This window comes from Urtica dioica, chromosome 4, assembly GCF_054948205.1.
Source record: "Urtica dioica subsp. dioica isolate 48M chromosome 4, U.dioica_male_clone48M_v1_H2, whole genome shotgun sequence".
NCBI classification, from domain to species: Eukaryota; Viridiplantae; Streptophyta; class Magnoliopsida; order Rosales; family Urticaceae; genus Urtica; species Urtica dioica.
This window is the reverse complement of record NC_142759.1, coordinates 9638830-9708759: the sequence shown is the minus strand read 5'-3', so window position 1 is coordinate 9708759 and position 69930 is coordinate 9638830. Positions and strand designations below refer to the sequence as shown.

General features: G+C 36.1%; 6 protein-coding genes, 1 long non-coding RNA gene, 1 other non-coding gene and 1 pseudogene across 27 annotated transcripts; 3 read left to right on the top strand and 6 right to left on the bottom strand.

Moving 5' to 3' along the window:
* The first annotated feature begins 10291 nt into the window (after nt 1-10291).
* On the top strand, nt 10292-12111 carry LOC149400223 (B3 domain-containing transcription factor NGA2 pseudogene; annotated as a pseudogene).
* Nucleotides 12112-22056: 9945 nt separating this feature from the next.
* On the top strand, nt 22057-26284 carry LOC149400222 (protein ARV 2-like). Of its 13 annotated transcripts, none has more exons than XM_089612737.1 (11): nt 22057-22349; nt 24041-24087; nt 24437-24491; nt 24581-24628; nt 24788-24877; nt 24947-24992; nt 25088-25170; nt 25331-25425; nt 25723-25789; nt 25897-25972; nt 26086-26284. In XM_089612737.1, exons 3-11 carry the CDS (start codon nt 24438-24440, stop codon nt 26184-26186), a joined length of 660 nt encoding a protein of 219 aa, XP_089468863.1. In that variant the 5' UTR covers nt 22057-22349; nt 24041-24087; nt 24437; the 3' UTR covers nt 26187-26284. The 13 variants fall into 13 exon arrangements, with proteins under 13 accessions (XP_089468863.1, XP_089468860.1, XP_089468857.1 ...); XM_089612734.1 differs by having other exon boundaries at nt 24345-24491; XM_089612731.1 differs by having other exon boundaries at nt 24286-24491.
* Nucleotides 26285-26471: 187 nt separating this feature from the next.
* Nucleotides 26472-26556, top strand: TRNAM-CAU (transfer RNA methionine (anticodon CAU)). The gene is given in 2 exon segments: nt 26472-26509; nt 26521-26556. It is a non-coding gene; the product is annotated as a tRNA-Met (tRNA).
* Nucleotides 26557-26772: 216 nt separating this feature from the next.
* On the bottom strand, nt 26773-28519 carry LOC149400220 (NAC domain-containing protein 67-like). Its single transcript, XM_089613317.1, has 6 exons — nt 28342-28519; nt 27982-28229; nt 27615-27752; nt 27418-27552; nt 27015-27323; nt 26773-26928 (listed from the first exon to the last, which is right to left on the bottom strand). Exons 1-6 carry the CDS (start codon nt 28487-28489, stop codon nt 26815-26817), a joined length of 1092 nt encoding a protein of 363 aa, XP_089469443.1. The 5' UTR covers nt 28490-28519; the 3' UTR covers nt 26773-26814.
* A 192-nt stretch (nt 28520-28711) lies between these two features.
* Nucleotides 28712-31311, bottom strand: LOC149400219 (NAC domain-containing protein 60-like). Of its 3 annotated transcripts, none has more exons than XM_089610308.1 (6): nt 31003-31311; nt 30654-30928; nt 30278-30358; nt 29911-30195; nt 29400-29654; nt 28712-29276 (listed from the first exon to the last, which is right to left on the bottom strand). In XM_089610308.1, the coding sequence occupies exons 1-6, from the start codon at nt 31163-31165 to the stop codon at nt 29022-29024; spliced, it is 1314 nt and encodes a 437-aa protein (XP_089466434.1). In that variant the 5' UTR covers nt 31166-31311; the 3' UTR covers nt 28712-29021. The 3 variants fall into 3 exon arrangements, with proteins under 3 accessions (XP_089466434.1, XP_089466431.1, XP_089466433.1); XM_089610305.1 differs by having other exon boundaries at nt 29911-30205; nt 30279-30358; XM_089610307.1 differs by having other exon boundaries at nt 29400-29651; nt 29911-30205; nt 30279-30358.
* A 1197-nt stretch (nt 31312-32508) lies between these two features.
* Nucleotides 32509-34844, bottom strand: LOC149400218 (protein NTM1-like 9). Its single transcript, XM_089613216.1, has 4 exons — nt 34562-34844; nt 34211-34464; nt 33892-33993; nt 32509-33796 (listed from the first exon to the last, which is right to left on the bottom strand). The coding sequence occupies exons 1-4, from the start codon at nt 34740-34742 to the stop codon at nt 33566-33568; spliced, it is 768 nt and encodes a 255-aa protein (XP_089469342.1). The 5' UTR covers nt 34743-34844; the 3' UTR covers nt 32509-33565.
* A 2272-nt stretch (nt 34845-37116) lies between these two features.
* On the bottom strand, nt 37117-39653 carry LOC149400217 (uncharacterized). 5 transcript variants are annotated; one of them, XR_016296393.1, is made up of 5 exons: nt 39353-39653; nt 39203-39264; nt 38567-38616; nt 38328-38470; nt 37117-38214 (listed from the first exon to the last, which is right to left on the bottom strand). It is a non-coding gene; the product is annotated as an uncharacterized LOC149400217 (long non-coding RNA). The 5 variants fall into 5 exon arrangements; XR_016296390.1 differs by having other exon boundaries at nt 37117-38470; XR_016296391.1 differs by having other exon boundaries at nt 37117-38470; nt 38572-38616.
* Nucleotides 39654-44307: 4654 nt separating this feature from the next.
* LOC149400216 (uncharacterized) lies at nt 44308-46689 on the bottom strand. Its single transcript, XM_089613100.1, has 5 exons — nt 46444-46689; nt 46076-46338; nt 45933-45998; nt 45595-45822; nt 44308-45496 (listed from the first exon to the last, which is right to left on the bottom strand). The coding sequence occupies exons 1-5, from the start codon at nt 46607-46609 to the stop codon at nt 45164-45166; spliced, it is 1056 nt and encodes a 351-aa protein (XP_089469226.1). The 5' UTR covers nt 46610-46689; the 3' UTR covers nt 44308-45163.
* A 1745-nt stretch (nt 46690-48434) lies between these two features.
* On the bottom strand, nt 48435-51040 carry LOC149400215 (uncharacterized). Of its 2 annotated transcripts, XM_089611199.1 has the most exons (7): nt 50740-51040; nt 50303-50568; nt 50130-50225; nt 49892-50029; nt 49665-49790; nt 49320-49565; nt 48435-48754 (listed from the first exon to the last, which is right to left on the bottom strand). In XM_089611199.1, the coding sequence occupies exons 1-6, from the start codon at nt 50918-50920 to the stop codon at nt 49344-49346; spliced, it is 1029 nt and encodes a 342-aa protein (XP_089467325.1). In that variant the 5' UTR covers nt 50921-51040; the 3' UTR covers nt 48435-48754; nt 49320-49343. The 2 variants fall into 2 exon arrangements, with proteins under 2 accessions (XP_089467325.1, XP_089467324.1); XM_089611198.1 differs by having other exon boundaries at nt 48435-49565.
* Between the last annotated feature and the right edge of the window lie 18890 nt (nt 51041-69930).

The window sequence follows — 69930 nt, the reverse complement described above, 5'->3', positions numbered from 1 at the left end:
GTTTACCAAACACTTTGTCATTTTTTTAAAAAAACAATCTAAAAGCACTTTTTTAAAAACAAAGTTATGTTAAACGGGGCCATAGTATAATATAGCATCAGTAATTATGATTATAAAATACATAAAAAAAATTATACAAAATATATCGATGAGAGAGAGAGGAAAAAACCAATATACATAAATTTTTTTTTACAAAATAGATTGAAATTTTTTTTTTAAAAAAAGAACCAATGAAATATGGAGACACATATAAGGTGAAAGGAAATAAATATCAAAGAGAAAAAGAAAGTATAATATAACATTAGTAATTATGATTATAAAATACATAAAAAAAATTATACAAAATATATTGATGAGATAGAGGGAGGAAAAAAAACATTAAAAAAGGATTCACAAAATAGATTGAAAAAAAAAAAAAACCCCAACGAAAGGCAAAGTAAAAAGGAAAAAGAAAAAAAAAAAAAAAAACCGAAAGGCACATGAAAAAAAAAGCCGCCACGTGTCGCCGCCTGACGACGCCACGTGGCGGCGTGTGGATGAAAGTTGAAAATGCTATCCTCTTTATTATCTATGTTATATATATATATATATATATATATATATATAATATTAACTACTGTATCTCAATTATATATATAGACTAATAATAATGCCCTTATTATTATTATTATTTAAAAATGTATATATATGAAGTTTATTATTATTTATGAAAAACGGTAGGTGGCTAAATAATAAACTGAAAATAAATTTGCTTATGTACTATAATAACAATAAATTAACTATCCACTTTCTTCTAGGGTAATTCACCATTGATGAAGATGTAATTAATAGTTGGAGGTTGAATATTTTATAACCAAGATAACAACTCATGTTTCCTTAAAAAAAAAAAGATAACAACACATGCAATAAATTGAATTTTATCTTCTTTTTTTATTATAAAAAAATAAGCTTTTCATTAGATACGAGTAAAATACCCACAAATGCAGATATCAAAAATCAATCCACAAAAATAATATAGGACTTCAAATTGAATAAGATTAAAAACTAAAATCGAATTATGGAACACCGTGTGTAAATAACCGTGGATTAATAAACTCTGTAAGACTAATGGATAAATCTAAACATCTAACAGTCACCCACCACGAGAAAAGACGTATGAGTACCTGTACGGTCAAATCTCCAGTAAAAAAAGCCGAATGATGAAAATTAGGTCTTGGAGACATAAACCCATAATTAAAATGTGGAAACACAAAATCAGAATTCAAAACAATAACATAATTTTTTTCTTTCTAAAAACACATAAAAAAATAAAAACATAAATATTCTACTTAAAAACAATTTTGAGAACAAAATTGCAGTCTCATGAGATGATCGTGGATAAACGACAGAAGAAAAAATCCCTTTTGTAACAACGAGAGAAAAAAAAAACTTATTTGAAAATAAATTATAGCCTCTCCTTCTTCAAAATTGAGACACACAAGTCTTTAGGGACTATGTTCGAAGCAAAAAAAAATTTAAGGTTGGTAGAGAGAAAATAATATTTCAATTATATTCTATCTTAACGCATGAGTATTTATGATTTTTCTTAAATTAAATAACAAGTCGGGAATCAAACTGTCACAAAATATTGAACAATTAAGATTGTTCTAGCTTTAGATGAGCGCTACTTTTCTCTCATGTGGCCCGGCCTCGCGTCGTCGACACTGTTTTGGTTGGAGAGTGGTAGTTGTGGCTCGTCGACGTTCGCGACGCGGCTGTGCTCGCTGCAGATCTTGGGTGCGGGTGTTCGCCTTTTTTTAGTTTGTTTCAGTTTTAGTTTCTTAGTTTGTTCTTTTGATGTTGGCATGGACCTATCTTTTTCTTGCTTTGCTTTGTTTTGTGTTGGACTCGGATTAGCCGTAGTTCCCTCTCCCGTAGTGGATTTCCTGTTAGGTTTTTATCTATGCAGGTTGAAGAGCCACCCTTTTCGTGGTTATCGGATCAAGTTTTGTTGGATTTTTCCATCACTATTCTTTGGGTTTTTTAACGAGCCTCTTGTGTCTATTGGTGCTTGTAATTCTTCCTGTTGTCGGAAGTTTGCACATATCGTACTTTTACCGGAAGTTAGTGTTAGATTCACCTCGACTTAGGTCTTGGTAATCCATGTACTAAGGTGTTTCTCCTGTATTGATGGGTTTTTTACCCAATTTTAATGGAAAATCCGTACTATTCAAAAAAAAAAAAAGATTGTTCTAGCTTTGAATTATTATTCTGGACAAATCTCTATAAAATAAAAAATTATGACGATTCCAACTATAAACTGTAAATCACTAATACGCTATTTAAGTCTTTATTTTCATTTGCAGAAAAAGTCTATATATTAGTACATATTAATTACCTGACTTAAACCTTTGCAGCTTAGCTTATTAGCAATGGAGTTATAATAACCTCGCTACAGATATATCATCATCTCTCATATAAGTTATAAAATTATAGTTATTATAATAGCCACTTTGCGAGTGTTCTGGAATTTGATTGTAGATCCTCTTTAAAGCAAAAGTCTAAAAGAAAAGGAGCTCATAATTAAAGATGAACAAAACATAGGGTATATATACTAAATAAAGTGAACGACAATATAGTTATTATAATGCAGTTTATTTATTTTTATTATTATTTTTTTTATAGCTAGTTAAGGAGTGAAATCAATATAACAATCAACTATAAAGAGTCTATGAATTGGCTGTAAAGATCATGAATTTTTTTTCTTAAATCGTAATTTCGATGCCTTTCCAGAATAATTTTTTTTAACACATTTCTTAAATTGAGTAAGGTGTAAGAAGTATTTTCTTACAATTTTATCCATCAAACTTTAATTTCGTTTACCCAAAAATAAAAATAAAAAACTTCAATTTCCTCTTTTTCTATTAATATAAACCATGTTTTACAGAATTACTCACTTATTATTCTCTCTCTCTCTATCCCATCTTCCTCTTGTGCGGTTGTTAGTCTAGCTCATAATTTTTCTCTGATGTTTTTCATAGTTATTTATGAGTAATTATCGAGAATTAGTGTTTAAATTAAGCTTTTTTGGGTCTAATTTTTAAGTATGGATTGCTTGTAAGATTTTGACAAACATGTTATTATATGAATTCTTCGAAGATTAAATGATAAATTTGTCATAAACTGGCCAAGTTATCAGTAAATCTTTAAATAAAAATCTAGATTTCATGACATATAATAAAGAGATTAAAAACTGATGTTTTTGTATGGTAATGAGTTATTCTTATCATTTTTTTTTTCATATGAAATTCTATCTACTTTACATAGTTATTCATATATAAAGTAGATTATATATATATATATATATATATATATATTTATATAAATTAGTTACACATGCAATGCACTATTCATTCTACAGTGAGCAAAATACCCATTAAATTACATAAAATTACACAATAATTATCTGTGCCTTCCTGCGTCCACTCGAGTTCTCAATCGCTTTTCTAGAAAAGTATTGTTCTCACTTTTTCTATATAGAGTATGACGATATATTATCCTGACATTTTTGGATCACCGAGTCTTTTTGCATTTCATACTCTATATAAGCTATGCCACTTTGCTCAAATACGTGAATACAACAAAGCAAAATAAGCAATATCGCGCCGCTTTGAGTGAATCTTTCATGTACCTCTCTCTGGAAAAAAAATACACCATAATAGAATTAAACTCACTTAACATCATCAATGAAATTCAGATCAAATAATTGCATAAAAATCAATTCAAATTCATCAGTATCAAAATAATCAGCAGTTGTATGAAATTAATTTACAAAGTAAACATGATGACCGACATTTCACACACACACAGAGACACATACACACGAATAGAGATACTTGCATACACACACACACACACACACTATATGGACAATCAGAGAAAATAATTACTATGGGACAATGTACTTTGATTTTCTATCTCCCTTGATCTATATTCTGCATGAAATAAAAAAGAAGATAGTGCAATAATGCAAGCTAACAAAAATTAATTTAAATTAAATAAATAAAAACCGACCCAGATGCATGAAACAAAGACTTCCTTAGTCCTTACAAACCCCCATCCTCAGTAGTGAGAAATTAAACTATTAGCTTCTTAACGTACAAATCTTCTTCTGCATTATATGACCAATAGTACTGACTATATCTAAAATCAACGAGAACGTACGCAAAAAAATAAAGATCAACATGGCTGAGTATTCATCATTAATACTCTTCTTATCAATTTCTTTAAGTTTTGTATTCTCTTTGTAAATTTGCTTCATTAAATTAAGTCACGATTTTGAATATCTGATTTATGGCATCTCTAAAAAGTGCTTCAAACTTACAACTTTGAAGCCAAAGACTATATGTCTCAAAGACTTTTGCTGACTATTTTAAGGTATATGCGTTTGGCAATAGGCCTAGGTTTTATAAATAAACGTCTTTGATGTCGCAATATCTTCCGGTCACTTGAACTTGAACTTCTTTCTTTCCCTCGGACTTGTCCCCTTTCCTACTTTAGTTTAGTGACGAATGAAGTTTTATTTTCTTAGAAAATAATACAAAATAAGCATTTTAGATTGTTGATTAGCAAAATTGCCAAATAAATTAGTTTTCAGCAAGCAATTTTATAATATTTAATCACGTGATTAAAAAAATTATTGAAACTTAATACTTGTATTTCGTGGCTGAATTTTCTCTCTTTATGTTTGTATGTATTGTGGACTGTTGCTTAAACGTTTGACTTTCCGAGTAGTCTGCCATATTGTCCCTCAATTTTGTGGAAATAAGCTTACCATTTAAATTGGATTACAAATGAGATATTTAGAAATTTTCTAATATTTTTTTTTTGAAGGGAGAAATATTCTAATATTAATTGTATTGTTTGTGTTTTCTTATATTGTTTTTATTTTCTAATTTTCTAAACTGGATTATTATTACTATTGACTCGACCCATCTGGAATGCATTTCATTTTGTTGTTCACACTTCACACAATATATATATATATATATATATATATATATATACATATATCATAACAATAATATTTTTAGGCAATGTTTTGTTAAATATTATAAAAGGTTTAATATTAAATGCATGGGGGTGGTTATTATTTGTGTAAGATAAGTTAAAGATGGTAAAATTTGAATGCGCGCGATACAAAGTTGGACTGGCTGATCCTACAAATAATCCAAGTTTAAAGTGACTACGTACGTAGGTATATTATATATAATGTGTCATTTACGAGTATATATATGGACCAACATATTGAGTTACGCCAGTGGGGCTATAGCTATACACATATGCATGAAGTGGCTACACGTTGGTATCAAACTAGCTAGCTAGTACCATGAATATGATCATGATCATGGGTTTTTGGTTGCCGCTAGTTATTAGGACCAGTTGTACTAGTACTTACTCTGCTGCTTATTACGTGCCTCTTAATATTTAAAGTAGAAAGAAAAAAAATATGAGACCCCCTTTACGCTGGGTGTGTTAAATAATTATCACGCATTAATGAGGGACGGGCTAACTTATTTAGACTGTACACAAATTAACACTCGTATTTATAATCTTCACCACAATTTGTCAAATAATTCCAATGATATCATGTACTATCTATATATCTAACATGTACTAACTAATTATTCACGTTCGTCTCATCCTGCAGAGCAAATGGCCATCGCTGTAGTCATAATATGTACAAGAATTTTTAGACATTTAAAACCAAACAAATCCCAAGAATGGGAACAGGTGGAGAAAATAATAAGGATGGGAACCAGATAGCGATACAAGGGGGGAGAGAGAGAGAGACTATCATAGAAATTATAATGAAACAAAGAGGGAAAACGCCAACTATATAATACACATATATATACGTATATATATTCTGTGTGTAAATTAATGCGATTTATGCTTCTCGGTGTGTGATGAGTCTCACCGGTTTGGCTGTATCTCTGTGGGATCATCTCTCTAGGTTGTGGTCCCATGCACTAGCTAGGTCATCCCCAGCCTATATACAGTATCTCTCCTCTCTCTTGGCGTATGTATATTATATACGCATTCTACTACAAAAACCCGTACATTATGTCTTTTTATTTTATTTATAAATTAAGAAAACTCAATCACGCAGTATACGAGCTCAGTATCTGTATGTGTAGAATATGATATAATTAGTTTAAGGATAGACTAGAGAGAGATTTCCTAGTATATGATAACAAATAAAATATTGTTAAGTTGTTAGAGTGAGAAATAATAATAATAAAATAAGAATAGAGGTCCCCGGTGTATGCTCAGAAAAAAACAGGTCGGCAAATCCAGCCCCACTAGTCTTCGATATCCTCTTTCTAGAAAACCATATCTAAAAGCTTCAGCAAAAAAAAAAAAAACGAAAAAAGAAAGAAAGAAGAAGACGCTTATGTGTACTAAAAAAATAAATATTGACACTTGGCATAGGAGTTTCTTCTTTATACATACATTTCTATATACATGCAAGCGTGTCACCAACTTCAGAATCCTAATCCCTTATTAGTTGTATTCCAATGTCCACAGTACTACATTGCGTTTACAAAACGTACAGACATTTGTATTGTGGACATTGAATGAAATAAAAATTTGATAAGAAATATGAGGGCTTCCTAAGTTTTGTTGCCTGAATATATAAAATATAAAATGTGAAATCTAAGAGATTGTCACTTCATTTAGCTGTTCCTGGTAGTTACTGCAGTTCATATTTTCTTGTCGTTATTGTTGAATGATTATTGCAATACTTATGTTTCATACAGAGCAGTATTCAATATATATTAGGTACAAGTTGAACTATGAGCAATCAATAAACTGTCTCACTCGTAATTGTGAAAACTTTTTATAGAATGCAGATTAGAATATTTGATATATAATTTTAATTTACATTAATATAAGTATATATATATATATATATATATATATATATATATATATTGGGTTGAATATTTAAAACAATTAATTGAGTAATTAAGTCACCAAAATTTGGAGAATTTCCAAATAGTCAATATTTCGTAAATTTTAAATAAACAGCTATTATTGTGATGTGACATTGTTTGGACATTATTAGCATTTTATTTATATCGTTGGAGTCTGGTGGTTATTTACAATTATTAACAAATATTTACAACTATTAATATCTTTTACTTTGTTAATAAAATCTCGTGGTTATTTGCTTAAAGTTTATCAAATTTATCAAATGTTGGCTATATGACAAAGATTGAGTTTTCATATGGTTATATATATATATATATATATATATGTGTGTGTATGATATATATATATATATATATATATATAGAGAGAGAGAGAGAGAGAGAGAGAGAGAGATTTAAAAAGCTTGTTCTTAATAATCCGGATATAATTAACTTAGCAATTCTCATATATTAATTACAATTTTGTATTACGGGGATCCCACATATCTTGTTAATTTTAGGCTTTTTATGGTAAGATGATCCATCCTTTCGGATTATCCACAATATTGAGAGAAAAATAATATACATGCTTTGCGCAACTTCACTCGATCAAATAACAAACAATTTTTTTTTTCTTCAGGGCTTTAGCAGAGAATGTCTCGTGAAAATCTAATTATTGATGTTTGGCTGGACAAAAGAGAGTTACGAGTTAGAGATATTTCCAAGAGATGACTTCAAGATCAAAGAACTCTATATGTCCATCAAGTTTACGTATGTATCCAATATTGAAGAAAAGGCTCACAACGATTAGCTAAAAAAAAAAACTTTTCATGAATACTTTAGGTTGTGTTTGGTAGTTAACTAAAAAAGTTTTTGTTTTCTATTTTCTAATTTTTGTAGTTGTACTGAAAAATTATTTTGCAGTTGTTTTCAAAAAGCTGTTTGGTACAGTTTTCATTTTTGTTTTTGAGAAAGTGAAAAAACTGAAAAAAGTGTTTGGTATAGTTTTCATTTTTGTTTTTGAAAGAATGAAAAGAGAAGATGAGGAGAAGGAGAAGAGAAGAGAAGAATTTTTTTTTTTCAAAAACACATTTTATTTGTTTTCAGTTTTCTTTACTTTTTTACAAAACAACTTCAAAAATTTTTGAAATTTTTTTCCGAAAAATTAAAACAAACACATTTTCACTTTTTGTTTTCAATTTTTTCAACTCAAAAAGTGAAAAACAGTTTTCGGAATGAAAACCAAACACTACCTTAGGATTCCATAGGAGAGGTTGACAATCAAGAGTGAAATCTTCAAAAAATATACACCGAAGCATCTATTGGAGGGATGGTTTACATTCAAGTGGTCTAGGATTTTGACCATATTAATAACCACACACCTTATATAATATTGATTTATGCTCATATATGTACACGGTTACAACATTCTATATTGCTCGGCCTCGGAAATTTCATTCCGGGGTCGTCAGCGGTAGCGATCACCATATCTAGGGTGACATTTTTTGGCGTGTTTTAGAGCAGTTATTTTTCTCTTAATGGTCACATTTTATTATGTTTTAACTAGTTAGAATTAATTATCATCTTAGATTATTTGATATTCTCAATTTTACTATTTAATTAGTCTAATTTTTTTTTTTTTAGTCATGGACAGTTTAAGCGCAAGCTTTTCTAAGGCATATATAACAAAAACTCTTAAAACTTAGATTCCTTCACACGTTCGCAGATCTTTCTTTTTATTTTCGTTATCGAAGAACTTTGATACTCCGAATCCAAAAGAGCTTTTCTTTTTTCTCTTATCTTTTCTTTTACTTTTTCTCACTCTTTTTTTTTTTTCGCTGGGATTTACTTTCTCTCACTCGGTACTAGTCTTCAACTCAATGAAACACTTCTATTTATAGGAAGTAAAGGTGTAGTTGATTTTCATGACGTCATGCATGCATATACTAGTGAAAAAATCCCAACATTCCTAAGACCAAAGTCCAAGAATTGTCTCTGAAAATTCTGATGAATTTGCAGATAATAAACTATTTTTTAAACTACACCTAATATAAATAAGAGTAAAATATTGCGGTAATATGGTTATAAGCCACCGTATGCAGCACAAAGAAATATTGGAATTAAAACCCAGAATATAAAAAAAAGTAGGGTGTTAAGGCATATTCATTTGAAATTAAATTCTAAACAACAAGCGTCAATAAATTTTTATAACAATAATGAAGTACTTATATATAAAGGTCATATATATCTATGACATTAAATAAAAAAATTTAGAAAATTAATAGAACTTTAACTATTTGACTAAAAACTTTTATCATGGACTATTTTACTAGTTGATTAGTCTTGGAAGATTTTTTTTTTTAAAAAGTCTCACAATTATAAGCTCAAGCTAAAAACCTTGACCATAAAACGTTAGCTCTATTGTTCCCACATGTGAACCTATATCATCCCTGTATTGTAAAATATATCAATTAGGTAAAGGCTTAAAAGAAACATAAATGGATTTATAATGCACTATAATAATTAGTATTATTGTGGACATGGGAAGTGAAGTAACTAGGTGGTTCAAGTTTTGGTCCCTTTTGGGGCATATGTCACACAATTTGGTTAAAAGATAGGAAGTTAAATTTTATCTGTTCCTCATACGAATCAAAATAATGATGCCCCTACAACTGTATACAAAAGTCGGTGTGTGCTCAAACTGGGAAGTTACTTGCTTTATTTTTTTAGTTTATATAAATTAATTATTTGGGGTGTGCTGATCTCTCTCTCTCTCTCTCTCTCTCTCTCTCTCTCTCTCTCTCTCTCTCTCTCTCTCTCTCTCCACAGGACCACCACTATAGCATCAATGACCCAAAAAGTCAATAATAAAAAAAACTACAACCTAACTAGCTCTACCCCTCCCTACTACCCTCAAATAATTATTTTTATTCGGACAATAACAGCATGAGTAATAGGAAAGAAAAAAAATATTAGTTTTCACTTAAATGGTAAAACGACCTAATATGTTTTCAGCAACTGCAATTTTTTATTTTTCAGAAATCCGGTAATTAAAGAGATGTCAATTCTTAAGAAAACATATAAAGTTATAAAAAAAAAAATTGAAAATAAATATAATGGAAAAGGACTAGCTCACATAATCAAAACCACATCTACTACAGTATGAATGGGCCCCCTATATTATACGTATAATAAACTCTCTCAATCTCACTTTTCAATTTCTTTCCCTCTCGCATCAAATACCCTCGAAACAGCTCTTTGCTTTCCAAGGATATGAACAGAGAATTGCATTTCATATCTCTCTCTCTCTCTCTAGCATAATAACAATAAGAATAATAATACTAATTATTATATGGTTGGGAAAAATTAAGAAGCTTCCAAGAACAGTCAATTAGTAAAGTTGAGTCTGTGTAGATGCCACACAAGTCTCATTTTTCCTTTTTTCCTTTACATTTTTGGCTTAGGAATATCGCTAAACTCTCTGGTCAATATTATCAACAGCAAAAATTGCAACAACCAATTTGAAACCCCCTTTTGTCTCTCAGCTCAAAATCCTTCTTATAGCTTTGTACAATTAGGGTTTTTGTCTTCCCTCTCTCACTCACTCACTCACTCACTCACTCATAACACCGAATTCCAAGTCAAAGAAAGCAAACCGACCTGATCTCCCTTTTTCTGATGTTCTTCCTCCTTCTCTCTTAGTGGAATATAATCACACACACACACACGAGCTCTCTCTCTCATCAGATTCCCCAAATCTTTAAATGATCATTTTTTAGGGTTTTGAGAAAAAAAAAGCTTGTAATTCCAAAAGTAATTCAACTCACTCCAACAACAACAAGAGATCAGCAAGATCAAGAAAGCGAGCCAGACTTCACCACCCTCGCCATTGCCATGGAATTCGAGCAAAACAAAGAGGAAGACGAAGATCAAGAGCAATCGTACCGCGAATTACCAGAGGAAGAGGAAGATCTAGAAGAAGAACAAGAAGAAGAAGCAAGCCAATTCAGCAGCAGCAAGATCACCACGCAGCAGATAGCAAGCAGTAGCCGGGAACACCTTTATAACTCGTCGTTCTGCGGCCCCTCGGCCGCCGGGAAGAGATGGCCGGATCTCTCTCTCCAGACCGGCGGCGGCAGCGGCGGCGGCGGAGGAGGAGAGAGAGAGCACATGTTCGACAAGGTGGTGACGCCGAGCGACGTGGGGAAGCTGAACAGGCTGGTCATCCCGAAGCAGCACGCGGAGAAGTACTTCCCGCTCGAGTCCTCGTCTTCGTCGTCTCCGACGGATCCGAAGGGTCTGCTACTGAACTTCGAGGACGGGACGGGGAAGTCGTGGCGGTTCCGGTACTCGTACTGGAACAGCTCGCAGAGCTACGTGATGACCAAAGGCTGGTCCCGATTCGTGAAAGACAAGAAGCTCGACCCCGGCGACGTCGTCTCCTTCCTCCGAGACCCTTCCAACACCTCCCGCCTCTTCATCGACTGGCGCCGCCGCCCCTCTCCGGCTGCCGCCCTCTTCCACGCCCACCACCGCTGGTCCCCCGCCATCTCACCCTACCCCCCGCCACCTCATCATCACTACCTGTCCGTGCCACATCACCACCACCGCTACATCCAAAACAACAGCTACCACCGGTTTCATCATCATCCTCATCCGTATCAGTACGATTCGTTCGGGTCGTTCCAGCTTCCGGCGGGGACCACCGGGCTCAGGGTGATCGAATCGTCATCGGCGTCATCGGCGGCGGCGGCGGCGGCGGCGCCGAAGAGGCTGAGGCTGTTTGGTGTGAACATGGAGTACAGTCCATGCGAAGATGATGAAGAAGAAGAAGGAGGAGGAGGAGGAGAAGAGCATGGTCATCACGATCGTCATCAACAAGTAAGGCTACCCAATAATAATAATAATAGTAGAAATAATATATCTTCTCCGGTGGTGTTTCCGATTATGCCCTTGTCCGGTACTACGCCCACTGGTGGTGGTGGTGGTGGTGGTGGGAGTAGAGGTTTTCCGTCGCAGTTTTCGAGCAAGGGCAAATCTAGTGCCAATTCCTTGTCTTTTGATTTGGATTATCCTTGATTATTAATACACACCTTCAATGGATATTTTATATTGCGCCAATACCCTCACAAAAGAAATCAACATGCTTATATATATAAATTTTGGAGAGTTTTTAAATTAATTTCATAGTGTTGTTTTATATACGCATATATATGTATATAGTAATTTTGCAGATTATAATATTAAGTGCACGTACTGCTACAAAGATATACTATAAGTATATTATTAAAAGGTTTAGTTCAGTCACTAATGTGGTTTTAGTCGCATCATCATGGTTTTAGTTGAGCGTTATTTAGTCATAAAATGAGACGAATTTATATGGGGACCGTTTCTGGTTTCGTTAATTGAATGAAATCCCACGTCTTTTTGTTGTTACAGCTAAAAAGATAAATAGAGAGATCGGACTTGTGAAATCTCTTTCGATGCATATGTGTGTATATACACATATCAAGGGTTATAGATATAGCTTTGGGGAACAGTTTCAAAAAGCCGTTTTTTTGTTTTTTTTTTCACTGCTAGAACAACACCACCTTTAAATGTGTTAGTGTTGTGAATAAATCGATATGCTGTTTTTTTGCTGATTAGTTAGGCACGCCTTTGCAGGTAATGCTCAGAAAGCTTCAGTGCACATATATAACACTGTTTATAGAATTAAATAAATAAACTATTTATGCTCACATTATTACCTTTGAGCCTAACTTTGTTTAGATGCATTGTGTATATTTCTAGCCAAACATGTATATTTATGAAAACTTATTACATTTGTTTAGCCTTAGTAATCTCATGACTTAGCTGCTTCCACGTTAATTATCTGGATTAATTGCGCGCTAAAAAGATATCACATTATTGATTACAGCATAAATGGTCCCAAAATTTTACGAGAAAGTTTCGTGATTTTAGTCTTAGACTAGGGCACATCAGACCTAGTTAAAATCTTACATTAATTAGGAGATGAGCTAGCAGGCGCTGAAACGTACGTTTATAGATAGCAATTATATCTCAATTGTAAATTGAACTATAACAGTCTAGTTACAATTACGTACGGGCATATATCTAATATCATATCTCACATTATATGCAATATATATATATATATATATATATATATATATATATATATATATTGCTGATTAACATACATATATTATCACCAAATGAAAATATGGATTTCATGCCTTTATGTCTACCTGTTAACTTAAAATATACATACATATGTGTTCCACATTAATAAAGAAACCTCATATTGTACTCATTGGAACTAATTAAACCTATTAATTTCGCAATATATATACAGGAAATATCGAGAGATCATAAGACAACTTTACCCCTTTGGTACAGTGTAGATTTTTAAGTACTCCATTAGTAGCCTAGATAGGTGCCAGCAAACAAGGATTAGGGTCTTCTATTAACGTAAACGTGGTTTTCCTATTTGATATTCCATGAGCCGATCATTTCATGTGCCTCTCAATGAGACCAGCACATGCATAGATGGGAAGACCGGTATAAAGTTCCCTTATATTAAGAGGGATCTAAAAGCTTTTTGTATTTTTGATGATCATCTAGAAAAATTGAATTTTATATATAGGTGTGTGATATATATATTGGAAAAAATAAAAATGCATGGAAATTTTAAAACCGGACTGGATTCAACATTTTCACTGTTCATATTATAGCAACAGTGTTCAACCGTACATTGAAACAACGTACAGCTTAATACAACAGGAAACAGCTGTATTAATAAACACAGATATAGTACTTATCTTACACTAGTGTTATAGCTATATAGAGCATTTCTTGACTGAGGGGAGCACAAAATTTATTGTCCACACACAAAGGACATGATTATATGATACTCTCTAGGCCAAACTGCACTTCTTGACAAATCGATCTAAAATAACCTAGAATGAATATATATATATATATATATATATATATATTATATTATGATCAGATCGATCTTTTCGAATTCTCATTGTTATATAGCCGTTAGACATGATCATGAATATTCTGGTTTGTTTCGATACGCCGTATACGTAAGAAAAGGAGAAATTGTTCATATCATTATAAAGCTCAAGGAACAGTACGCTATTTATTTCCCTTAATATGCATTAGTTCGCTCATCAACTATTCTTTTTCGTTAGAAAAAATAAAAGCCATCTTTAGAAGCACAAGCACTGGATGAAAGGTCAATTTTCTCAACTGACCGATCATCATAATTACGCATATATAGAGAGTTTTTGGTTCTATTTCATGCAATGCGTAATTAATGACTACTTTGTACGTACGTGATAATAGTATACATGTATGTAATTGTGTATGTATATTTATGTTGTCGTCTTTTCGTAAGCAGTATTTTATGTGTGCTAATTCGAGCTCCTTTAAGTCTCAGCCACAAATATGTTCTTTGCTTTGAGCTCTTCTGCCAGTGACACATGTGAATATGATCACTGCAGTAGAAATCGATTAACGACCTTCAGAAATTGAGCATTCCATTCTCTGATGTGATCATCTCTGTGTTTTGTCAATCTTACACAAACAGTATTATTAATTCTTTATTTTATTTTATTTCTTTTAAATCCGCGTCATCCCTAAAAAAATGAGCGATCAGAGTGAGAGAGATATTACTGCGGAAAGTTCCTTTTTTTGGGCCGCGTGACATAACGGTATATTTGTTATCAATAAGATTTTGAAGCTATATTAACTATGCTAGACATTTTTTAGGTTTTCCTAAAATAAAATAAAAAGACATTATTTTAAAAAGTCCAGATGTAACTAACAGAAAATAAATGTTGACCCGTTGACAATATTCAGTTTGAGACAGGCAGGGAGTTATTGATTGACTTTTTTAACTGAGTAAATATTATTGAGATAATATTCATGTATGAAATTCATTGTATTTGCCATGAATATTATAGAGTGATAATATCTTCTCGCTTTTATCCCACATTCGCATGCTTACGGATAAAGACATGATCAAAGTTAGACGGTTTCCTTTAATCGATCAATCTTTGCCTTTAATCTTTATCTTTTGGGGATAAAGATTTCTTTTTAGAGGCTATATATACACTATAGACTTAGCTACTATACTACTTATATAAAAATTAATTTTAATTTCACCTCTTCCTTCCTGCTCAATGAATTCCTTAATTTATTTTTCATAAAGCTAGGTTTAATAATTAAATACATTCGATTCCCATAATCAAACAAGATCGCTGGATTAGGTTGATGCTATATGTTCTTTCAAGCTTATGAACTGAGAAATTATGTAGTAGCTAGTTGGTGAGAGGGTTAATTAGTTATTTTTTTTATATACATAGGAATTAATACAACGGTATTATTTTGTAGATACAAGAAAATAATATTAATAATAAAAATTTACAGCCATGATAGAAAAAAAAAAGAAGTGAGAGCACATAATTACATTCACGAGATTCCTATGAGTTATCCTCAACCTCATGGAGTTAAATTTAGGTCGTAGATAGCTAGCTATATATAGCTACTTATAGAGCCTAACATAATAGAGAATAGAGATCAGATGATAGCAGGTTAGCTTTTACAGCCATAATCGATCGATGCATAGATGGTGATCAAAGACGGTAGTCACATGCCATAAGGCACAAATCTGAATATTAATTATCTAGTATCTCTTCTTTTCACACACACACACACACACACATATATATATATATATATATATATATATATATATATATATCTGTGTGTGTGTGTGTGTGTTGTGGCCTATACTTCTTTGTCTTTACATAAATAAGCTTAATCTTGTTACCACGATGAGGGTACATTTCGTTATAAGTATGTAACCTTTTCAGAGTACTAGCTAAAGTCGGAACCATGCTGATATTTCTCCTAGCCATTACTACTCATTCTGAAAGTAAACCAGAGCAATAAAGTTACCTCATATATAGAACATGAAATATAAATGTTACCATTATAGTATCAATCCTTAAAACTTATTTAGTTTCGGACCTCTAGCAGTAGCCCTAATTGAGCATTTTTCATATTTGTCAATTTTACTTTGTCGTATGTGTAAAACTATAATGCGCCAATCACTTGAAATATATATTTAGGGGGAAAATATATTAATCTCGTATTTATTGGTGAAAAAAAGACTATGAAACACGAGTGAGTAACTTTCGTGCACCGTATACAACATAATTTTACGTTTGATCGACTAAATTTGTAGTTTGGTAAAAACTATTTCTAGATGTCATACATCATATTTTTAACATTTTAAAAAAATATGTTGACTAGCAAGGCATCGCACCCGATTCAATTCAGTGAGTATTTTGTCAAGTTCTATATTTATGTGATTCGCTTCCGATTTTATCCTTCCACCAAATCAGCTGAGGCAAACCCTAATAAGACAATCTAAGTATGGGTAGATGGATTGAAAATCACATATGTGGAACACTGGTGAAATGTTGATCATTTAGTGGGAGCATTCTACACATTTGGTATGTGTACCGCCACGACAGACTTTGGTTGTTGTTGTGTCGTTTAAGAAACTATTACGGCACACTAATTAGGGTTGCTATGATGGTCACAATGAGACTTGATACAAATCCTGAAGTGGTCACAGACTTCTAAGTTGTACTACCAGGTTTTTTGACTCATTCGTTAATGGCTAGATACAAATGCCTAAATATTTATGTGTTGGGAGCTTGAGATATGATCTGAGCGGAAAGTGATTCAAAGATACGAAATTCAACCTTCTCGTAAGAAGGTCAATGTTCACTCACCTAAGAGTTGATTTTAGAACCGATTGATTGCACGCATTTTCGTAGTAAAGTACGTATGGAAGAGCTTCTTTCGCTGGGGAAGCAACGGTGCTTAAGGCTCATATGTATCAAGAAAAATATAACATAATAATTGACCTTTTCCAATACGAGTTGAACATGGAGGATTGAGCTCGTGAACTGACTATATCAATGGACGCTCATAAACATTGAGTAAAATATAACTCTAGTATCAATAAGAGTGCAGTCTCGGCTCATCTTGTGAAGTGACGCTGAGATTGACGAATCAAATGAATAAGAGAAAATAAAGATTTCGTATATTTGTTCGGATTCGTAGGAGCCTCAATTACTAGGTCCATAGTCCTCATTTAATTGTTTAAGTAGCTTAGGAATATCACTTAGATTTAAATAGGTTTGTAAAAGAGCAATTTGAATCAGCTCACAAGGCTCAACCTGCCTTGTGGTAGGCTTGTACATAGAGATACATGGGCATTGAATTTGTTTGATCAAAGTCCAATAGGAATGAGGCTTTTCTCAAATAGAAAATAAATATTATATATTAAATATTATCCGATTTGGTTAGTATTTAATGTAGTAATTATTTATGAGAGTATCATAGAGATGTTTTTTGCTATTCCTTTTATGGAATAATATATTTTATTTTGAGAAACAAATATTATATTAACTATGTTATTTATTGAGAGTATCATGAAGATACTCTCTACTACTCTATTTATAGAATAATTTATTATTGTGAGAAATAAATAATGTATTAATTAAGTTATTAATTGAGTATATCATGGAGATATTCTATATTAATCAATTACCAGATTAATATATTCAAATGTGAGAGGTAAATAAATATTGAATATGATCTGGATATTCTATTTATTAAAGTATCTAGAAGATATTTGATTTGTTCTATTCATAATAAATATCTCATCTTAATTAGAATAAGATCAAAGGAAATAAAAAAAATTGCATATTCTATTTGGGATAAGCTATAAAGATACAAATAAGGGGCTTAGGCCAAGGTGAAAATCGCCAACTGCCTTGTTCCTCACTTGGAATTTTCGGCAGCATCTCCCCTAATGTTGTGAACGTTTTTCTTCTCTCTTGATCGGAGCTGAAAAATTCATTCATACCATGTCCGAAAGAAAGAAAGAATTATTCCGACACCTTATTGGAGTAATTAGTGAGAAAAGAGTTGATCCACACTTTGGTCTTTATCCTTCCGGAGATTACATCTTGGAAGACTACGATCGATATCGATCAACCCAAGCTTGAAGATCCGAAGATCCAAGGAGCAAAGAGCTCCCGAAAAATCCGAAGACTTAAAGATCCAAAGATCCAAGGAGCAAGGAGCATGCGAAATCTGAAGATCCCTAGAGCCTTGACACAAGAAGCAAAGAGTTCCAAAAGGTAGGAGCGCGGAGGATCTATAACTGAGCCGGAAGGTATATAAACCGAAATGCTCTTATGGTATTGTGTTGATAGTGCTTGCATATGCTTAAAATTAGTGATTGTTATGAATCCGAAGTCAAATATTTTGAGTTCACTATTCATCTATACTATGCATTGCACTCAAACTTATTATTCTCATTGCACATATTTTCGGTCAAATCATGTTCATTGATCTCTATTATGATTGTACTCTTGAAATACAGATTACGAACAATGTGTAAATCAAATCAAAAGACCATAACAAAACATATTAATTTTCATTATATTTCAACACAGAGTCAATAACACACATTACAAACACTACATCATTACAACACAGAGTCAATAACAACAACTCCAACAACAACTAGAACACACACAAACATGACCATTTGCAGCCTCAAAACCCGAACACCACAATACACATACAATGACATATCATCAAGTTCGAATTCGCGATTTCCAGAGGAATACGGAGAGTTCGAATTTGCGATTTTCAGAGGAAGACGGAGACTCGGACGAATAAAGACGAAGACTTAGTTGAAGAAACAAATTTGTTGTGTGCGATTTGAAGAGAACAATCAAAGTGAGTTTCTGAATTTAGAGTTTCAGTGGGGACTTTCGTGTTCGATAAATGAAGAAGAAGAAATACTTTTTTTTAATTCCCACGTTTAAATAAGCAATTATGTAAGCAATTAATTCCAGTTTTTATTTTTATTTTTATTTTATATATTATAAGCTCATTTTAAATAGCAAACCTGCATGATGTTGACACATGGATTTCCGTCCATTCTTACCAGCGAATGTAGTAACGGTGATACCAAAATTTAACGTTATTTATTTTATCCGCCGAAAAAAAGATTGAGTATTTAAGTGTATCCAGAGAAAAAATTTAGGTATTTTTGTCGCCATTAATTCTAATTCAAATTACAAAAATTATGAATAATTATTTTTCTATTTCAATAGATAAATAAAGAAAATGTAAAAATATTATGAATATAACTCAAATAAATTAGAAGAATATATTGATAATAAAAAAACAAAGAGTAAGAGAGTAAGAATATATATATATATATATATATATATATATATATATATATATATATATATATATATTACTCGATTAATTTTTCTCTCTATGTTTATGTTGGCATGCTATGATTATCTAGAATAAATGAAATTGATTTATTTAATAATAAATAAATATATATTAATCATAAGTTTGAACGTTATATATAAAGCTATAAAGGTTATGAATACATGTTTTAACCAATATTCAACGAATTTCTATATATTACTCAAGTATACAAATAAAACACATCTAACATTAAAAAAAATGTCATATTTTAGACAGGTACAAAATCTATAACTCATCATTGCTGTCTTGAAAGTATTTATGATCATTTTTGTATTTGATGTCATCATATTATTATCAGGGAGAGTGAGCATACTAGTCCAATCAACTCACCAATATTAGGAGAATAGCCAAAATTTGAATAAATTAAGTGAATAGCCCAATTAATATTTCACTACCTAAATTACCCTCATATATAAGAGCAAAACTCAATTTTCCCAAAACCTAAATCTAAACTCGTTCTCATCTTCGTCCATTTCACGCCACCAATCCACTTCATGCCGCAGATCGCCGCCGATCCATTTCACGCCGCCGCGTCGTCGCCGATCGTCGTCCATCTTCGTTGCTGATACCTAACGTCGCCGGCGAGATCCACCATAGACGCCGTCAAGATCCGCCATAGACGGCGTCGATTCCGTCGAGCTCCAGCGGCGGCGATGCTCGACCTCACCGGAATGAACAAGCTGGACCACGGCGCCGAGGAACAAGACGAAGAAGGGAAGGTGATCTGCTGCTTGGCGGCGCAGGGAAGGTACGGCGAGGATCGGTCGGACTGGTGATGAGAGAGAGTGGTGAGAGATCGGAGGTGGAGAAGAAGAAGAAACAGTTAATTGTTGATCCCTAACTCGCGGAGAATCGACGGCTCAGATTGACTCGGAAATCGGCGGGGGGAGAGGAATCGGCGGCGATGGAGGGGATTGAGGAGAGACACTTTGTAAATCCGCGAATCGGTTAATTTAATTAACCTACTTGAGTGAGTTAGGTTAATTAATTAACTGATTCGTGAATGATTTGAAATTCACAAAAAATTTACAAAAATCATAATTTAAGTCAATTGATATTCAAAGCATTCAATTAATTAACCTAATTCCGAATTCAATCATTTAGTAAATTAACTTTACTCACAAAAAAAATCAGAACTTCAACTAATATTCAACCAACAAGTTAATTAATTAACCTAACTCACTCCAGTAAGTTAATTAAATTAACCTATTAGCGAATTTACCAAAGGTATTATGGTCTGAGCAAAAAATATGGGCTATTTGCTTAATAAAATGAAACTTGAGTTATTCCCCCAATAAAAATGACAAACTTGGCTAGTTACAACAAATTTCACTTATTATTATTTGAAATACGATGTAAATACAAGTTATCATAATTATATAACAGAAATGATAATTATAATAGAAATAATAAAGACATGTGTCTATAATCTACTTACTCCATAGCATAGTTAATAAGAAGTATAGCTTCTTCAACTTTTACCCACGTTCCGTCACGTGGCGTCTCCATATGGCGACACGTGGCGGGGTTGTTGTTGTTGTTTTTTTTTTTTTTCCCAAAACCTTCCGTTTTTTTTTTCAATTTTTTTTCCCTTCCAAATATCAATATATTTTGTATCATTTTTTTATGTATATTATAATCATAATTACTAATACTATATCAATAACATATATTTTCATTTATTTTTTTCCCGATCTTTAATTTTTTTTTCTCTCTCATCAATATATTTTGTAATATTTTTATTTCAACTTGAATCCTCGTGCCGCCAGGCAGCGATACGTGGAAGCCATTTTTTTTCCCTTCCGATTTTGATTTTTTTTTTACTTCCGATTTTGATTTTTTTTTCTTTCCAATTTGATTTTTTTATATTTTTTTATGTATATTATAATCATAATTACTAATAATATATTATATTATATCAATAACATATATTATCATTTATTTTTTTCCCGACCTTTAATTTTTTTCCCTCTCTCATCAATATATTTTGTATATATTTTTTTTTCCAACTTGAATCCTGGTGCCGCCAGGCAGCGACACGTGGAAGCCATCTTTTTTCCTTCCGATTTTGATTTTTTTTTTTACTTCCGATTTTGATTTTTTTTTGCTTTCCAAATTTGATTTTTTTTCCCTTCCAAACATCAATAAATTTTGTATCTTTTTTTTATGTATATTATAATCATAATTACTAATACTATATTATACTATATCAATAACATCTATTATCATTTATTTTTTTTCCCGACCTTTAATTTTTTTCCCCTCTCTCATCAATATATTTTGTATATATTTTTATTTCAACTTCAATTCTGGTGCCGCCAGACAACGACACGCGGAGCCATTTTTTTTCCCTTCCGGTTTTGATTTTTTTTTACTTCCGATTTTGAATTTTTGTTTCCTTCTTTCATAAATATATTTTGTATAATTTTTGTATGTATATTAATTTCTTTCCTCCCTCTCTTATCAATATATTTTGTATAATTTTTTAATGTATATTATATTTAATACAATTAAAAGTCTAAACTTACTTTATTTTACTTATTTTTATTTTTCACTTTTTTTAAAAAAAATATTGTTGACTCGCGCTACACGCGCGTTTTTTAAACTAGTCTCATTAAAATACCCAAAAATTTTAAGCAAAAAAAAGTTTCATGACTCTCCTCAATCGTCACGTGGCACATTCTAAGTTTTTTTTAATGGGCTGAAACAATTAATGCATGTGTGTTTTTGTTGTTTGCTGAGCTTTTGGTTTTTTCGTTTCCCCTTTTCAGATTGTTCTTTCTTTTTTCTTTCCCTGCTTTGTTTGTGTGAGAGGGATTGAGCGAGAGGGGATTGAGCGAGAGTGAGAGGGCGAAACAGAACAAAGATATTCAGCGGGACAGAGAGAGAGAGAGAGACTAGAAGGTTTGACGACGAAGAGAAAGCGTGAGACAAAGCTCAACCAGTATCGATCGAATCTCGCCGTAAAGGATTCAGAGTCGCTGGACTTTGTTCAAGGTGAATGAATCCTTGAATTTCATCTCTTGTTTTGGTTTCAGAATAATAAATTGGGGCTTTTTCTCTTGGATTAGGATTTTCGTTTGTTTGTTTGATTTACTTCCGTCGATTGGGTTTACCCCCTAAGGTTTGTATAGGTGCAATATATATTTTGAGGCTTTGAAAACCACATATAACTGCTTTATATTGGTTTGGGCAAATGTCAAGAGATGACCATATTCTTCTTGTTACCCTTTTAGTACCTTTGATTTTACAGATGTTTTTCTGCTTTCACTTTCGGCTGTAAAATTGGGGGGTTTTTAGTAACCTAACAGTGCTCATTAATTATGCATTATTATTAGTTTGTTTTTCACCACATATTTTATATGAAAAGTGAAACATCTTGATAGCCCTATATATACAGATGATGTGTGAAGCATATACAGATGTGGTTATTATGCATTTTGTGGTTCAGCCAAGTCTTTTTATTATTATTATATAGAAATTTGCTTAGATTTTTTTTTTTTTTTTTTTTTTTTGGGAAAAAGGAGTTGGCTATCTGCCAAAATTACATCCAAAGGAAATGGTGGAAAATAGTCTTTCCAGACCATTTCATTAGCCATAACAAGGGCTTTTTTTAGCGAGCAAGTCTGCAACATCATTATTCACAGCTCTAGAATGAAAACAAATAGAAAACAAATGAAAACAAGTCCGATTGGACCACAAGGTTTTTCACACCGAGAGCTTGAGCTTCCTTTAGGCTTCGCAGAAATCTGCTTAGATATTATTAGCATTTTGCACTTTGAAAATTAATTACAAAAAATCTTAAACTGCATTCGTAATAAATTTTATATCAATATGAAATGTGAAGGTCTATGAGACGATTATTTTGATTATGTGGTTAATAAAAAAATAATGATGTAGCTAAATAGTCAATGTAAAGTTATTTTATTAGATGATATAGAGACAGACCGGCTTCTTGATTTCATATTTTGTTTGCTGCCTGTTTGTAGCGGAGTTGAGCAAGTTCTTTTAAACGCTATCATACCTACTACTTGGTTCATACAATTGGCTCTTTTTCCCGAATTTTACTTTTTTTTTTATCTCAAATAAAAAACTCAGTGGCGCTAAGCGTGCGGGAATGCTAGATAGATAATTGATAGCTTGTTATTCAACAGTATAACATGATTTATATCCCATGTCAACCAGTCACCCATAGATATAAAAAAAAATCTTAGTTTTTTATCTTTTTTCTTTTTTGGATAAACAACACTACTACTAAGTAAATTATCTACCCATGTAAACATATGTACCTCTGTAAATTATTATGCTCCTGCAAGCTCTATCTACTAAGTAAATTATCTACCCATGTAAACATATGTACCTCTGTAAATTATTATGCTCCTGCAAACTCTATCTCCCTATGTTTATGTAAATAAACTTAACTGTTACTTTTTTTTTGCATATATGCCGTGCCACGGGCACGGCCCCAGAGCTAGTATATATAAAAATCGGAATATATTCATGAACCTATACATTTAACTTTAAATTGAAGTAAAATATACATACATAGATTTATTAATTATCATACATCTCACTATTGTTATAATTATAAACTTTTAATCATTTTAAAATATCATAATTTATAATTTATGTTTCAAATGTAAGGTAACATTAACGTTGGTTTGTGAGCAATACTTTGATGGTTTCAGAGGAAATCGTTGATCGGTCCATTCCCCTCTCTGCTCTCCATTTTCTGGTATAGTCGTCTTAATTTGGGCTTTTGAAATTTGATACCTATATCAGAAAGAAAAAAAAAAACCTTTCTCTTCTTTTGTTAATCAGCTGCTTTGTTTGGTAGTGAGTGATACGATATTAGTTAATCTAACTTGCTGAACTGTGTATTGGGGTTTAAATTGATATCTTGGGTGAGATTAATGTTAAGTGTGATTTACAGATTTTATGAACATAACTTGTGTTCAGTCTCAGAAAATGGGTTTTGCCCAATGAATATAGGCACAGCGCTCTTAGGGAAACAGAAACTAAACTGTGAACGGATTCAAAGAAGAAAATAAGATGAATTCCAGATGTGTCCAATGTGGTTTCAGGATGAAATCGCTCTTCGTTCAGTACTCTCCGGGGAATATTCGCCTCATGAAATGCGTTAGTAATAATTTATTTTCACAGCTCTTATATTTATAAAAAAATAATCTTCTTTATCTCATAATTTTTTTTGGGGCTTTCTTTTATAGGAGAATTGCAAAGCAGTTGCGGATGAGTACATTGAGTGTGAACTCATGGTATATATATATATATATATATATATATATATATATATATGTATTTAATAAATGTCAATTTGAGCTCATTTTTCGTTTTCCAATCGGTCACTGAACCAAAGTTCATCACTTTTTTTTTAACTAAACCTAGTGTTTTCTAATTGGTTATTTTTTTATCAGATTCTTGTGATTGATTTGATTCTTCACAAACCAAAAGCGTACAGGCATTTACTATACAATGTGCTCGATCTCCAAAATCCAAATTTTCAGGTGTACCTTCTGTTTTCCTTGAATAATATTGCATGTTTATGCTTTACTGACATTGGGATTATTTTCCAGGGTTTAATGTGGAAATGTACCCTGGGATTTCTCTTTCTGGATGCTTGTAAGTTTACGCTAAGCGTTTTGTTTTTCAATCTCTTTCGATATATATACATATGCAGAGAGTGTGTACTGATAATTGGGTTAATAATCCACAAGATAGGAGTTTATTTATATGTAGAAGCAAAGAAGAACTGGGCATATCTACCCGCATCGACTCTCTGATGTGGACTTGTCAAAAGGTTAGGAATATTTCTTGTCGGGGTTGGAGGGTTAAACTAACATTCTCCGATTCATCTGGTTTTTCACATGTTAAAAATGAGTGCAATTTAACCAAACTTTTTCTTCGATTTTGTTTTGTTTTTTTTTTTTTTTTTTGAGAAATTCGATTATGTTTTGTAGGTGTTGACGGATGTCGTTCTCGGGAACTGTGTGTTTATTTGTACTTTTCTAGTTGCTACGCGTAGTTTGATCAACACTTCCACGAAGCCTCTCAGGTAAGAGTTATTATTGATTCGAGACATGTCTCTGCTCTGCAACTTCTTACAAGATGTTTGTCAAAAAGCATGTTTGGTTGATCGTATTACTCGAACGACTCGTCCGGGCTACCATAGAGAGTTATGTAATGAAGAACCTTTCAGGGTTTCGGTAGAATATGTAGCAAAGGAAATACGAAAAAGAAAAGAGGGTACTATATTAATCTAATAGCATTAAGCTTTTAGCTGTAGAGTAGATGTATGAGCAGATACTCGTGTTTTTAATAAGTGAATTGGGTATATTGATTGACGTTACAGGTGTAATGAGATATCCTTTGCCATCCTTGTTTCAAGTTACTTCAAGTTGTGTCTTTTCGCTATGATGGTATGATCCAGAATCTCTTTGTTTGTTTATTTGTTTTGTTTTGTTTTTTTCTCGTTGCTGCTTTCTGTCCCATAACCAGTGAAACTCAAAGCTATATTCTGATGCAGGTTTGGGAATTCCCGTCATCCTTGATTTTCATAATCGATCTGTATGTCTTGTCGTCAAACATTGTGGCATTGAAAGGTAAGAACAAGCTGATCAACACTCTTCTTCTTCTTCTTCTTTTTTTTTTTTGGGGTCAACTATATTGTTGTTCTTCTCTTAGGCTCTAACTCGTTGTTTTCTTCGCCATGAAGTGATCACTGATTCAGCTATGGGTAGATGTGTAATGGCTTGCCTCACCGCACATGCAATGAAGTTTGTGGTCACACAGAAGCCAGACTTGAAAACTTTGTAGTCTAGTTGTTGATATCTTTTCTCTCTCTTTTCCTCTCTCGCTCTGTATTGTGTTTTGCTATTGTATTCACTTTTATGACAGTGAAATGGCTTGGTCTATCCAACAATATTCATTGCAATGTTGTTTAAGTATAGCATAGTAGGTAAAAAAATGTCCTCATGAAAATGAATCAATATTCTCCTCTTTTTTCACCAGATTGAAAGTTGAATTCATGGCAATGGTTTGCTCATCAATATATGAAAGTCTAATTCTACATATCTGAGGTGGAACCGTGGAAGTCAACAAGGGGTGGTGGCGCAGTTGGTTAGCGCGTAGGTCTCATAGCTACTGAGTTATCCTGAGGTCGAGAGTTCGAGCCTCTCTCACCCCATTTATACCCTTTTTATTATTCTCTCATTCACAATCAATTTACAGCAAAAGCACTTCAACAACTCAACTTGCAATAAGGAAAAGAAAAGAAAAGAAAAGAATATGATAATTAAAAACCATCCGTCACTGTAATTATAAACGGTGGTCACAAAATGGTTATATATATATATATATATATATATATATATATATATATATATTATTGTAAGATCTTGCTTCTGATTATAAAAAAAAAAACACAATAAAGGCACGTGTTATTTTAGTACCACCAGATTCCGTTCAAGGCCAGTACTCGAGCAAACACAGCAAACAGAACCGCCCAAATCGCTACATTGAGGTAGAGCTTCACTGAAGGACAATAACCTTCTATGCCCTGCACTCAAAACAATAAAACTAATTAGCATTAGGGAACTAAATGTCTTAGCCAAAGTGTTTGTTTTATTCATTCTTCTTTCTTACGTTGTCTCCAGATGTTTTCGAGCACGCAAGTTTCTTCGGGGCTGGTGTTTTGTCGTCTCTATCTTCTTCGCTTTCGCTGAGATCATAACTCATTTCCCTCTTCTTCTGTGGAATAGGCTTCGCAGATGCGGTTTTAAGGTTCGTGGTGACCTGTGGAGGAGGAACATGTGTTTCTGGTGTGAAACGGTCAACCATTAGACGTAGCGATGTTTCGCCGCTTGTTTCGGTAATTCTCTTCTGTCGCTGAGCTCTTGATGAACCGCCAGACGAACCAAAAGAGCTCGGACTGGTTGTAGTAGTATGGACGTTCTGTGACCACGCACATGAGAAAAATCATCGAATTATAATATTATCTAGTTTAACCTTATCAATCTCAAAGAGGCAAAGAACGAGGTCTCATTACCCGTTCATAGACTCCTTCACCGTCCAAGTCCTGAAGACAAGCCATTTTCGACGAGTCCTCGCACGGATCGACGATGAGCGAGTCAGCGAACTGCGAAGCAGAAGATTTTTCTGCAATCTCGGCCGCAACATCACTCTGCAATGGTTCGAATAGTATCATATACGTAGTGAAATTCGAGAGCATTTTGTTCCCCTTACCTCTGTGGGAATCGCAAAGGGCTTTATCGGATTCTCAAAACCTGAGATCTCGCCACTCGCTTCGCCTTCATCGGGATTGTTCAGAGTGTCAACTGTGTCATCCGATTTCAACTTCAAACGGAAAATGGTGTAGTCCCGCTGCATATTTTGGAAGGAAAAAAAAAGTTTTAACAGATTTTGACCATCAAATGAAAACCGATCCAAAAATAAAATAAAAATAAATGTTTATTAGCTCTAATACTGAGTGTATCAGACCTAACAAAGCTTATAAGATCACGAGTTACTAAATTGTCAACTTATTTTAGAACAACAAAAAAGCAATAGTGAAGAATGTTGTTAGTTTGTTTGTCTGTCTAGGGTTTGAAACCTGGTGAGGATGAAGAGATGAGGCAGAGTAATAGTGTTGCATAACCCAGTTTGTCCTTTTCCCCGGAGACGAGCCCATATAGAACACCAAAGTCCTTTTCCTTCCCATGCTCTTGACCTTCCTCTCCACTCCGGTCACCTTCCAAAACCCCGACCCCGACCCCGTCTTCCTCTTCGATCTCTTTCCCGCCCCGTCTCTCCGGCAGAAGAACCACCACATCCGATCCTCCGACTGTATCTTTGACATTGCTACGTACCAACACAAATGTACAAAAAAAAAATAACGCTCTCATAAATACACGTTGCTTGACGGAGAAGAAACCGGTGACTATGTGACATATACATATATCTACGTACGTACATGGTAAATGCCAGGGCTCATAGTCGGAGATATTATCGAGCTCGGCGATTACGGGGTCCACCTCAGAGTCACGCCCCTGAAGCTTGAGGCGCAAGTAATGGCTTATCAGCTCCTCGTCCGTTGGATGGAACCTGAACCCCACTGGCATGTTCGACGGCAACACTATTCTCTCACCACTCATTGCAAATCTATGTATTTATGTATATATATATATATATATATATATATATATATATATATATAGAGAGAGAGAGAGAGAGAGAGAGAGAGAACTATATTGTAAAGAGCTAGCTAGTGAGTCCTCTTTTTGTGGGACTACTTGGGTTCTTTGGGAGTTAGAAAGACGGACCACATGGAGTGAAAAGGAGGGTTCAAGAAAGAAGCTCTGTGTCCTTGTTGTGATGGTAAAATGAAGTAAAGTATTAATTAACAATTCCTTCGGAAGTTTTACTTTTTTTTATCCACACGTTACTGTTATATACCCTTGTACAAAATCTTAAAAGTAAATTTATTCTTGGAAGCAATTTCACCAGCCTTACAAAATCTAGCCCACATTCACATACCCTTAAACTGACTTCTTCAGACTCCTTAGAGAGTATTAGTAGCCAATATTCACATCCAATTCTTTCACTCCAAAATGCGAGGACTTACTTATTTCTTTTAGCTCTATACATTTCATATCACCAATCTCCAAACACAACCAGTTCACGGACAAAAACGGCAAACAAAAATGTGCCAACAAGTATGTTAAGGCCGTACTCATAGGGCGATCGCGAGTGGCAAATGGAAAGTGACGACGAGTCAACGACATCAAAGAAACTCCACGATTCGCTTGCATTCACGCTCGACTCGCAACTTTTGGCTGACTTCGCAACTGCTTTTTTATTTTCCCCGGCCTCTCCTACACACGCTTCCTTTCCAGCCACATCTTTGGCCTGCAAACAAAAAAAAAAAACCCACAACGTTGAGAATGTTACTTACAATATATACTTACACATTTCAATGATATTATTTCTTTTTGTGGGAAAAAACTGGTATCATGATTTTTTTCTAATTACCTTGTCTGAAGTGGCTGGGTTCTGAAATTGAACCCGCTTCTGACGGGTTCCTCCTCCGGTAACAGTAACGCGTGCGGTCACTACCTCTCCCAAAGCCACGGCCTCAGTTTTGAAGACTGGGACGACCGAATGTTCTCGTGTGAAATCCGGGTTCTTAACAGAGGCTTGCAATGTTTCGCTCGGTGCCCTTGACATCCTCAAATGTCGAACTTTCTTCGAGCCGCCGGAGTCGAAAGAGCCAGAACCGTGAAACTGCTGTTCCAAACACTAATAAATTAGAATAATAGCAACTTAAACGTTGACATTGCTGAATAGTCCACATTTGATAAATTTTAGGTAAATAGGAACTTTCAGACGTAAATCTTAGGTAAATAGCCATTTTCGTATACCAAACGTTGGCTATTCACCTAAAATTTACGTATGAAAGTGGCTAATTACCTAAAATATACCAAACGTTGACTATTTAACAATGTCAAACATTTAAGTTAGACTATTTTCCTAAGTTTCTTACCCATCCGTTCGTTCCTTCAGCGTCGGTGTCACTACCACCCGGAGCGTCACTAAAGTAGGACCTTTTCAAGGGTGTCTGTGAAATACTAGGGTCGTCGACGAAGCCGTACACATCGTCCGGGTCGCAGAGGAGGCTGTTGGCAAACTGTTCCTCGGGACTCTCGTTGAACTGGTCGGAGTCGCGTAGCAACTCAAATATATCCTCCTGCGTGATGATGCCGCGATCCGCCTCGCCTATCGCCTCCTCTTCTTCCGAGGCCGACGATAATTCCCGGTTCAAATTCGCCTGCGATATCGATCCATACACAACATTTGATTCAATAAAATCTCGGGGGAATCGATACTCAATAGAACAGTTTGTGGCCCACCATTTGATGAATTTCACCCTCTGGGGTCTCGGCGTTTTCGTCCTTCTTCCTCTTCAACTTGCATATAACATAAGCGTCCATCTGCGAGTATTTTAACTAATTAGAGCTAACGCCGAGATCAACAAATACAATTCCTGTCACATCATCATCGTCATCTCAACAAATAATCAGATCGAAGAATCTGCTATGAAATTCCAGATTCGATGATGAATGTATCCCACACAAATATTTGCCACAAATCAACCCGAAAACAAACACCCTTTTACGATTGAAGGTAAAAGAGTGTTTTTGACAAGAGTACTTTATAAAACTAAAAAGTTTGGTTAAAATTTCATATCATCATCGATGAATAATTTGTTGAACTGAAAGTTGGAACCTGAAGAGGGATGGTAAAAGTGGAAGGATCGAGGTAAATCTCTTGCATAACCCAGTTGGTCCTCTTTCCCGGAGCAGGACCGGAATGAAAGACCAGAGTCCTCTTCCTTCCAAGGCACTGCTTAGTGTCCTCGTCCTTGATCAGCCTTTCCTGTCCGGTGATCTTCCAAAACCCCGTGCTCGTCGTCCTTTTCAACCTCTTGCTGCTCGGAGACTTGTAGTCCTTCCGATACAGGAACCACCACACCTTGTCCATTGACTTTACCTTTGACTTTTCTACAAAAGCAAAACAGAAAAGGGGTTAATTGATTTTGACTGAGGCTCTATTAATTCCTTTGTGATCCACTTACGAGGCAACTCCCAGGGCTCCGATTGGCAGAGGTCGACCTCGGCGATCACGTCGGCGAAGGGCTTTCCGAGAATCTTCGGCTTCAAGTAACTTGTTACAAGCTCCGCGTCAGTGGGGTGGAATCTGAATCCCACTGGGCTGTTTGAGGGAAGCTCTATCGCCATTTTTACACACCTCTTCGTTCTTACAGCAGATTACCAGGATGATGATGATTATGGAGGTTATGTATTTGTATGAGCGTCTACGTATGAGTATGATGAGAGTACGTATGAGGTTAAGAGTCACTAAGTGAAGTGAAGTGAACAAGCATTTGTAGTTTCGAGGATTTTTAAATATATTTTTTTGACTTGCATAGACTTAAACGAGCAATGGTAAGTTGACACGTGGACTATCAGTGGAGTCCGGGTTCTCTATCCCTTCTTTCCAGGAAAGCCATAAGCCACCGCGTGAAATGATCACACTTTTCTCTTTTGGATTTTTGCTCTCCAAGAATAAATTAGGGATATTGAGCCAATATTATCATTTGGGTGCGATTAACCAAAAATTTCGTCGTCCTAGTGTTGAGTTATATTCGAGTAAAGTCTAGATAATTCCAAAGATTAGTAAGTGCTCTCATTTTGTTATTAATAATATTCAAAGAGGGCGAATTGTTAGAATGTTCTAGAATCTCCAATAGCACTTTTGCAACTTGAAAACAAACAATAATCCGTACAATAATTTAATCACTTTTTTTGGCCTACTTACTTGCTAGTTTCCTTTCGTTTTAAATTTGTTTTCTTATCAGCTAGAAGGTGGCTCATAGTAACATCTGCTTTTTAAAGGGATTTCTAACATAGTTTAATTGTTAATTCCTCACCCGTGGCTTCAATCTCTACTCGCACAAAGCCGCCTTAAAAAAACATCTGCTTCTTTGATAAAGGGCGTTTGAAATAACTTATACCGATCGAAAAACTTAAAAGTTGATGCAATATTCCTACTCTCATATATTAGCGGCGACATGGCTAATTTACCATTTCATTGTTATAGAATTGCTTAATTAATGTAAATTCTCATTATTATAACATGTTTTAGGCTACTCTCTTGTTTTTTTTTTGTTTGTGCAGCGTTTATTTGCATAATTTTTATTTTTAAGAGGCGTTTATTAAGAATAAACTCATCCGATATTTCTTAGTCAATCTACCAATTACCTTTTCTTTTTTTTCTTCTGAACCCACCAATTACTTAAGATAACTTAAGATACAATAAATTTCCTGTTGTGAAGAATGAATTGGCCACACAGGCGACAAAATAAAGCATCAGTCTTATTTATGTGGTATTCTATAAGTGAATTCAAAGAATTTTTTTCCAACACGATTGAACTTGTACTTCAAATAAAATGATATTCAAGAAATGAGTAAATGAGATTGGCTTTGGGAAGGAATAGCAAAATAAATTGTATATTATTAAAAAAAAAAAAAAGTTAAACCAAATAGGCAACAAGAACATATTTCCTGTACTGATCATCAACTAGTTTTCAATAAGTAGAAGTAAATTAGCAAGTAATAGCAAATGTGTTGACGAAAAATGCTCGAGATAGCAAAAGATAGATATAAACTGTAATTCAAAAACCATCTACTTAAAAAAAACTATAAAAATGCAGTTTTCGCAGAGCTATTAGTGTTCTGCAGACAGGTTTATTTTGCAGCATAATAACAAACACAATCTTACTTAAAAAGGAATTACATAGTAGAATCGCAGCAAAAACTCGGCGTGAAAACTAAAAGCACAAAGATAGCACTCCTTACAGAGGTAGATCGATCCACTTATTCCTCGCTTGAAACATTTGTCTGTCTTTTCTAATGCCATGTAAGCATATCCAACAGCTCTATATAGGTTCCGATTCGAGGAAACTGTGTCGTTCCATGATAAGAAGTGTAGCCTCAACTATGCTTCCGCTTCGGGTTATCTTCTTCCGAAACAAACCTTGTTTATGCATAGCTAAGACCACTCCTTCGCCTTCATGTCTTGTCTTGACTGCTACGAAATGACTTAAACTAATAATAATAATCTAATGCATGTGATAATAGGCCGAGATGAGCTAATCTCTAGAAGTGTTTAAGGCTATAGAAAGTTGATTCTACCTAAAACACGGGTTGTTCTTAGCTCATCGTTCAGTGCCTAGGAAAATAAAGAAGCGTGGCTAAAATTAGCACAGAATATTAGCATGAGCCTCACTATCGAGTTATAGAGCTTGTTTTTTACTAGTAAAAATCACTCTATATCTTCTCGAATCACTAGTAAGGTTCGGTTTAAGGAAAGGAAATTTTCTAGAAGTAGATAGGCTTAGAAACCTATTTAATTTGGAGTAGTTCTCCTAAGGTTCAATTTTCACAACTCTAATGATTTGTGAGCATAGGTGTTTTTGTTTTGGTAACCAGGAATCTCTCTCTCTCTCTCTCCCTCTCTAAAGAAACATTTAGAAAGATGAGAAAGAGAGTAAATGAAAGAATATCACCACCACAAGCCAAGTCTTAATGTATGTAGACATTAATACTACTTTACCCGGTGATATTCTCCCACGAAGTTCATCGCCACATGGGCGATGGACATGATTTAAAATTAAATCCTCCGTTGTCCACGTCATCACTGCCAACCCACAGATCATCCCAACCATTGAGCGACCTATATTCATCCATTAGCGCTTGACATTCCTCCAAATCAGTCACCTTGCGCTTTCGGTGATTGAAGTCCCAACTCTCTGTGTCCTCTGAAGCTATGCTCGGTTCCAGTGGCTTGGAGTCATATTTCTCAAGACCCTGAAATAGTGAAACGTATGTTGAGAAAAAAAAAACACAAGCAGAGTGTTTTCCTCGAATTTAATTATATAAACTTGACTAGGAACTATTCTCACCTTGTTTGAATTATGATTGCTAAGATTAGGCGTTGCAAGACCATTGGATTTACGGCTCTTATCGCCGATTCTCCTTATCAAGCGGCAAAGAACAATGTTTGGCTGCATAATTTGCAGAAGAAGGGAAAAAAAAAAAAACATGAATCAGATGTGGTTTAAGAAATAGAGAGCAATGATAGAATAAGCCAGGACAAGTTGATTTACTAAACTAACCAACACATGAAATCAATTTTTCTATAAAAACAGCCATTAATTCCAAAGGAAAATGAAAATAACTATAAATAAATAAATAAAAAATGAAAAAGTCACGGAGGAAAACCTGGCCGGGAAGAGGCTCGGATGCATCGGAATACTCATGCATTGCCCAAGTGAACCTATTATTAGGTATAGCGCCGTCTTTGGGTTGGAACACAAGGTACGTCTTTCGTCCAATGCAATCTGAATTTTCATCCTTGATATCAACTCTCTTCCCAGTAATCTTCCAACTTCCCGATTTGGTTGTCCTTCGGATTTTCGGCCCATGGCTGTGGAAGAAGAACCAATCCCCATCTTCCGCATACACATTTGATTTCACTGTTGTATTCGGAAACAAAATGTGAACTTTAGAGAAACAGTGAAAGAGATTCCATATATCATTGATGTCAGTCAAAGTAGTTTAGGAGGAATTTACATGGCAAGTCCCAAGGATCTGAGTCATAGAAATTTAGCTTTGCAATGAAGCGGTCGTCCGGACAAAAAAGTCCTTGTCTCTTGGGACGCAAGCAAGAGAGTATGCACTGCTTCTCCGTGGGCTGGAATCTCACTCCCGATCCCACTTCTTCTTCCAACGCCAGGTTTTGCTCTGATTCCATATTCACCCTCTCTCTCTCTCTCTCTCTCTCTCTCTCTCTCTCACACACACACACACACACAGAGAGAGAAGTAAAGCTGAACTAGTCTAATTAGTCTGGGAATGCTTGCTTTTTTTTCTTTTGTTGATGAGCTTTATTTATAGAGTTTGTTTGTGGAATTCTTTCTTTTTGTTATTATGATGAGTGGGTCCGGCTATCTCGGAATGACTGAGGTTTAATTGGTTGCAATGTCTTCTTCTTTTTTTTTTTATACCCTAATTTCGCTGCGCTTTCAAAAAATTGATTCTTTCTTGAAATAATTAGTCCCTGAATTTTAGTACTTGGCATCAGTGACTATTTTTTTTTTGTCTAAAATTCGTAAAAAAAAATTGCTAAAAATAACAGGGTCCAATTTCTACAAAACTCATGTATGCGTAAACGTTTATAAGGTTTATTATTTTGTCAAAATTCATACTTTGAAAAGTGTATTTATCTTTCTAAGTTTTTAACTTTTTTTTTTTGTTTTGAACACAGTATTTTTCGTCCAAGGGGCATTCATTTTATAAGGTATTTTGATATGTAAAATTCATATGATTATTTTTTTTTGTAAATAATCATATGAATTTTACATATCAAAATACCTTATAAACTGAATGCCCCTTGGGGTTTGGAATGAACGGTAATTCCCTTTGTGTGGGGTTATAGCAAAGACTGGAATTTAAAATTCCAGGAACGCGTAGTTGACTTACATTGACCTCATTTTGTTTCATAATCACTTTTTATATGGCCCACATTTTTTTTTTCTTTTTCTTCTTTTCTGTTATGCTTCCCACTTAGCAGTTAGCACTGCTCTATTGTTACGTGAAATGTTATGTTTCACCTTTCAATTTGTGGTGACTTAATTAATAAACTCAAAGACAAACAAAGTAAAGCGGATACTTCTTTTTTCATATATTATACATCGATCATCATATCCATTGACTTGAATATAACATTTGGTTTCCTTGCCAATTCTCGGAGCTCTCACATTTCATGATTTTTATTTTTATTTAAAGGAAGTCTTCGCATGAATAAATTTTTAATGGTCAATTAGAAAAATTAGAGATACGGATTATATCGACTACTTTCTAGTATTTTTATGATATCCGATTATTCTGATTTATGCTAATCACATGAGATATAGAGTAATAAATATAAAAGATACATAGTAATAAATACATTTGAGCATTCATGACGGATCTTGAGCTGAGTTCAGAGAGTGAGGTGAGATGAGATCAATTTGAGCTTAGATCGTAAGAACTCGAATTGACTTTTTCCAGTCAATTTTAGTTAACACTAACTTTAAATTGAAAAGTTTAACAGAGCTTAATCAAATCAATTATGTATTCGTTTTTTTTTTTTTTTTTTTTTTTACTTAACACAGAGTTTAATATTATTTTTATTTTTATTATTCTATTCAGTTAACTTGCTGGATCAGAATTTGACGGCCTAAAATTAATTTTAACCATAAAAAATTGATTAAAATTTAACTGAAATTTTCAACAATGTTGGTGGGTTTTCCTTTAGTTGATCTTAGCTGATTAATTATCTCATAGCTGCAAAATGCTTAGAAATTTCTGGTTAGAGCTATGAATGGTGATTGATGACATTATTGAGAGTGCTTATAAGTGTATATATAGCTTCTCCTGTTAAAGAAGAATTTGTTAATACCATCATATCTCAAATGATTATTGTTGATACATGTAAAATTATATACATGATTATAAAAGATGCGACTAATTTTGGTGGAAATTAGATCAGAAATATTTATAGATTTTATTATTCTTAAGAGTAAAATCGAAAACTCTCAAATAATTTCCCTCTATAAATATAAGGGAAACTCCACCATTTGCAATATAACAAGAGCAAGAACAGAATAAGTCTCGAACTTGAAAACAAAAACAGAGAGTTTCAATATAATCCTTTCTAGAAAAAATCAGTTCCTCCTTCTTGTCTTCAAACATTTTTCTTTTTATCTCGGATTCTAAACTAAATTACTGTCTTACCTAGAACCCACTAAAAACAACGATCAAAGAGTTCACAACTCATGATCTTATAAATCTTGTAGATCTCATTTTTTATTCAAATACATTTGTCTTACATTATTAAAAACAAAATTATCAATTTGGGAGCAAGTGCACGGGGTGACTAATTTGAAAACTATGAAAATGTTATTTTTCAGTTAGAAAAAAAAAGGAGCAATGTTGGAAACCTCCAAGTGCACGAGTGATTAGGAACCCAAGAAATAATAATACGCTCCCAAAAAATATATATATTCTTGTTGTGGTAGCCAGAACTAAAGTGAATAAATAAGAAAACAAGAACGACTATTTGAAAACAAAATAAATCAAATATGTTTTTATGGACAGATTAAAGTTAGATATCCATTCAGTAACTATCCCTCTCTGGCCAAGAAATTCCTTACAAAACCATGGACCCCATTAAAAAAAAAACACAACGTACTCAAAACACACAGTTATTTAGAAAAATAAGCTGTCAGGTCAGCTATCATAAGCATAACAATTACGAACAATATTTATTTCTACGAATCTCCAATCACTGACCTTCAAAAACAAAGGGAAAATTGTAACAATATATGAGTAACCTCAAGAAACGAAGGTGGCAGAAAACTGAAAAATAAGTTAGCACATGTTAATGCCTTAAAATGGCACTAAACATCAAGAATTTCAGAATACTAATAACTGGACAAAATTAAAAGGGGACTTTGGATCAAGCAGTATTCAAACCACCAAAGAAGGTGAAGAACAAAACTACAAGATCGTATAAAAAGATGATTATGCAAAACAATGTTTCGACATATAAATTTTAAATGGCTGTGGACTGCCAAACATAGTGAGCAAAATAAAAGGTAAAGAGTACAACACAAGAGGCTAAATAAAATTGAGTAGATTACCAATTTCAAATGAGTTCTTCAAACATTTGACCTCGGCTGATGCTAAAACCAAAATAGCGTACAGGAAAAAAAGATAATTAGAAAGAGAGCATTTCTAAGCCATCAACAAAGTCATAACAACCTTGTTAGCAATTGTACTTCAGTTCTCACAGTCACAATCATTGCGAGCAGCTTAGAATAGAGCTCGAACAGTTATTGATTTTGCCAAAAATGGAATGAACACGAGAAACAAACAAGTAATGTCAGCAAGAAGTGAATTGAAAGACCATTACGAAAATGCTATATGAACAATCTTACAAAACCTAGCCCAATAAAAAAAATGAATGAACTATGTGGCTCGGATTCAGCCCTAGGAACAATAGCAACAGATTTAGATAGAAAATATTATTATGGCAAACATATAAACTTAACATGCATACTAAAAAACACGTTCGTCATTGAGTGGGCGTATCTGAAGCTACATGGCACAAACATGTCATGCTAACCACAAATCGTCCAATAATTAGAGGGGCGTAAAATTGCACGCACTTAGGAAAGGATCTGAGGCAAAACAGAAAGCTAAATAAGTAAGGTACATAGTGACTACACAAGTGAAAGAGAACACTCACCCTGAGATCCTAATTACTTGATATAGAGCACATGGAAATACTGACCCATACAGACGGTTCAGCGGTCGTGACGAACGGAGTTAGCAAGCCAAGGCATAAAACCAGAATCAGCATTTGGACCGTTCTGATGAAAGACATTTGCACAACATCAAACAGGAATAAGATGTCTCGAATCCAAAACCTGCTGGCTAAACTCACAGCAAACACGAAATAACAGTTAGAAGGCAAGAAAATGGAACTTGGTATTTCTATGGCAAAATAGCAAGGAAATAAGAGGAACTCACTGAACCTCGTGTCACAACCCATTATCGGCCTCCAGCACAAATTGAGATACCTGCACGTTGATAGAAAAGCAGAAAAAGGTTTAAATTATATATATATATATATATTTAAAAATAGATCTAGAAAAATTTTCCGTTAAAAATCAAGTTCTATGGAGAAAAATAAAAATAATAGAACGCAGAAAAATCAGATTGAATCTGCCAGAATTTGGTACTGCCTTGTCAACCAATATAAGAATACCAAAAAAGATGTCAGAATTAAAAAATCTCGGATCTACTAGAAGTCTTTCTGTTTAAATGAACTTCAATAATGAAAGTAAAAGAATAGAAGACAGAAAAAGCTACATGAACCTGCCAGGATTTTTTACTGCCTCGTTAACTATTTTAAGCATACCATATCTCAACAAGGTGCCCAATTTCAGCGTTCTAGAGTATCAAAATTAGCAAATCAAACAGAGCAAAAAGGCAATTGAAAGACCGTTCAATTTTACTTATTCATACCAGACCATGTTCACATTAATTTCAAAACGACCAAAAAAGCAATTCAAGCAAACAAAAATAAAATCTCTAAGGAAGTATAACTCTTTTAAAAATAAAAATTTCCATTGCCTTGAACTATAAGGATCGTACAAAGGACACCTTTTTGGCCGACCACCAGAAGGCGTGAAACATTGAATAATGATACTCCGATAAGGTTAGGGCTATTCACCGATCCAAGCAAACAGATGAAATCTAAAGTAAGAAACTTACAGAACAACAAAACCAGAAAGAAAAGAAAATCATAAATACCTTCAATTTATTCTAGTAGTTTCGAAAGCAATCTTCATCTTATTCCTGTTTCATTCGGTATTTGGAAAGAGAAAGAAGTTGGCTTGGGGGGTTTGGACATTTTGCTGATCCAAGTAAATAAAACTGACAAAACTTACAGAATAAGCAAACCAGAAAGAAAAGGAATATTGTGAAGCTCGAGTATTGTCGATCCTGAGAATATTTTTTATTATCGGCAAACTATAGCTGACAAGTAGCGGACACAAAACAGACGAGCAAAATACAAGCTTCTGGCTACATGTGTAATAATAAACAGTAACACTATGCAATTGAAAGGAAATACTGACCTCAGAGAAAGTTCAGTCGCAAGCCATGGAAAATGTCACCGAATCAGTATTTGGAGTGACTGCGTTCTCATGGAAGCCATTCGCTAGGCTTGGGCTTTACCTTTAAGAATTTGGAATGAGTTTGTTCTCATTTAAGCTTTTTTTTTTAATTCAAAGCTTGCTGTTCACAACTCATCGACTACACAAACAACATTAACAGGGGAAGAGAATAGGCGATTCAATACATGTCTTCCCAGCCCACCTGCTCTGCACTTCGTCTTTTGAGCAACGCACGTTGACATCTCATTCTTTAAGCTTCGTCTTTGCAGCTATAAAAAACCAGAGTATTCTTCTAAGATCACATAAAGAAAAGAAAAAAAAAAAAAAAAAAAAAAAACAATACCAGAAGATTAAAAAAACCAGCTTGAGAAAATTCCTTCGAAAGTTGTAAGAATAACTGAAAAGCAATGAAAGGCTACGAGAAAAAAAATCAGATACCATTTAGATTGTTCTATAAGAGACGACGTTCAAAATCATCTAATCCCGACCAAGAAAGCAAGCAGCATGTTAATCCCCGGTAATTAGAATAAGCCCCTAAGGAGTTGCCTAAAAACTCAACTATATTTTCCCATGAACCTCCCAGTGGAATTTTATTAGTCCTAAGAAAGAACTATACAAATGATAAGCACTAATAAAAATAAAAATGCATTGCACGATGTCATAAACCGTACAAACCAACCAAACAGTAACCTATAGCTTTGTGGGATTGTGGTTTGTTGACAACCCCGTGGGAAGAAATAGGGCGAATTCAAGAACTTTCCTATGCCTTGATTTAGATTATACCCTTTTTTCCCGGGATTAGGCCCTCCCACTCTAGGAATTATTCAACACGCTCATAAAGTGAAGTTCAATAGTTCAAATGACTACATGAAACTGAGAAGTAAATTGCATTAGAAAGATAGAGTAGCGAGCACAAGAAACATTATATAAGAAAGTGAAGTATCTGATTTCCTAAGACCTTCTTGGCTGATGTTGCCAACCTATTAGACCATAATGACAACGATACTTGAAGTAATGGTGGATTATCCGCAATTGACACACACTTATTAAAAAAATTAAACGTACGCCGTAACAAACACGAGAGAAACTCACTTGTGAATTTTATTTGCATTTCGGTGGATGACACATTTCTGAAAGGAAAATCACATGGTACGTTATTATTGGCGTCCCCCAAATTTTTTTTCGTCTACTTGATTTATGGGATTTAATATAAAAATCAATGTTTTTGAATACTTGATAACACAAAATATTTTTTCTTCTAATCCGGATGAAGAAGATTAACACGTATTTTCTCTCTGAATGTTTTCGTTTAAGTGAGAGCTCAGAGAAACGAGAGAAGTGAATGTCCATACTTTATAGGAAGATTTGAATGAATACTCTCAAGTCTTTTCTTTTATCTAAAAGATGGAATACTCTTTAAGGCTCAGTTTGAAACCCCGAAAATATGAGGGAAATTGAAAATATAAGGGATATGAAATATGAGGGAAAACAAGAGGAAAAATCAAAATTCTAAATTGCATTTGAAAGTCGTGAAAAATATGAGAGAAAATTAAGTGAAAAGTAAGGAAGATACATGCAAACGTAATCCCCACATAGACAAATTTGGAAGGATTCTCATTATTCATCCAAATTTATCGGAAAAATTTAATTTCCATTTTAGTCATACATTTCCCTCCAATTTTTCTCATACTTTCATTTCTATCTTATTTTTCCTCTATCCAAACAATGAAAAATATGAGAGATTTTTTTTTTCCCACATATTTTTCGGGATTTCGAACGGAGCTAAGTCTTAGCCTTCTCAATGAAGGTTTTAATTTATCAGACGATAACAGATCAACACGTGGCTGAAGGCCGTACGTTTTTATATTTTTATTATTGAAACTGAAGGCCCTACGTTGAGTGAGTGCGTTTTTTGTTTTCTTATGCTTTGTTTGGGTTCTTAGAAAAAGCAATAATAAAAGTGCCTCACTTGACCTATAACTCTATAAGTAAGTGGACTAAAATTTCCATTGGAAAAAAAAAGAGAAAAAAAAGTTCGTTGTTTGTACTGTTTTTCTAGTGTCGAATCCTTTCAACTTTCAAGAGAAGGGTCTTTTTTTTTTAATTAATATTTTTGTTATCCACAAAGTGTCATGTAGTATTTGACTGTAAATAATTGTGCAAACAAAATTTATTAAATTACTGTTTTTCATTTACACCAAAACATATTTTAAAGAATTTGTAATTAATATACATATTTTTCTGCGTATAGAGTAAATTATTATAATTTAAGTTATTTAAGTGTTTTAATTAAAAAACAATTTTATTTTTGTATGAGTAACGAAATGTCAATAACTTGTATATATTTATGTATATATATACATATAACTAACAATTTAACGGAAAGATACAAATCACTCAGCTAAAATAAAAAATTCAAATAACATTATACAAAATTTATTATTTTCTAAGAAGAAAAACTTCAAATAATATTATACAAAATTTATTATTTTCTAAAAGACCTTTGCAGAAGAGACGTAGAAATGGCCTATGGAAAAAGGAAGCATCATATATACGTCATCCATGTCCTGATTGATGACGGTTTAATTGAATTTACATTTTTTTTATAGCACATACATATACCTTATATATGAATATAATATTCTAAAGGAAAATTTTTGGAGAAAATAAAAAGTATCGATATATTTAATTATTCCCGACAAATGATGCTTTCAATCTGTAAAATTGAGTTGGATCGAACCCCTTGTAGTCGAAGGGCTTTTTGTAGACTACTCGCCAAAACCTTAGGGGTTGTTTGGTAGTTAACTTAAAAAGTTTTTGTTTTCTATTTTCTAATTTTTGTAATTGTACTGAAAAATTATTTTGCAGTTGTTTTCAAAAAGCTGTTTGGTACAGTTTTCATTTTTGTTTTTAAGAAATTGAAAAAACTGAAAAAAAATGTTTGGTACAGTTTTCATTTTTGTTTTTGAAAAAAATAAAAAGAGAAGATGAGGAGAAGGAGGAGAGAAGAGAAGAATTTTTTTTTTTTTTTTTTTTTTTTTTCCAAAAACACCTTTTATTTGTTTTCAGTTTTCTTACTCTTTTACAAAACAACTTCAAAAATTTTTAAAAAAATTTTCCGGAAAATTAGAACAAACACCATTTTCATTTTTTGTTTTCAATTTTCGTAACTCAAAAAGTGAAAAACTGTTTTTGAGTTGAGAACCAAACAAGTTAAAATTCGATTCTTTTAAAATTCGATCAGAAAAGAAAAACAGCAAATAAGAGCATATTAAATGATTTACTAAAAGAACTTGCTAGAAAATAACATAATATTAAAACAAATAGTTTTATCATTATTTCACATTTAAGTCATTTACTTTGTAAAACAAATTGATTCTACCGAGCTAATCAACTCTAAAAAAATTTGTGGATCAAATGAAAATTTATTCAGTTATTATTGAATGACGTTGATACGTGAGACTCACATATCAACATCATTCAATAACAACTCAACATTCTATGAGTAAATAAAGGTATTGGCTTACCATTAGATGAATTATTGCTTAAGTAGATGTAGTTAGAGAATTATAGGTGGTAAGTGAAGTTAAAATGTATTGGCTTCACCATTAAAAATGCATTAATAATTTCTTTCCCCGCACAAAACTTTCCATGAGTTAAAAAGTACATATATAATGACGGGGATGTGTACCTTCCTATTTAAAATTCGATTAGACTCTTTTAAACGGTCTAGAAAAATTGAGATTAGATTAAACCATTTAAGAAAATAACCAAACAAAACATTTTAGACTAATCTAGTCTAGTTAGACTGATATAAACTGTTTTAGATATTTTATTTCACAAATTTCATAATAGATTAACTAAAAAGTATTTTTTTAAAAATATTAATGTAAACATTCTATTAAATACGATATTAAACCCAAATTAGTAGATTTTTAGGTCTGAATCGTAGTTATAAATTTTGAAACAGGATTGGACAATTTTAGATCCGTCTAAATCGGACCAGATCAGTTAAGAGGATAAAGGAGATATGAAATAAAAAAATTATACTAACTAGGTCATTTGAAATTTTCGAATCGCTATTAAGTCAGCGTTTCGTATTTGTTTTAAGAGTTAATGGTGACATAAATATTCAATGTTTAAGTTTTGTGTTATTTAAATACCTCATATAAAAATAAAATATGAGGTATTTAAGTGACACAAAACTCAAACATTGAATATATATGCCACCATTAACTCTTGTTTTAAAATAACCAATAATTTACACGTGGCATTTTTTATAAAAAAAAAGTTTACAATATATCCTTAGTAATGAATTCATACAAAAAAAAATGCTTCAATAGCCAACATTTATATTTTTTTTAATGCTTCTATAGACAACGTTTTTACCATTAAAAAAAATACTTTACAGTTTGTAGATGATTCATGGAGCCATTGCGATCCATTTGTTTGTCGACGTACTATTTGATAATCTACTCTACACAGAATAATAAGACAATAAATAAATTCAACATGAGACTTCATTTATTTATTTATTTTTTTGAGGTGTAACTTCATTACATGCGTCTGCAAAGTCACTAAAGTGACAACTAAAAGAACAGCAATTTCATTTGACGCTTAATAATAACAAATTACAAAGCATATCATTTGAAACATTACAAGTTCTAATAACTACATAATCGGCCCGCCGTATCTCGCCCTTATGAAATGAGAGAATTCCATTGTCTTGAACAAAAGTACTAAAACCTTCACTCATTCAAAAGAACTCCTTCATCTTCGAGCCTATTTCTGCTGGTATATATATTTCTCACACTAGCAAAATTAAGTCTTTCATGAGAACTAGATGATCCCATTTCTTCGGAAAGAATGAACTTAATTTGGAGAATCCAGTTTCATTCGATCCGGTATTGCTGGGAATAGATATAGTAAGCCATGATTGGGTGATCTGCGGTGCTGTTTTAAAGCAATTAATAAAAGACACTAATTACTTATGCCACAGCTGGCATTATCTTTCATCTAGGCAAAATAAAAGCATATCAAGCTTCGTTGTGCGAGCTTTTTCTGCTTTTATAAGGAATAAAACGACTAAGAAATCTTGGTTCTGAGCTTTCAAGAGGTTTTCATAAGAATATGGATGGGGAGAGATTTTTGTTTGTGGTGGTGGGGTTGGTATTTGGACAGGCTGATAAACCAGTCCAGATTTTTTTTTTCTTTCTTCTGGTGGTATGATGGTTTGAAAGGGGTGGCTAAAGAAGAAATAGATTTAAACACACAAGTTGATTTGGGTAGTAGGTTTTGTGGATAATAAATATGGTAGATTCTGAATTTCAAGGATAGGAAATAAGAAAAAGAGAGGCTATAGGAGAATATCAGCTATTGAATCCTTTCTTATAATGTGCCTAAGCTTTGTAGACACATTATTGCGGATTATCCGAGTGATATTCTCCTACAGTAATTCATGAGCTGCTTGGGATTCTCCCAAACGGCTGATGAACAGGGAAATGTAGGCGTCCATGTCACTCTCGACTGGACTTCCCACTAAATTTGCTATCCCAATCTCCGGGGAGATTGGCTGGCTAGATGAGCCGTGAAATTGCTGTGATGTTCCCGAGAAGAGTTGTTCATCTGAGGAAGCAAACAGAGATTTAGACAGCTGTGTGGGAGACACATCTGAATCATAATACAGATGCGAAGATTCCATCATCATGTTGCCATGCTCCGGTGAGTACAGCGGTTTCACGAGTGATGATATATCATCGACCACAACGTGATCATTCACCTGAAACCACACCATAACGTAAATAAACTCAAGCTTCATATCGACGGAATGAGTCGGTTAGTCAAAATGCACACGGAACTACTATCGATTTTCCTTACCATTTGGGTGACATTGGGAACTGATTCGATTCCATCGAGTGCTCCCTCGGAACCATCCGAAATACGCTGTCCCGCGTCGGATGATTCGAACCCAGCTCTCGATCGACTCATTACAGTTTCAGTTGGCGGTGGAGGGAAATAGTCATCAGAAGAAGTGGTGTTCCCACTCGGTTCACCTCCATCAAAGGAAACTGAATCTCGTGACTCGGAGAGAACACAATTGCCCTCCTGGATTTTCCAAACACAGGTACAAGAGAAGTGTTAAGTTATAGAGTAAAAGTACTCTTGAGTAGTGCAGGCTAATATTTAGTCCCGTAAATTCGGGTCGGAGTGCTTACGATCTTGTTCTTCGTGTTTTCGTTTTTCTTTTTCTTGTGAAAGCGACATATGACATACGGCATGCTCTGCATGATTTCGAAAACATGAAAGGTCAAGAATGAGCAAAGGAGAAAGAAGAAGAAGAAAGAGGCACAATTCAAACCTGGTGAGAAATGTCATCCTTGAGTTCATAAACGTGCATGATATAATCGGTCTTCGCGCCGGGATTATCACGCTCGCGAAACACAAAGATGCTTCTTGTTCCGGTGCGTTTTCCGGTGCCGGAATCGATGATGGCTAATTCTTTGCCGGTTTTCTTCCAGTTCCCAGTTTTGGTCGTCCTTTTGCACTGTTTTCCTTTTCCGTAAGGTTTCCACTTAGTAAAGACGTAAGTATGATCTGGGTTCCAAGGCTTCCCATATAAAGCTATAAAAACATAAAAACAAAATAAATAAATAAATAAACCAGTTTGGACAAGTTGATATGCTGTAACGAAGAGTGTTCGTTTGTGTCGAAATTGAGATCACTTACACCGTAAATCCGAGGGGTTTGTCTCGTAGAGATCGGCGATGGTGGTGGGTATGATTTGGTCAAGTACTTCGGGGTCGTTTGAAGTTCCCATGATCTTGGGCCTAAGGTATTCTTCTATAAGCTCTTCGTTAGTTGGAAGGAATCGAAATCCCGCAGGAAAAGCCATGTTCGAGGACCGACTCGTGAATCGTGATAACCTCTGATTCTCTGGTTCTTTTGCGCTCTGAATGTGTTCGTTCAAGTGAGAGCTACGAGAAACGAGAGAATTGAGTGTGGTTATTAATAGCAAGACTCTGGGTTGACCTCAGTCTAATTCTTCATGGGCAAGAAGCGATCTGACAATCACAAATTGACACGTGGCTAAAGGCCCGCGATTGTTTTTCACTCGATAGAAGTTTCGTATATGATATTCTAAAGGAATTTTAGAGGGGAAAAACAAAGTATCTATATTTGATGAAAATAATACATAAATATTTTTAAAAAGCATTCCAGACGCGTGAAGATGCCTTGTTCAATGGGCCAAAGTTGACAAGGATTTACCCCCTTGTCGTGGAAGGGTTTTTTTATGACTATTGCAAAGCATTTTGGTTCAATTTATTTTTTATTTTTATCTTTATTTTTATTTTTGGGTGTAAATTATCACTTAAGCTTGTCAAATGTTGGCTATTTTATTAGACGACAACGACAAGTCTGAAATTACTATTTTGTATGTATGTTTAAGTTATATAACAACTATTTGTATATACATAATAATAGCAGTGGTTTATGTGTTTTATTCATATAAACTAAGGAAACAAATTTAATCGTATAAGGCTCTTAGAGCCGAACAACGCGATGTAAAAAAATAGTGTAATGAGACTGTTTAAATATTGTACTATAAACATTAGCATTAATTTGTTGAATGATATGTTAGCAATATTGTATTAATATTGATGTAAAATAAGACAAATTACATGGAAAGAAAAACACATAAAACCAATTACATATAAACCGGAAAAACCAAAACGGAGAACTAGTCGAGGCCCGTTGGACGGTTTCCTTGAAGCTTTTTATCGCTCTCCCACGGATGCTGGACTAAACGAGCGATAGCCTCCCAGGATACAACGACTTCAGAGGCAAGCTTAGCACCAAAATACTTGACTCGCGGCGAACTGGAACCTGTGCGAAAACTATCACCACGACAAAACAAAAAAAAAATTTATTGGAAGGAGAGATACTTGGGAACAGTGGGGAATAAGATGGATTTTCTCCTCTTTTCTGAATGAGGGCTGAAACCTCTTTATATAGGCCAAGGCTATGGTTTGAAGTTCAAAAACGTCCAGCCATAAAGGCATTAACACAGGCTATGACACCCAGCCATTTAACAGACCGTTTTGAATTCAAAACCATGCGAACAGTCCAACGTTTTCAGCCGTAATGGCATTATAACACAGTCATAATGCGCGCTTAAAGCTCAAAAACCATTGAATTGAAGCATACAAACCGTTGGCATTAATTCTCAAACGTACACTTCGTCACTTCGTCCGGTCGAGCTCGTCCAGTCGAGCTGGAATGACTTCGTCACTTAGTCCAGTCGACCTCGCCCAGTCGAGCTGGAATGACTTCGTCACTTCGTCCAGTCGATCTCGTCACTTCGTCCAGTCCAGCTCGTCACTTTCTCATTCACCTTAGGTCCGATTTTGGCAAACAAATATTCAATTTTATAGCCCTCGTTACGAGGAATCCGTATCCCTTGGAATTATTAAATTCCGATGAGTGGAGCCCACTCAAAATGTTGCCACAAATCAGCCATACACATGTTTAATTCCAACATGATATCATCAAAGATCTCGTGATGAATTCAAAACAAATATAGATTATTACAAATCCTAAAAAATAAAACAAAGAAACGTAAAAAGAAATGAAATAAAATCACTGAGAGAATTTTTTTTTTCTTCTTCGTTAGAGAATATGTATTATAATGCTGTTAAAGAGATTGTTCTGCAACCAAATGAATCAATAGACTAAATTCAATAAGAGACTTATAAGTACATCCAACACTATATTGACACAACCAAATCATCAACACTTTGCTTCCATACTTCATATTAATACATAATAAACCACTTTCAAATATCAATGGACAATTACATCTAACATCGTATTAATACATTACAAAACACACTTAAATATCATAAGTAAACACTAATAATTACATAATCGACCCGTAGGCTATCTTGCCATAATAAACGAGAGAGTTCCACTGCGTTTCACAAAGGTGAAAAAACTACTTCTTCACTTGATAAACCTTCGCTTGTTCAGTCGGATTCTCCTTTATTTTTGAGCAAAATAAGGGTCATACACTTACACACTTAAATCTAAAATGAAATTACATAGCAGACAGATATATAAGGGCAATCTACGAAAGTGTTTTTTAGCTTCAAGAAGACTAAAAAACACTAACTACCATGGCCACATATATACTCTTTCATCCAGGCAAAACAAGAGCAGATCAAGCTTCGTCGTGTAAGCTTTTACTGCTTTATTTTCTCCCGGGAATAAATCGATTAAGACTAAAACACTCAAGGGGTCGGTTTCACGACCCGCTACGCCAGAGACTTTGGCATAATAATATGGATGGATAGCGATACATAACTGGTGGTGATTGGGGTTGTAGGTTTGATAAGCTAATACTAAATAAGCTTAAGTTTAAGGGTAATTATTTCTTTGGTTTTTTCCTATCTTAGTACAGCAAAATCCTACTCTCAACTAGGTTTCAAAGAGAGGAAATTAAACTGCAGTAAATAAGACTAAGAAAAAGAAAGGCCATATGAGAATATCGCGTGAACCCTTGGCAATAATGCGCTTAGATTTTGACGCATTGTCGCTAGATTTACCTTGCGATATTCTACTACGGCGGTTCATGAGCTGTTGGGGAAATCCTCCAAGAGCTGATGAGGAGAGAAATATAACCCTTCATCGGCGTCCACGTCATCACTTCTCAGCGGAACTTCTAGTGGATTATTCATCTCCGACTCCCACGCCCATGGCTGACTTGGGATGCTTTCGAGACTCGGTAACGTTTCCCAAAAGTTTTCACCAAGCGAAGGTGAATCACCGGCCACCCCATCATGACTATTCGCCTGAAACACCGTCACGTAAAAAATAAATCCCACTGCTTTAACAGTAATGCATCGTATAAAAGAGAGCGTCGATGTAAAAGCTACGTACAGATATATTACCTCTTGGCAGTTCACAATACAGTCCAATGTTCCCTCGGAACTCTCCGTGGGAATGTAAAACATGTCCATCAACTCTGTAATAGACATCGGATCTAAGTCGAGTGGTTCGAACTCGGCTTGGTGCACCTGAAAGCAATATCATTATGAGCAACTCAGTCACTTCCTAATGTCAATGGAATGTCATAATGATATATAAAGTAAATAAATAAAGTAAGAATGTTGATTACCTCTTGAGTTTCAGAGGGTGGTAAAGGAGCATAGAGCTCAGAAGAAGTGGTATTCACACTAACACTCGCATTCGGTTCGCCTCCCTCGAAGAACGGCGAGCCTTGAGCATTCTGCTCTCCGAACCCAGTCTTGTCCACCTAAATTTTCGAAACACAGACAAGAAAACTACTGTTATATGTATATGAAATGGAAGTACTGAATTAGCAGTGCAGGGTTTAGACACATAATAAGTCTCACATTAAATTCAACACCGGGCGTTGAGTCGACCTTGTTCTCTGTATTCTTTGTCTTGTTCTTCTCTATCTCCAACCGGCAAACGACATACGCCGAGCTCTGCACAAATTCGGAAACCAAAAAGGGTCATGAAAAAACGACGAAACTAGCAATCTGAACAAGAAACAGACACAAACCTGCTGACGAGAAATGTGATCCTTGAGTTCATAAATGTGCATGATATGCTTTGTCTTTTTCCCGGGATTTCGACCCTCGTAGAACACCAAGATGCTTCTTATTCCGATGCGTTCTCCGGTGTCGGAATCGATGATGTCTAATTCTTTTCCGGTTTTTTTCCAGTACCCAGTTTTTGTCCTCCTATCGCACCGAGCTCCTTTTCCGTACTGGTTCCACTTACAGAAGAAATAACAATACTCGGTGTTCCAAGGCTTCCTGCACAAGGCTGTCGCGAACATACACAAATACCGCCATTAAATTAATTATTCCTTTGATAACCTCAAACGCGGGAGCTAACCAGAGTAAACCCACCTTTTAAAACACAGCAAAAAAAGTAGTCAACAATGCATAAGACATTATGTGTATGTTTGTTTGCATCGAATTTGAGATGACTAACATGGTAATTCCGAAGGCTCTGACTTGCAGAGATCGTGGATGGTGGGTATGAAAAAATCAACTTCAGGATCGTTTGTTCCCATGATCTTAGGCCTCAGATAGTGTTTTATAAGCACTTCGTTAAGGGGATGGAATCCAAATCCCGGAGGTAAAATCATGTTCGACGACCAGCTCGCACCCATCTTCCAATCTCTGTGTTTCTGTTTTTGTTTCTATTTCTCTCTGAATATTTTCGTTTAAGTGAGAGCTGGAGGAGACTGAGAAACAGAGTTGAGTATATATTCCTGAGCTGAATTGACTAGCAAGGAAGTCTAACCTTCTGTATGAAGGTTTGGGTTCATTGGACAATCATAATTTGATACGTGGCATACTTCTTTCCTTTCTTTCTTAGCAAAAAAAAAAAAAATTGTAAAACTTATTGAACATTCTAGAGTATTTATAAAATACATATGAGACCCCCTTACTTGAAAGTTTATTTAGCATCCCATACATTTTATAAATAAATAAATAATTGTGAACACACAATTATTTCCTGTAAATTTATATTACTCGTATATTTTTTTGGCTTTCCAATAATTATTAATAAATATAAATATTTTCTTGCGTATAGAGTAAATTATTATAATTTAAGCTATTTAAGTGTTTTAATTAAAAAAACAATTTAATAATTGTATAAGTAACTAATTGTCAATAACTTCGATATATTTATGTATATACATATATAACTAACAATTTAACGGAAAGATACAAATCACTCAGCTAAAATAAAAAATTCAAATAATATTATACAAAATTTATTGTCTTCTGAAAAGAAAAACTTCAAATAAGATTATACAAATTTATTATTTTCTAAAAAGACTATTGCATGCAGAAGAGACGTAGAAATTGCCTATGGAGAAGGAAGTATCATATATACGTCATCCATTTCCCGATTGATGACAGTTTAATTGAATTTACATATACATTTTTTTATAGCACATACATATACATTATATATAAAATATAAATATAGCAAGGAAGTCAAACCTTCTGTATGAAAGTTTGGGTTCGTTGGACAATCATAATTTGATACGTGGCAGACTATGTTTGCGTTTCTTAGCAAAAAAAAAAAACGTTTTGTAAAACTTATTGAACATTCTAGAATATTTATAAAATAGATATGAGACCCTCTTACTTGAAAGTTTATTCAGCATACCATGCATTTTATAATAAAAAAAATTGTGAACACACAATTATTTCCTATAAATTTATATTACTCGTATATTTTTTGGTTTTCCAATAATTAGTACCTGCAATTAATTGTTTTTTTACGTGTCAACAAGTTATTAAACAGTGATTACCAAGTTAACTAAAAAGACTAAGATAATCTACTGTTCCCCAACTAAACTTTCAACCATTTTTACTTGGAATAGAGTGGCGTTGAAGCCAATTGTCACACAATTTCTCTAAAAATCATGTGAGTTAGAGATGATATAAGAGATACTTTGTTGATGAAAATACAAATATTTACATGAATGACATGTAAATATAATTAATCCAACCCAAGTTGACGGTTGAATTCGGACCATTTTATTTCTAGCCACAACTTCAATGATGAATTTACGAAGCTTCCTACAAACTATGTATTCATATGAATTACCTTCTACAAGATTTAAGTTGGTTCGTCGCAAGTCCTGTTATTAATTTCTTACTCGATGGATAAAGATAAATTTGATCTACGCTTACCTCTTGAGATTACAGTTTTACTTACCAGTTATAAAGATAAAAGGGTAATTAAGCTAAATGGTCACCCGAAAATAAGCAATTTATTTTTAACCCACATTTAGTTAATTAATGGTAAATAGCCATTGAGATTTATTTACACTCAAAATGGGACGGGATTGCCCTTTGTTATTCCCACTCATTTTGTGATCACGGTTATTAAAGATCATCAGCTCAAATATTTGGTCATTAATGATAGCGAAAATCGAGGAAGGTCATTATAACCGTATCTCTGCATTCACACGCAATCATTTACTGCTTTTTCAGGAAAAAAAAGAAGATTTGGCCGCCATCAATGGCCGAGACCGAGCACCCCCTCCTCTCTCATCGTCATCGTCTCCTTCATCTCCTTCTCCTATCTTCTTTTTCATTCCTTGCGGGCCATCAATGGCCGAGACCGAGCACCACCCGCGCGTGTTCCAGCCGAGAAGACGAGGACAGTCACGAACCGTCGAGGATTCCGGACCGAGAGGAGACACCGGGAAACGACGCAGAGAGCACCGAGCGTAAATATTCAAATATAGGTTAGATTTGGGTTGTGAATTGCTGGATTTGGGGGTTATGATTTGATTTTGGCCGAAAAATGAGAATTGGGGTTTATGTATTTGACATTGGGGCTTTTTGGATTCTGAGAATCGTTTGATGATTTATGTTGAATCAGAGTTAATCTGCCTCTCCCCGCCTCCAAGCACCGCGAGAGACAGCACCTCCTTCAAGCTGCCGTCACCACTTCTAATCACGACCACCACCAAGTCACCATCACCGTCAAGCGTCACTTCGTCCTCCTCTCCGCGATCTGCGTCCAAGGTCCCGATCGGAATCATGGACACTGCGAAGAACAGTTTTTTTTTTTGGTTGTTGCTCACATTAATAGTATGTTCTTGTAAATAGAAAACATATTTACAGTATATTCGTGTAAATACGAAGCATATTTATAGTATATTCATTGTAAATACAAAACATATTTACAGTATATTCACTGTAAATACAAAGCATATTTACAGTATATTCGTGTAAATAAACTGAAAAAATTCTGGAAATATTTTGGGCACGAAAATTCTGGAAATTATGAACATATGGAAGACAAAATAATATCAATAAATGAAGAATATATTTACAGATTTTATCCATATAAATTACCACGAAAATAGATACTAATTACCTAAAGTCAACGTTGAAAACTTCCAAAAACATAACAATAAATGGGCTATTAACTTTCAAAATCTGCAGGAAATTTCAAATTTGAAAACTTCCCTATTCGGTTTCATTATTTGATTTGAAATTAAAAAAAAAAAAACTGTCTAATTAAAAAAAATCTGCGAATTAAATAAGGGCAAAAGTGTAAACCTAATTTAATTAATAAGCTGTCACGTAAGCAATATGACTATTTACAGCATATTAATGAAATGTTGGTTAAAAAAAATTCACTACAAGAAATACCACATTTAGCGACGAAACTATTAACGACGATTAAGTCGTCGCTAATAAATCGTCGCTAATCACCTTTTTAGCGACGATAATATCGTCGCTACTTCTTTGGTGCGAAAAATATTAAAGGGCGGCAAAGATAATTAGCGACGAATTTATCGTCGCTAATTCGTTTTTGTCGTCGATAAGTTCGCGGAAAAATAATTAGCGACGATAAATTCGTCGCTAATTATTTCTGAATTCATTTAGCGACGATAATATCGTCGCTAATAATGTTTAATTAATTTCGAATTTTAAAGAGGAAAAATCCCTCCAATTCAATTAAGACGAAAACATTTAGCGACGAAATAATCGTCGCCAAATGTTTTCGAATTTTGACGAATTTTAAAGAGGGAAAAATCTCTCCCATTAAATTAAAACGAAATGATTTAGCGACGATAAAATCGTCGCTAAATATTTGAAATTTACTAATAGCGACGATTTAATCGTCGCTAAATGTTTGGTTAACGTAAGTTCATTTAGCGACGATAAAATCGTCGGTAAATGTCTTTAAATACCAGATCGCGACCCAGCTTCCCCATTCGCTCCCAAACCCTAAAATTTACATTTTTCTCTCTCTGCTTTCTCCCTCCTCTGCCGTGTGCCTCGTCCGCCGTGTGCCGCCGACGCTCATCCACCGTGAACCTCCCGGTAAGTCTCTATCTCCTCACTACTTCTCTCTCTCTCCTCACATCTCTCTCCTAAAGTCTCTCTCTCCCATTGCAGCTCGTCCTCCGCCGCTCCTCCGCGGCTCCGCCGCCGACGCCGTCGCCGCTCCACCACCGACGCCGTCCTTGGCCGCTTCCCCTTCTCTGGCCGCGCGCTCTCCCTCTTATACCGATCGGTAAGTTTTTTTTTTTAAACTTTATATATATATATATATATATATATATTAGTTAGTTATAGGATTAATATATATTAGTTATAAATTTATTTATATATAAGTTATATATTAGTTATATAGGATTAATATATATAGGATTATAAACTTTAGTTATATATTAGTTATAAATTTATTTTAATTAGTTATATTTACATAATTTATATTTTTAGAATTATATATTTGTTATAAATTTTATAAATTATAAATGAATTAATTAGTTATAAATGAATTATATATTTGTTATAAATTTTATATTTGGTAAAATTATGTAAAAACAATTAGTTAGTTTATGTAAATTAAATGGAATTGTATTTAATTGTTGTTAGAAATGATTAAAAATGTGATGGATTATGAATTTTAATAATCGAACCACTGAGGTTGGATTTATTGTTAGTTTTAGCATGTTTCTATGCAGGTTTTAAAGTTAAAGGCTTGATGCCGGGTTGTTAAGTTTATAGGGGAGGTTCTGCCGAAATTTCGGTAGGATCGATCGTGAAATTATAAAATAAAATCCGAAAACTACTAAATTTTGAAATGTTCAATCTATAGGTAAAATGAGTTATCCAAATAGGAATTGGATAATCGAGGACCAACGTTTAAGCGTTGAGTTTGCGGCTGGCATGACAGAGTTCATGGCAATGGCCTGACAACACGTAAATGTCGAAGGACGAGTTAAGTGTCCATGCAAGAGGTGTAACAACGTGTTGATGCAAAAAATTCCTGATATAGAGAATCATCTCTTTATCAGAGGATTTAAGAGGAATTACACGAGGTGGAACTTTCACGGGGAGAAAGAAGATGACGTAATGCAGTATCAGACGGAGTACAGAGGAGGAGGGATGTTTGATGCTGTACACGATATCTTAGATCACAACGACGTAGACGGTGACGATGACAGTATTGACCCGAATGCAGAATACCAGAGTGGACAGTTCGATGACCTTTTCAGCGACCTGAACACAGAATTATGGTCGGGTTGTACGGAGTATTCGTCACTCTCATTTGTTGTCACGTTGATGCATTTGAAAGTAATGAACAAGTGGACGAATAAGTCGTTTGATCAGCTACTGAAAGTACAGAAAAAATCTCATCCGATCGGCAACACGATTCCAGAGTCACACTATGAAGCAAAGGCGAAATTGCGTCGATTTGGTATGGGTTACGAGTCGATTCACGTCTGCAAACACGATTGCGCGTTGTTTTGGAAGGACAACGCCAATCTAGACGGGTGTCCAGTTTGTAATGAGAGCCGGTGGCTGAAGAAAGACGGTGGAAAAAAAGTAGCGCATAAAGTGTTGCGCTACTTTCCACTGAAAGATCGACTTAAGCGACTGTACGCGAGTCGGCACACAGCTCTAGGGATGCAGTGGCACGAGAATGAACGCATTAAAGAGGATGGTGTACTGCGACATTGTCACGAGCCGCGAGCGACAGCTCGCCCACGAGCCGCGACCGATCAACTCTCATATCATACATATTAAACAATAAATCATAATACTTTTATATACTAAAATAGTTTGCGACTCCTATACAAATTATACTTTTATAACTTAGAGTCTTATAGCGACTCCTATACAAATATGTTCCGGAACGTTTTAACAGAAGACACTAACCCCCGATTAAGAAACCCCATAGCCCATAGGTCAAGGCAATACGCGCTCGGTCTCGGTCTTCAATCTCGTTTCCCGCTTACCAGCTTTTCCCTTATCTACATTACCAAGGGTCATAAAACTATGAGTCGATTGACTCAGTAAGTGGGAGTCTATCTATAAAGTAAAACGACTAATGCCATGTGACGTGCAAACAAGCATACAAGAATGCAGAATGATTGCTAGATATCGCTAGAACATAACAATAGAGCATGACTGACGCGTGATATCACACTCTATCTATTCACTTGTCGTTCTGCAAGATCGTACATCCTCTTCTGCTACGATCTCCACAACGACAATAAGCCAGCCTCAGACCTCGAGCAGCAGTCTTACGGCGGCTTGGGTGTTTTAAGATTGTCTGGGATCCACTAGTGGTACCATCTTCATCTGACGTCGGCGCATGTGTGCCCCCTTGGCACGACAATGAGTTCACTCGAGGCGACTGCTCATTGCTGAATGGGTTCACTCTAGGCGACTGCCCATTACCATCGGGTTCGCTCGTGGCGACTGCCCGTTATCGTTGGGTTCGCTCGAGGCGACTGCCCTTTACCATCGGGTTCGCTCGTGGCGACTGCCCGTTACCATCGGGTTCGCTCGTGGCGACTGCCCGTTATCGTTGGGTTCGCTCGAGGCGACTGCCCTTTTACCATCGGGTTCGCTCGTGGCGACTGCCCGTTACCGTTGGGTTCTCCCCAGTTTTGAGTACTCAGCGCCATACAGACCACCTAAGTCTGCCATAAACACAAGTCGTTGACTTGTGGGTACCACCGACACGAGTTAATTAAAGTTTGGGTACTCTGCGGCTAGCAGCGTACACGTTAAACTTATATACGGAAGAGCATAACGGGATAAACCCCGAAAGAAATTATTATTTCCCTTTGAAGCTCGTTAAGTGTTTTAAGTTGAAAGCTCGAAGTGTGACTTTCGAACTCTCTACTCCCGATTGAATTCGAGAGTCTTATCGCTCTTCCGTCATCTCGATTCTAACCTACTTCCTAGAGTTAGAAGAGAGGTCTAACTATACACATAGAAAACGTGGCTGGTTCAAGTTAGCGTTTGAACCTAACGGGCGTACCCGGACTAAATTTTCAAGCAAGAGTGACCGAAGCCTTAACTTTCATGTTTATTCATTTTAGGGCTTTCACCTACTCTTGTTTACTAGCAAATAAATGCACAAACAAACAGGGTTATTCCCTTGGTATGTAGTTGACTTATGTCTCCACACTTACCCGTAATTATTTGACAGAAAGCTCGACGATTCCCGAAGATGTCTTGCTTCACACGTTCTTCGAGGCACTCGACTCTTGTCGAAACGTCGAAAGAACTAGCATCCGGAGTTTCCTTGCTTTTCATGCTTCCCGATACTCTACACATCCTGAAGCGTTAACACGTCCTGAAGCGTCGAGAAACTAAAACCTGAAGTTGAAATCTCATTAGTCAATGATTCGGGAGAAGCTGACGAGCTTAAGGTTCGTTATCGGGATTCACTGCGAGTCGGTTCAGGGGTTCGAGAATTTAATTCACTTATTTCTCGGCTTTTCGGAATTTAAACTTATTCAAGACTCGTGCGAGTTCGTACCAGAGAACGAGTACGAAATAAAATCCAAATCATTATTTGACGAGTCTTAAATAAATTAAATGAATAATCCGAAAAATCATACAAACCGAGAATTCTGAATTAATTAACCAGAATTTAAATTCTCGAACATTCTTAAATAAATAATTAATAATCCATGAATACAATCTCAAATCCAAAAATTAAAACTCGAGTCTAACGCTATAAAGCGATAAACGACTCACGAGTTAATCGAGCTTTATTTCGATAACCCTTTTTAACTTGATATCTTCAGAAACCGGTCTTGTCGCTCTTGACTCGTCTGAATCCCGTCCGTCCGTCAAGATCTGTAATTCAAACCTGGAATCTGATAACGAGTCAATTCACGATTCCCAAAACATGACAAAATCTTGAAATCCCGATATCACGATTCAAAACCCGAACCCATAACCAATTCACCAATTCAATCGACTCAACACGAATCCAACCAACCGGAAACGTCCTAACACGAAAACGATCACAAAAAACTCTCGAGGCTCAGAAATCAACACACATAACCAGGTCAAAACAACCAAAAGTATTGCTCATGGCTAACATCAAAATGAAACACCCAGCCAACAAATTACACAGCCAGAGACTCACACGGCCAAGAGCAATTTCCAAAGAAAATTCGTCCAAAAATTCAAACAGCCACTTCTAATCAAAACCCAAGCTTTAAACAATCTCAGGAACGTCTCAGAAGCATCAACTAAAACGCAGGAATTCAAAAGCCCCAATTATCAACGTCCAAAACCATAGACTATGAAATTTTCGGCCAATTTCATATCAAAACCAAGAAATCCGAAATCAGTTCATAAACCCAAGCTACAACCATCACTAAACGAGTTCAATGAACAATTAGAACCAATCAATTTCTCAGAAATCATTCACGAACTCAAAACCCCCAAAAACTGAAACCAAGAACCCTAGAGCTCACAAATCCATTCGGGTTCGATTTCTTACCAAGATTTCCGTGAGTTTGGACTCCTCGGCGAGCTATTTCTCTTTCCCGGCGTCTCTTTCTCGGGCGGTGGCCACGGCGAGCTCGCGGCGGTGTTGCTCCCTCGACTGGTGCGCACGGTGGACGAGGGTGGTTCGGCTGGTGATGGCGCACGAAGAAGAAAGGAAGGAGAAGAGAGAGACGAGATGGTGCTGGGGATGGTGGTCGGCAAGAGTGCAGATCCAAGCTAACCCAATTTTTTTTTTCTTTTCCTTGTGTCTGCAGATGAGCGCGCGCGAAGAACAGAAGGAGATAAGAAGAAAGAAAGAAGAAGAAAGAGAAAGAGAGAGAGTGAAATGATGAGGTGGCTGAGAAAGAGAGAGGGAGAGTGGAATAAGTGGTCATGTGGCACTCTCTCGTCACGCCACATGTGCACAGGTGGTCCACTCAAATTTTGACACGCCTCTCCTAAAACGACCCCATTCTCTCTTTTTCTTTCAATCTCGTCCTTCAGAATGTTGCACATAAGTCCTTTTAAAACTAAAATCTCACAATCCTGTCCTTAATTAATTAAAAATAATCTTGAAAAATAACCGAGAAAATTATTATTATTTCTCGTTATTTTGAATATATTTAAGGGATCTCGGAATTTATTTTTACTCTTGAGATTTCTAAATCTCCGAGTACGTTCCAAATAATAATATTGAATTACTCGAATATTCTTATTCCGAAATTTCATCGACCTTAAATATTATCATTTTCCAAGATATTTAAAATTTAAGGACGTCTCACATGCAACAAGAATTTGAAATAAAACTCGTCTATTTTATTCAAATTCACAAGTCGAGCGTTTACAAAAGTTTATACATTACAATCCCTACCCCCTTAGAAGAGTTTCGTCCTCGAAACTTAGAACAAGGCATGGTATTTCTTTTGCATTTCGCTCTCAAGTTCCCAAGTAGCTTCTTCTACAGCATGCCTCTTCCACAAAACCTTGACCAAAGGAATGGTCTCGTTCCTCAAAACTTTATCTTTGCGATCAAGAATCGCAACGGCTGGCTCTTCATATCAGATTTCAGGAGAGATCTCAACCTCTTGCTCTTGTAGAATATGCGAAGGGTCAGACACGTACTTCCATAGCATGGACACGTGAAACACATCATGAAGGTTGGACATAGATGGCAGTAACGCCAAGCGATAAGCGATCTTGCCTACATGCTCAAGGATCTCAAAAGGTCTCATACCTCGGACTGAGCTTCCATTTTTTTTTCAAACATCATAACTCCTCGCATTGGTGAGAACTTCAGAAAAACTTTCTCTCCTGCTTCGAACTCTAGAGGCCTCCTACGCCTGTCAGCGTAGTTTTTTTCGACAACTCTGGGACGTTTTCAATCGAGCTTGGATTTTCTCAACCCTTCTGTGGTGCTCTAGCATTTTAGGTCCAATAAACTTGCTCTCACCAGCTTCATCCCAGTGAACTGGAGAGCGACACTTCCGCTCATACAAAGCTTCATACGGCGTCATACTAATTGTCGCCTGATAGCTGTTGTTGTATGAGAACTCAACTAGCGGAAGATAACGACTTCACGAGCCCTGGAAGTCTAAAACACAAGCTCAGAGCATGTCTTCCAACACTTGGATCGTTCGTTTGCTTTGACCATCGGTTTGCAGGTGAAAAACAGTACTAAACTTCAGGCGAGTCCCCAGGTTCTCTTGTAATCCCTTCCAGAACCTGGATGTGAAGCGAGCATCACGGTCAGAAACAAATCGAGCTAGGAACCCTATGAAGACGTACAATCTCCTTTATGTAGAGTTCAGCGAGCTTATCCACGGTGTGAGTGGTTTTGATGGGCAGGAAATGAGCTGATATGGTCAATCTATCGACAATGACCCAGATTGAGTCGTGACCAGCTGTGGTTTTTGGCAGACCTGACACGAAATCCATCGTTATCTGCTCTCACTTCCACTGTGGAATCTCAAGTGGTTGCAGCATTCCTGCTGGTTTCTGATGTTCTGCCTTGATTTTCGAGTAAATCAGGATGTTGTCAATAAACACGATAACGAACTTGTCCAACAAGTTAGCTTTACTCAGGTACTTCTCATGGAACAGATTGAGGAAATGGACCCACGTCATCGAGTGGACATCCTCAGATGACGTCATCACTTCCCGCCAGCCCCTAGCCTCATCCTCCAGTTCATTCACAACGCAAGCCACTCTCTCGGTAACAGAGGGCTGCATGTAGTTGAAGATCTGATGCATCTTCTTGACCCAGTTCTCAGCTGCATCTAGATCAACATGGCCGTCAATGTCGGAGGCTCTGCTCACGGAACCTCTCGTATACCGGCTCGTTCACAGGAGGAACGATGTCAGGAATCTGGATGTTGAACTCCTCAGGAGGATCCATAGGCACTTGCAGTGGATTTTCTAGTCGTTCTCCTGGAACTGGAGGCGCTGGGTGTTGTTGAGGCGGCGCGTTCAGCGTCGTTAAGAGTTCTGCGATCGTGTGGTTCTGCTCATCTAGCTATTGCGCGAGCCTCCGATTCATCTCATCTCTTTAGGTCGCATCAACAGCTTGTCTCTCCAGCGCGTGTCTGATCTCCGTGAGATCTGCCGCTGTAACATTCTCGGCATTAGACGGGTCTCGTCTAGGCCTCATGCCTGCTCTACACATTGAAGAGGGCATGGATAAAATCCTAGTCACATCATCGAGAATGCATAACCAACCTGGACTAGCCTCTCAAGAGCTAGTCAAACGAGACTTAAGCACAAAATGCTAGTTCTCTCATTACGCACACAAAGCAACCACTCTCGTGATTGACAAGCAAACGTCTACGCAGCTGGGTCGTCCGAAGGCTCAGCGGAATCCTTCTCGGAATCTCCCCCGTCACAGTCAACCTTCTCGTCATCATGCGGAACAACCACCGGAAAAGCAATCATTGGGGGTGAGGTACTCATATACCACATCGCGTCACGACAAGGAACTCAGTCTGCATTCGCAAGACAGCGAACGAGGGACAATCAGACTCAAGCGTCAGATATTGAAGCTCTACACACAGCTCCCAATACTTGATACCTCGCTGGAGTCTATCTTCGAGCACATCGGACACCGGTCCACAATTTCTTGGACGAGTCGGTCTCCGCATCGGACAACCGATTCAATCCCGAGCTGGTAGAATCCGTAAGCTTGCTCCTCCTATTCATCCCTCTCCCCTGGCCCCGAACGTGTATTGTATCACCTTCTGGAACATCTCACAATCTCAGCTACTAATGCCGTTAGCGGTGAAACGAGTCCATCGACTCAACGTTGGCCAATAAGGAGGAGTCATCGTGATATTCGTACGGGATCAGTGAAACATCGAGATGATACTCATCCACTCACAAGTCAGACCGGTCCACCGGCCCCTAAGTGATGGTGCTTCCCACGACACTGAATGTATTTGCGGTTGAAGGAATTCACGTGACCCTATTGACGTACATACGAATCTCATCGGGGATGAGAGATCTATCTCCTAGCAACTCATCCTGCGTCATGTCGAACCTATCTCTAGACAGGTCGACTCTAAACACAACTCTATCACATGGCATACTCGCGACCTATACCGAGAAGAAGAAGAAAGGAAGGAGAAGAGAGAGACGAGATGGTGCTGGGGATGGTGGTCGGCAAGAGTGCAGATCCAAGCTAACCCAAATTTTTTTTTCTTTTCCTTGTGTCTGCAGATGAGCGCGCGCGAAGAACAGAAGGAGAGAAGAAGAAAGAAAGAAGAAGAAAGAGAAAGAGAGAGAGTGAAATGATGAGGTGGCTGAGAAAGAGAGAGGGAGAGTGGAATAAGTGGTCATGTGGCACTCTCTCGTCACGCCACATGTGCACAGGTGGTCCACTCAAATTTTGACACGCCTCTCCTAAAACGACCCCATTCTCTCTTTTTCTTTCAATCTCGTCCTTCAGAATGTTGCACATAAGTCCTTTTAAAACTAAAATCTCACAATCCTGTCCTTAATTAATTAAAAATAATCTTGAAAAATAACCGAAAAAATTATTATTATTTCCCGTTATTTTGAATATATTTAAGGGATCTCGGAATTTATTTTTACTCTTGAGATTTCTAAATCTCCGAGTACGTTCCAAATAATAATATTGAATTACTCGAATATTCTTATTCCGAAATTTCATCGACCTTAAATATTATCATTTTCCAAGATATTTAAAATTTAAGGACGTCTCACATGCAACAAGAATTTGAAATAAAACTCGTCTATTTTATTCAAATTCACAAGTCGAGCGTTTACAAAAGTTTATACATTACAGACATCCTGCAGACGGAGCAACGTGGAAGGAGATCGACCAAAAATATCTCATGTTTGCGGCAGAACCGAGGAACGTCCGGCTTGGACTTGCCGCCGATGGTTTCAACCCATTTGGTGACATGAGTTTATCGTACAGTATGTGGCCGGTAGTTTTGACTGCGTACAATTTACCGCCGTGGTTGTGCATGAAAACATCGTACTTGATGTTAACATTGCTTATACCAGGTCGTAGTGCGCCGGGAAAAGACATGGATGTTTTCTTACGACCGCTGATTGATGAGCTGAAAGAATTGTGGGAAACCGGTGTTGTGTTGAGAGATGGTTCGACTGGTGAGCTATTCAGGTTGTTTTCCGTACTTCTATGGACGGTGAATGATTTTCCAGCGAGAAGCAGTTTGTCGGGATGGAGTGATCAAGGGTACCTTGCTTGTCCGACGTGTAACAACGACACACCATCTTTCAAGGCTCGAAACAAGATTGTTTACTGCGATCATCGTCGATTCTTGCCGTTGTTACACTCGATGAGGAAGAGCAAACTGTACAAGGTACGAAATGAGAAACGACCACCACCAGTGAGTAAATCAGCGAGCGATATACTTCGACAATTGCGATTAGTGGGAGATGCAACCCCGGGGAAGCACCCTGACTTCGGCGGGAAGAAACGAAAGCGCGATGCGAGTGAGCTGAATTGGACAAAGAAAAGTATTTTCTTCGAGTTGCTGTATTGGTCGAGTCTTACGCTGAAGCATAATCTCGATGTAATGCATATAGAAAAGAATGTATGCGACAATCTTCTGGGTACCTTGCTGAACATCGAGGGGAAGACGAAAGACACAGATAAGGCGTTGTTGACTTTGGCGGACTGGAACATAAGGCACGAGCTTCATTTGTACCAAAAAGGAGATAGATTTATGAAACCGCCTTCGTCATATACTCTGACACCTTCAGAACGGAAGCGGTTTACTGAGTTCTTGAGATCTGTCAGATTTCCCGATGGTTTTGCGGGGAATTTGAAGAAGAATGTTACAGCGGATGGGAGGTTGACGGGTTTGAAGTCTCACGATTGTCACGTGATTATGCAGCGCCTATTGGCTCCTGCTATTCGTCCTTTTCTGGATCGAACAATTCGAGATGCCATAATAGAGCTCTACGACATTCGAGTCGATGGTGATGCAACCGGGAAGAAGAAGGCGATTGTCGATGCGGCAATCATTCGAGACGCGAAGACTCGTCTTCGCGATTGGAGGCATACGTTGCGGTCATGGTTCGACATCGACTGCAAGAGCAGCGTACAGGTGGCGCGGTCGATGAAACCGAAGACCGTTAAGCTCGACACCGAATGGGAGACGCTGATACAACGATATACGAGCGATGAGTTTAAGGTAATATCGAATCATTTACGTTAATCGAATGTTTATTAAACGATTTTTTATTTACGTGTACGTTTACTTATATTACAGGCTATACAAGCGAAGAACAAGGCGAATCGCGCGAAAAAGAAGACGAAGACTCGACAGGGGACGATTGGGTTCTCGACCCACCGCATGAAGAATGTAAGTTTTATGTTTATATGATACATCAAATCGTTAAAATTATCTAACACTTGAAGTTTTGTTTACATGCAGAAGAGCGCCGAGACAGGCGCTTTCGAGAGCTTGTTTGCGAACTACAAGCGCCAACATCAGTCCGACAAGTCCGAGTGGCTGACTCCTGAAGCCTCCGCACATTATGTAAGTTTACATTTATTTTTCTTATTTTTCGATTAATAGATACTAACTAGTTAATTATATCAGAATCGACTGGTCGATAGATTCAACACGTTGCGAGCGGAGGCTGAGCAACAAGGAGCGGACGTTGATATTTCCATCCTAGAGCAGCAGGCGATCCGCGATATTATGGGTTCGCGGTCTGATCACTTGACCGGCGTCGGACGTTTGGTGCCACAGGGAGCACGGATGGCGGCTGAAGTCGCCGAAGTCTACGGTAGTTTGGAGGTTTGGACGTCGCATCCAGGATATATCTCCCAGGAGGTGTTCACGTCGACCATCGCCTCGTTCGCCGAGGCAATACAGAGTCAGGTGTCCGGCCTCAACCTGAGCTCGTTTATGCCTCAATTTCCGCAGAGTTCGCAGCACGCTCTGTCATCCCACAGCCAGCAGACTCCGACGGCCGGCGTCCACACTCCGACGCCCGGTGTCCACACTCCGACGGGCGGCTAGCAGAGGACTCCCGACGCTAGCCAGCAGACGACGCTCGGCGGACCAAGTCAGTCTACTCCGACGCCGCAGCCTGCAGAACTTCAGCGCCAACAGAAGAGCGTTTCTCGTCGAGGAGGGGGAAAACGAGCGGCGGGACGACAAAACAAACGTTGCGACTAGTGGTTTATTAGTTGTTTTGTGTATTTATTATTTACATATTTCTCGATAACCGAAAACGTACGTAACCGGATTTTATATAGTTGTTGATTTGGATAATATAATTTAAATAAATATGTATTCTATTAAGAGTATTTTGGGGAGTTCAATTTTTTATTTTTTTTTGTAAAAAATTAATGAAAAATGTGGTATTTACAATATAACATATTTTTATGGGAGATATATATTATTTATATTAAACTGAAGAGATATGTATGATATTTTTTTGAAATCAAAGGGATAAATTTACATTTCGATTAAATACGGAGGATATTGTTGATACTTCTCTATATTTATTAAAGTATATAAAAGTTATAGTATTTTTTTAAAGAAGCTTTTCAATATAAGTTATGCAAGAAAAAACTTGTCGCGGCGGCTCGTGGGTGAGCGAAGGCTCGTGGTTCGTGACAAGTTAACTCTACATATGCATGCCTTGTAGTGCCTAAGATAAAAAGATAAAGCCCGCCCTAGTGACCTTACCAGAATGCAATAAAAAAAAATATTTCAGAGGAAAATAATGCATTTGGAGCTATTATTTTATTAAGTATAAATACGCCACATTCCAACTAGTACTAAAAACAGTTGTCCCAAAAGACCTACACATCCCACTAGTACTTCACATGTGTGAGGAAAGCATGGTGGGGCTGTTATTTTACTTAAAATGGGAGTGAGAGATTTCTGAATATTAATTTCAAGCTTTGTTTTAATAACCACTTCGTATACAAAGACTCTGAGCATCTTGGCAAGCAATTTTTTTGTGGTCCAACGACCACAAAAAATTTATGATTATAAAGCAATGAACTTAAGATAAATTAAAAAAAAAACTGTATATGGTCATACCAAGTATGTCCAAGAGGCAAAAAAAAAAAAAAAAAAAAAAAAAAAAACCATATAAATAAAATAAATAAGAGTGTAAAAATAGAATATAGGATTTAGGAAGGATAGCAAAATTAAACTTGAAAGAGTAAAGTTGAAATTTTAAACATAATGTATTTTTAATATACTCGTCAGCCAGTGACGGATCTAGGTAGGGACCAGGGTGGGCCAATGCCCCCCCTCAATTTTTGAAAATTATTTTTTTAACCCCAAATTTTTATATTTTTTTATAATTTTACCCCTAAAATTTTACTAATAATTATGTTTTTGACCCAAATTTGTAAGTTTTTTTTCAATAATGCCCCTCCTAAAAAATATTTCTCAAATTTGCCCCCTCTCGATTGAAATCCTGGATCCGTCACTGTCGTCAGCTATAGGGAATTTTAAGAGATGGGTAACTTTATTGGATACATAAACATTAAACCCAGGTAAGGTAAATAAAAAACGAGGGACTAATTAATTGGTAGTATATTATATAAATACAAATATTCGAAAGGACTAAAAGCTAAAAAATTAAAAAAAAAAACTTATTTTTTTTCTTCGAGCTTTATTGTTATTTGTATAATTAATCTGATGTAACAATATCTTTTGCATACTGTTTTTATAAAATTTCATCAATTTGGCAATCGACTCATAGTTTTATGACCCTTGGTAATGTGGATAAGGGAAAAGCTTGTAAGCGGGAAACGAGATTGAAGACCGAGACCGAGCGCGTATTGCCTTGACCTATGGGCTATGTGGTTTCTTAATCGGGGGTTAGTATCTTCTGATAAAACGTTCCGGAACATATTTGTATAGGAGTCGCTATAAGACTCTAAGTTATAAAAGCGAAAAATTTCCCCGAATTTTCGTAAACTATTTTATTATATAATATTATGAGATATTATGTTTAATTAATGTGTTTATATTATGAGTTATGTATAGATTTGAGTTAATCAGTCGCGGTTCGTGGACGAGCTGTCGCTCGCGGGTCGTGATAGATTTTGTGGTATCAGAGCCCCAGGTTTAGCCGTTTCTGTAGACTTGGGATACGTGTTCTCGGTATAGGTCGCGAGTATGCCATGTGATAGTGTTGTGCTTAGAGTCGACATGTCTAGAGATAGGCTCGACATGATGCATGATGAGTTGCTAGGGGGATAGATCTCTCCTCCCCGATGAGATTCATCTGTACCGCGATGCGATCACATGAATTCCTTTTACTGCAAGTACGTTCAGTGTCGTGAGAGGCACCATCACTTAGGGGCCGGTGGATCGGTCTGACTTGTGAGTGGATGAGTGTCATCTCGACGTTTCACTGCTCCCGTAAGAATATCGCGATGACCCATCCTTATTGGCCGACGATGAGTCGATGGACTCGTTTCACCGCTGACGGCATTATCAGCCGAGTTTTTGAAATGTTCCAGAAGGTGATACTACACACGTTCGGGGCCAGGAGAGAGGGACGAGTGGGAGGAGCAAGCTTACGGATTCTACCAGCTCGGGATAAAATCGGTTGTCCGATATGGAGACCGACTTGTCCAAGAAATTGTGGACCGGTGTCCGATGTGCTCGAGGATAGACTACAGCGAGGTATCAAGTATTGGGAGCTGTGTGTAGAACTTCAATATCTGACGCTGGAACCTGATTGTCCCTCGTTCGCTGTCTTGTGAATGCAGACTGAATTCCTCGTCGTGACGCGATGTGGTATATGAGTACCTTACCCCCGATGATTGTTTTTCCGGTGGTTGTTTCGCATGATGACGGGAAGGTTGACTGTGACGAGGGAGATTCCGAGGAGATCCCGCTGAGCCTTCGGATGACCCAGCTGCGTAGACGTTTGCTTGTCAACCACGAGAGTGGTTGCTTTGTGTGTGTAACGAGAGAACTAGCATTTCGTGCTTAAGTCTCGTTTGACTAGGCCTTGAAAGGCTAGTCCAGGTTGGTTATGCATTCTCGATGATGTGACTTGGATTTTAACCATGCCATCTTCCATGTATAGAATTGAGTAGGCATGGGGCCTAGACGAGACCCGTCTAATGCCGAGAATGTTATAGCGGCGGATCTTACGGAGATCAGACGCACGCTGGAGAGACAAGGTGCCGACGTGACCCAGAGAGATGAGATGAATTGAAGGTTCGCGCAGCAGCTAGAAGAGCAGAACCGCACGATCGCGGAACTCGACAAGGTTGAACGCGCCGTCTCAACAGCACCCAACGCCTCCAATTCCCGGAGAACGACGTGAGAATCCACAGCCAGTGCATGTGGATCCTCCTGAATAGCTCAACTTTCTGATTCCTGACGTCGTCCCTCTAGTGGGCGAGCCTGTGTACGAGAGGTTTTGTAAGTGAAAACCTCTGACGTTTGGAGGCAATGTTGATCCAGCTGCAGTTGAGAATTGGATCAAGAAGATGCGGCAGATCCTCAACTTTATGCAGCTATCTGATACAGAGTGAGCGGCTTGCGTCATAATCAGCTGGAAGATGAGGCTAGGGGTTGATGGGAGGTGATGGCGTCATCTGAGGATGTCCACTCAATGACGTGGGTCCATTCCCTCAATTTGTTCCATGGGAAGTACCTAAGTGAAGCTAATCTATCGAACAAGGTACGCGAGTTTATGAGCCTACGACAAGGTTAAATGTCAGTATCAGAGTATACGACAAAGTTCGACACGTTAGCAAGGTTCGCTTCTTCCCTAGTCCCTACTGATCAGGCTAGGAAGATGAAATACATGCATGGGCTCAACGTGGATATCGTGAGCCAAGTGGATAGCGGTGATGATGGACCTCGCTTTTACGCCAACGCCGTGCAAAGAGCTTTGCGGATTGCTGGTTGGCGCGAGGGTGATCGGACTCATGCACCAGAACCAACTACTGCAACACCTTCTAAAGCTGCTGGCCCAAAGCATAGTGAATCAAGGAAAAGATTCAGAACCCAATCGAGATGGGAGAGTCGGCCGCAGCAAGGAGACGGAATGAGGTCCCAGCAAGGCTCGAGTTATTGACCTCATGTAAGTTCTGGAAACCGACCACAGTCGGTGAACCATACCAGAAGCCGAAAAGATAGCGGACGGTCAGGGCCGCCTAGTAAGAAGCCTGGGACCTTTGGAAGCAATCAGTCGCTCGTGTGCCGAAGGTGTGGCAGATCGCACGAGGGAGAATGTTATGCTCGTGCGCTGGTGTGTTTCAGATGCGGGAAAAAGGGTCATCTGTCTTGAGTATGTGAGAATCCAGAAGTGAAGACCCATGTGCCCAAAGAGCAACCGAAAGCCAATGCCGGAGTGTTCTCCATCCGTGAAAATGAAGTGCGAGCAGGGTCGTCCA

What these genes read in the sequence shown, in the direction of transcription:
- LOC149400222 (XM_089612733.1), top strand. Translation starts at nt 24,405, where the DNA reads ATGAATTCCAGATGTGTCCAATGTGGTTTCAGGATGAAATCGCTCTTC. An exon ending in ATTTCTCTTTCTGGATGCTT is followed by an intron (nt 24,993 to 25,087) that starts GTAAGTTTACGC and finishes ATAATCCACAAG; the next exon opens with ATAGGAGTTTATTTATATGT. An exon ending in TGTGTCTTTTCGCTATGATG is followed by an intron (nt 25,790 to 25,896) that starts GTATGATCCAGA and finishes ATTCTGATGCAG; the next exon opens with GTTTGGGAATTCCCGTCATC.
- LOC149400216 (XM_089613100.1), bottom strand. Translation starts at nt 46,609, where the DNA reads ATGGCTTTTCCTGCGGGATTTCGATTCCTTCCAACTAACGAAGAGCTT. An exon ending in AAACCCCTCGGATTTACGGT is followed by an intron (nt 46,339 to 46,443) that starts GTAAGTGATCTC and finishes ATGTTTTTATAG; the next exon opens with CTTTATATGGGAAGCCTTGG. An exon ending in TTCCCAATGTCACCCAAATG is followed by an intron (nt 45,497 to 45,594) that starts GTAAGGAAAATC and finishes GTGTGGTTTCAG; the next exon opens with GTGAATGATCACGTTGTGGT.
- LOC149400220 (XM_089613317.1), bottom strand. Translation starts at nt 28,489, where the DNA reads ATGCCAGTGGGGTTCAGGTTCCATCCAACGGACGAGGAGCTGATAAGC. An exon ending in CATCTCTTCATCCTCACCAG is followed by an intron (nt 27,753 to 27,981) that starts GTTTCAAACCCT and finishes CAAAATATGCAG; the next exon opens with CGGGACTACACCATTTTCCG. An exon ending in GTGAAGGAGTCTATGAACGG is followed by an intron (nt 27,324 to 27,417) that starts GTAATGAGACCT and finishes GCGTGGTCACAG; the next exon opens with AACGTCCATACTACTACAAC.
- LOC149400215 (XM_089611198.1), bottom strand. Translation starts at nt 50,920, where the DNA reads ATGGGTGCGAGCTGGTCGTCGAACATGATTTTACCTCCGGGATTTGGA. An exon ending in AGAGCCTTCGGAATTACCAT is followed by an intron (nt 50,569 to 50,739) that starts GTTAGTCATCTC and finishes TGTTCGCGACAG; the next exon opens with CCTTGTGCAGGAAGCCTTGG. An exon ending in CACCCTCTGAAACTCAAGAG is followed by an intron (nt 49,791 to 49,891) that starts GTAATCAACATT and finishes TATTGCTTTCAG; the next exon opens with GTGCACCAAGCCGAGTTCGA.
- LOC149400218 (XM_089613216.1), bottom strand. Translation starts at nt 34,742, where the DNA reads ATGGAATCAGAGCAAAACCTGGCGTTGGAAGAAGAAGTGGGATCGGGA. An exon ending in AGATCCTTGGGACTTGCCAT is followed by an intron (nt 34,465 to 34,561) that starts GTAAATTCCTCC and finishes CGAATACAACAG; the next exon opens with TGAAATCAAATGTGTATGCG. An exon ending in CCGAGCCTCTTCCCGGCCAG is followed by an intron (nt 33,994 to 34,210) that starts GTTTTCCTCCGT and finishes CAAATTATGCAG; the next exon opens with CCAAACATTGTTCTTTGCCG.
- LOC149400219 (XM_089610305.1), bottom strand. Translation starts at nt 31,165, where the DNA reads ATGGCGATAGAGCTTCCCTCAAACAGCCCAGTGGGATTCAGATTCCAC. An exon ending in CTTTTACCATCCCTCTTCAG is followed by an intron (nt 30,359 to 30,653) that starts GTTCCAACTTTC and finishes AAATACTCGCAG; the next exon opens with ATGGACGCTTATGTTATATG. An exon ending in ACCCAGCCACTTCAGACAAG is followed by an intron (nt 29,277 to 29,399) that starts GTAATTAGAAAA and finishes TTTTGTTTGCAG; the next exon opens with GCCAAAGATGTGGCTGGAAA.